At 39.0% G+C, this 72,089-nt stretch overlaps 2 protein-coding genes and 1 pseudogene across 7 annotated transcripts; all 3 read left to right on the forward strand.

Moving 5' to 3' along the window:
• The first annotated feature begins 10,369 nt into the window (after nucleotides 1-10,369).
• On the forward strand, nucleotides 10,370-13,871 carry LOC129562666 (olfactory receptor 11G2-like; annotated as a pseudogene).
• Nucleotides 13,024-26,330, forward strand: LOC129562665 (olfactory receptor 11G2-like). Of its 2 annotated transcripts, none has more exons than XM_055436048.2 (3): nucleotides 13,024-13,163; nucleotides 20,291-20,918; nucleotides 25,378-26,330. In XM_055436048.2, the coding sequence occupies exon 3, from the start codon at nucleotides 25,389-25,391 to the stop codon at nucleotides 26,328-26,330; it is 942 nt and encodes a 313-aa protein (XP_055292023.2). In that variant the 5' UTR covers nucleotides 13,024-13,163; nucleotides 20,291-20,918; nucleotides 25,378-25,388. The 2 variants fall into 2 exon arrangements, with proteins under 2 accessions (XP_055292023.2, XP_088695961.1); XM_088839835.1 differs by having other exon boundaries at nucleotides 20,291-20,518.
• LOC129562589 (olfactory receptor 11G2-like) lies at nucleotides 13,086-58,906 on the forward strand. 5 transcript variants are annotated; one of them, XM_088839837.1, is made up of 5 exons: nucleotides 13,086-13,163; nucleotides 26,621-26,705; nucleotides 41,858-41,971; nucleotides 54,376-54,489; nucleotides 57,855-58,906. In XM_088839837.1, exon 5 carries the CDS (start codon nucleotides 57,866-57,868, stop codon nucleotides 58,799-58,801), a length of 936 nt encoding a protein of 311 aa, XP_088695963.1. In that variant the 5' UTR covers nucleotides 13,086-13,163; nucleotides 26,621-26,705; nucleotides 41,858-41,971; nucleotides 54,376-54,489; nucleotides 57,855-57,865; the 3' UTR covers nucleotides 58,802-58,906. The 5 variants fall into 5 exon arrangements, with proteins under 5 accessions (XP_088695963.1, XP_088695962.1, XP_088695965.1 ...); XM_088839836.1 differs by lacking the exon at nucleotides 13,086-13,163 and adding an exon at nucleotides 25,482-25,615; XM_088839839.1 differs by lacking the exons at nucleotides 13,086-13,163; nucleotides 54,376-54,489 and adding an exon at nucleotides 25,482-25,615.
• Nucleotides 58,907-72,089: the final 13,183 nt, after the last annotated feature.

Consider the following 72,089-nt stretch of genomic DNA (forward strand, 5'->3'; position numbering starts at 1 on the left):
GTATCAATGCTGCACTAGGAATCCAAAATCTTGGATACCTAAGACTATTTAGAAAGCTTAAGTATATGTGAGAGCCCTTTGACTATCCTGATTCACTGTTCGCTTTGTTGTAAATGTTGCTAACAAGAGACCATGAATGTTATTATTTTATCTATAAACATTTTTAATTAAAAATAATTTTGTTGTTTTTAATTAAAAATAATTTTATTCACTTTTAATCCCATTATAAATGTTTCTTTTTTAATTAGTTTTTACTGGAGTATAGTTGATATACAATATTGTGTTAGCTTTTGTAAAGTGGATCTGTGATACATATACATATATCCACTTATAGAAAAAGAAGTATAAACAATAACACGACATTCTTTTACAAATTCACATACAGTTTGCTTGGCCTTCCAAGAGAATACTGGAAATATTTTCTTGAAAGTCTTGCCAGAGCCATTTTAGCTCTTCTTTGTTTCCTATTATTTTTCAGATAACGTGACAAAATTTAGTGAGTTTGGATTGAATCAGAGGATTAGCAACTGAACAACAACAACAAATTAAGATTTTAAATTCCCTGTACCTAAAGAGGAAAACTGAAATTGTATTACCAGGTGAAATGCACAACAAGGCAGAAACAGAATGACTTCAGTATTGAGGGCGTGAGGAGAAGGGGACGACAGAGGATGAGATAGTTGGAGGGCATCATCAACTCAATGAATATGAGTTTGAGAAAATTCCAGGAGATAGTGAAGGACAGGAAAGCCTGGCATGATACAGTCCATGGTCGCAAACAGTCAAACACAACTGAGTGACTGAACAACAAAAACTTCAAAATGATAAACTTAAAACAAGTGAGCAAACTGGTTCTCAAATAAAAAGGAGTCTGTTCTTTAATAGGATCTGAAGGAAAGATAATATCCTCAGACATGGGATCATGTTTCATTCCATAGGAAGGAGACCGGATGCCAGAAATGGAAGGTTTTCAGTGTCATCCAAGTCCACTCAGAGGCCCCTCGTCCAGGGTTCAGCATCCCGATCTGTTTTGGTTACTGTCATTGTTCAGTCACTAACTCAGGTCTGACTTTTTGTGACCCCATGGACTGTAGCAAACCAGAGTCCTCTGTCCTCCACTCTCTCCCAGAGCTTGCTCAAATTCATGTCCATTGAATTGGTCATGCTCTCTAACCATCTCTCAGCCTCTGCTGCCCCCTTCTCCTTCTGCCTTCAATCTTTCCTAGCATCAGGGTCTTTTCCAAATGAGCTGGCTCTTTGTATCAGGTGGTCAAAACATCAGAGCTTCAGCTTCAGTATCAGTCCTTCCAATGAATATTTAGGGTCGATTTCCTTTAGGATTGACTGGTTTGATCTCCCTGCAGTCCAAGGGACTCTCAAGTCTTCTCCAGTACCACAATTCAAAAGCTTCAGTTATTTGGCACTCGGCCTTCTTTACGGTCCATCTCTCACATCTGTACATAACTACATGATACATTATTGATCCTATGTATATAATAGATAACCTAGGCTTCTCAGGTGGCTCAGTGGTAAAGAATCTACCTGCCAACACAGGAGACGCAGGAGATGTGTGTTCAATCCCTAGGTCAGGAAGATCCTTTGAAGTAGGAAATGGCAACCTGCTCCTGTATACTTGCCTGGAAAATTCCATAGACAGAAGAGCCTGGTGGGCTACAGTCCATGGGGTCACAAAGAATTGGACATGATTAAGTAACTGAGCATGCACACACAAATGAGAACTTCTATACAGCTCAAGGAACTCTACTCGGTGCTTTCTGGTGACCTGAACAGGAAGGAAAACCTGTTAAGAGGGGATATTTGTACATGTAGAGTTGATTCACTTTGTTGTACAGTAGAAACTAACACAACATTGCAAAGCAACTATACTCCAATAAAAATTTTTCATAAAAGAAAAACAAAATAAAAAAAAAAAAAGACAAAAATAAAACATCTGGCACAGAAGATTAATTCAACCACTGTCCTGGATATGATCCTAAAGTAACCTTTCATTTGGCTCCTCCTCCGCCCTGGCACAGTGTGGGAGCTGTTCTGCCTACCCAGGAACCTGGTGGGATGTATGCATATAATGTCATCTAATCTAGGACAAGGGCACCAGGAATATATAATGGGAAAAACATAGTCTCTTCAATGAAAGGAAAAGGAAAGTTAAGTCGCACAGTCGTGTTCGACTCTTTGCGACCCCATGGACTGCAGCCTCCCAGGCTCCTCCATCCATGAGATTTTCCAGGCAAGAGTATTCTTCGATGAATGGGGTTGAAAAACTGAATACCCACATGCAAAAAACTGAACTGGATTCTTTTATTATTCCATGTATAAAAATCAACTTGAAATGGATTTATATATATCAGTTCAGATCAGTTCAGTTGCACAGTCATGTCCAATTCTTTGAGACCCCATGGACTGCAGCACGCCAGGCCTCCCTGTCCATCACCAACTCCTGATGATGCCATCCAACCATCCCATCCTCTGTCATCTCCTTCTCCTCCTGCCCTCAATCTTTCCCAGCACCAGGGTCTTTTCAAATGAGTCAGCTCTTCGCATTAGGTGGCCAAAGTATTGGAGTTTCAGCTTCAACATCAGTCCTTCCAATGAACATTCAGGACTGATTGCCTTTAGGATGGACTGGTTGGATCTCCTTGCAGTCCAAGGGACTCTCAAGAGTCTCCTCCAATACCATAGTTCAAAAGCATCAATTTTTCGGAGCTCAGCTTTCTTTATGGTCCAACTCTCACATCCATACATGACTACTGGAAAAATCAAAGCCTTAACTAGATGGACCTTTGTTGACAAAGTAGTGTCTCTGCTTTTTAATATGCTGTCTAGGTTGGTCACATATATATATATACACATATGACCTGATATTCCTGAAACTGTAAAACATAGAAGACAACATGGGAAATAAGTTCCTTGGCATTGGTCTGCCAATGCTGTACAAAGCAGCAAAAGCAAAAATAAACAAGTGGGACTACATCTAAAATAAAAGCTTCTGTTCTGTAACAAAAAATTAATAAAATGAAAAGGCAGCCTATGTGATAGAAGAAAATATTTGCCAACCATATACCTGATAATATCTAAAATATAAAAGGAACTCATGTGACTCAAGAAAAAAAATAACAAATTTTAAATAGATATTTATAGATGTATTTCCAAGAAAGGTCAACTGATACATAAAAAGGTGCTCGACATCACTAATAATCAGGGAAAACACAAACCAAAACCAAGAAATATCATCTCACACCTATTAGAACAGCTATCATCAAAAAGACAAAAGATAACAAGTGTTTGGAAGGATGTGGAGAAAAAAGAATCCCTGTGCACTATTAGTGGAATGCAAAGTGGTACAGCCACTATGGAAAACAGTGTGGAGGCTCCTCAAAAAATTAAAAATACAGCTATCATATGATCCAGCAGCCCCACTTCTGGGTATATATTCAAAGAAAATGAAATCATTATCTCCAAGAGATATCTGAACCTCCACGTTCATTGCAGCAATTTTGACAATAGCCAAGAATGGAAACATCTAATTGTCCATCTACAGACCAAGGGCTAAAGAAGATATGATATATATATGGTAGAATATCATTCAGCCATGAGAAAGAAAGAAGTCTAGCCATTTGTAGCATCACAGATGGACCTTGAGGGTATTGTGCTTTGTGAAATAAATCAAAGACAAATACTGCATTATATCACTTCCATTTAAAATCTTAAAAAGTTAAACTAAAGAATCGAATGTACATCATAGTGATTATTGTCAACAATTTGAATTATATACTTAAATTTGCTGACAGAGAAGATCTTCAATGTTCTGGCCACCAAAGAAAAATAGTAATTATGTGAGTGGATGGAGGTGTTAGCTAATGTTATGGAGGTAATCATTTGCAGTTTATAAGTGTATCAAATTAATACACTGTATATTAAAAAGCAGAGACATTACTTTGCCAACAAAGGTCCATCTAGTTAAGGCTATGGTTTTTCCAGTGGTCACGTATGGATTTGAGAGTTGGACTATAAAGAAATCTGAGCACCTAAAAATTGATGCTTTTCAACAGTGGTGTTGGAGAAGACTCTTCAGAGTCCCTTGGACTGCAAGGACATCCAACCAGTCCATCATAAAGGAGATCAGCCCTGCGTATTCATTGGAAGGACTGATGCTAAAGCTGAAACTCCAATACTTTGGCCACCTCATGCGAAGGGCTGACCATTTGAAAAGACCCTGATGCTGGGAAAGATTGAGGGCAGGAGGAGAAGAGGACAACAGAGGATGAGATGGTTGGATGGCATCACCGACTCCATGGACATGGGTTTGGGTGGACTTCGGGAGTTGGTGATGGACAGGGAGGCCTGGTGTGCTGCAGTTCATGGGGTCGCAAGGAGTTGGACACGGCTGAGCGAATGAACTGACTGACACCTTAAACTCATACATTGTAATATGTCAATTATATCTCAATAAATCTGAAAAAGAATTTAAAGAGTACGTGCATGCTAAGTTGCTTTGGTAGTGTCCAATTCTTTGCAACCCTACAGACTGTAGCCTGCCAGGTTCCTCTATCCATGGGATTCTCTAGGCAAGAAAACAGGAGTGGGTTGCCATGCCCTCATCCAGGGGGGTCTTCCCTGGAGGGAACCCACATTCGTGGGATTGAACCCATGTCTCTTATGTCTCCTTCATTGGCAGGTGGGTTCTTTACCATTATCACCACCTGGGAAGCCCTTAAAGAGTACAGTGAAGTACAGAAGTGCATAAAGATGAAATAGAGACAATAGAACTGGGTGCTAGAAAGTGGTCATCTCTCCAGTTTATGTTACTCCAGCACACTGCCCTCACGGCTCTTCCTCTGACATGCTAAATGTACTCCTATTCTTCTTCCTGGCATTAGCTGTTTCTTCTGTCTGAAAACTCTCTCAATCTCCTCTTGGATTTTTCCCACTTTTTTTTCAAGCTTCTGCTCAAATGTTAAGTTCTCTGATAGGCTTTCTTTTAAACCATATTTAAAAGTACAAGTCCTACCCTGCAGGTGTTAATAGTCAACCACCTGTTGCTCTGGCTAAGCCATGAGAAAATCACCATGGGAAAAGAATAAAAGCTAAATATAGCAATGCAGCATAACCCAAATAAAAGTACATTGGGTTGATTAGTTGGGGTCGTCATACCCCGCTAAGCTAAGGAAAAACATAGTGTGGAACTTGGAACGCTGCGTCAGCGCAAGTTCAGAACACTGCTTGTGCACACACTAAGATGTTTTCCTAAGGTATATGCGGGTCTATGACCTCCAGCTAGGTGATAACCCTTGTACAAGAAAATAACAAAGATAGCTTAAAGTAATCAATAAACGGGAAACGTGACTGGGGACACAGGAGGCTGACATCGTTGTAACACAACAGATACTTTCTGCTTGCCAAGACACTAAATAAAAGTGATGAGGCCCCGAAGTGTCCCCCAGTCCCATCTTTAAAACTTTAATTCTGTCTCTAGTTTCTTTTTCCCAAACTGCGCGTGGACCACTTTTAATCCCTACCTGCTGTGCTTGCCGCAGCACTAATCCATTTATAATCCGTCCCATTCCCATGTGTCATTTTTCTCGAATGAAAAGAAAAAGTTATTATTTCAGTTATTCACTTACTGATTTTGTTTAGTTTCTGTTGCTCCCCAACCTCAATTGAATTGTTCTAGGTAGGCAGGAAATTTTTTTGATTTTAAAAACAGGCTGTATCCTTCCTGCCTGTTCAGTACTTAATAAACAATTGCTTATTTGAATAACCCTATACCAGTCTTAGCCCTGAAAATGCAACTTTCCAATGACTATTATAAAATAACAGCTGAAACGTCTCTAAACAAAACATTTGAGAATATTAGTGAGGAAAATTTGTTTTTCTCTTTCTTCAAAAGAGAAAGAGAGTCAAATGGTACATCTTTTTATTGTAACTATTACAGCAAACACTGCTATTATTTAATTATTCCCCAGGAAACTTTTGCAAAACCTGATTAGTGGAAGCTCAAGAGAAGATAAGAACTTACTCCGCAAGTGCGCTATTCCTCAAGGAATAGCAGGGCTTGGATTTCATTGTAAGTAAAGACAATTCAAAACCCATCTTATCTGCTGAACAAATACTTTCAAAATATCAGGGCATGGCTCCCAAATCTCAAAAGGCCATGACGCAAGGAAATGAATTTAGACAACACCTTCATCTGGGCTTTCATCTAAATATGACCCTTGAAGCTGGGCAGGAAAAACTCTTTTAAAATTCACTCTTTGCTTCTCATGACAGGTTACAAACTGGATCGGCCATCTCATCAGAGGTCCCTCACATGCTATGGGAATATTTTATTTCCCCTCTCTGACTTTTCTTCTTGGCACACATCCAAGGAGTGAGTTAAATTTTTGCATGCCCTATTTCAAATGCTGAGATTTTTGCTTACATGGATTTGCTGACAAGTGTTTACTTCTTGTTCTAATATTGTAAATATCTGACTACAATAAAATTCAGACAGAGAATTTTAAAATACCAATTTTCTATTATTTTCCTGAGCTTTGGGAAATACACCTAATTTTCTGATTCCTTTAAAATACTAATGGATATTGCTTACAGAGAAACTTGGGGATTTATCTAAAGTTACTTATGAAAGCTCCTAACCTCCTAATCTTAATTTACCACACTTCCACCCACTCTCATTACAAAGGAGGACGCAGGAAGCCAAGAGCTACACTGTCTAATATGGTAACCACTAGCTCTATGTGGCTACTGAGCACCCGAAATGTGAATCCAAGCTGAAACATGCTGTTAATGTATATAAAATTCACCCCAGTTTGCAGGATGAAGAAAAATGAATGCAAGATATCTGGTTAATAATTTCATATTGACTACATGTTGAAATGATGTTTTAGGCTGATAGATTATTAAAATTAAATTTACTCTTTCTTTTTAATGTGGTAACTAGAAAAATGTACCTTATACATGTTGTTTGCGTGTGTGGCCCACCTATTTCTATTGGACAGCTCTGCTTTAGTCTTACGTGTCCTGAGAATAGAAAGAGGAGGTGCTCTCTTCCTCCTTGAACTCATACACATCAAAACTGTGGCTAACAGCGGAGGAGGTTGAATCCAGTTGGCTCAGGTAGGAAGTATTTCTGAGATTCAACACAGGCTCTGCCTGGGATACCTGAAGAGTGGGTAACACTGGGCAGCCTCAGAGAAAATTCTTTCAGGTGTCAAGAGTTTGCACATGTCAGGTGGACTTGACCTTACATACCTATCTCAGATGCAAAATTATTCCTTTCTTTAAAGTTATTCCTGGTCAGTTAGTACAGTGTCTAACAATTATGTGCACAAAGGGTGAAAGAAATTCCTGAGGCGGAAATCTACATTTGGAAGAAGGGGAGAGACTTCCTTGCTCTGTCCTCCAAGGTGCCTTTTTGTTTTACTCTTTGATGACAAAAGGGCACCTTGAAGGACAAAGCACAATTAGAGTTGAGGAGTGGAGATGTAGTCATGATTTCAAGGGAAATATCCTACGCTTTGGGCTTCCCAGGTGAAACTAGTGGTAAAGAACCCTCCTGCCAGTTCAGGAGACATAAAAGAAATGGGTTCAATCCCTGGATCAGGAAAATCCTGTGGAGGAGGGCATGGTAACCCACTCCAGTATTTTCGCTTGGAGAATCCCATGGACAGAGGAGACGGATAGGCTACAGGCATGTATCTGGAGAAAACCCTAACTTGAAAAGATACATGCAGCCCAATAGTCATAGAAGCACTATTTACAACAGCCAAGACAATGGAAACAACCTAAATGTCCATTGACAGATGACTGGATAAAGATGTGATACATTTACACAACGGAATATTACTCAGACATTAAAAACAATGAAATAATACCATTTGCAGCAACATAGATGGATCGAGACATCATCATACTAAGTAAGAAAGAGAAAGACAAATACCATATATCATTTATATATGGAATCTAAAAAATTATACAATTGAACTTACCTCTAAAATATAAATAGCTTCACAGACATAGAAAACAAACTTATGGTTACCAAAGGGGTTACTGTACAACATAAAGAACAATATTCAATATCTTATGATAACTTATAATGGAAAAAAATCTGAAAAAAATGGAAAAATCTGTATATATATGTACATATATATATATATACATGTATACATAACTGAATCACTTTGCTATACATCTAAAACTAATAGCAGTATTGTAAATCAATTGCACTTCAATTAAAAAATAATCTATTATATGATTGGTGCTTTGGTTGACTGATTTGAGGGAGGATCTAAGGAAGTGATGGTCTGTTCCAGATTGTATGTTGTCTATGCAAGGGCAATTCTAAGACTAGGTACCTAGATAAGATTTTATCTACATAGAGGGCAGAGAAGAAGGAGATTAAAGCTGTAATTGGCTTTTTTTTTTCTAAGTAGTAGACACTCATTTTAGCCAAGAGAGGAGGATATTTGGTATTTTATGACTGGCACAGTGACGTTGTTTTTTTTATCCTAAGACAAAATCATAAGGTAGCTTTGTTTTGTTTCATGTATATGTCCAATAACAGAATAGCATGACCTAGCTGAGAGTGTCAGAACAGCTTGTAATAACTTTGAGGTCTAGTCAAATCATTTAGGGACATCTGGGGCTGTATTTATTGCCTTCAAGTTTTTTAAAGTCTTCATTGGCCACATGGTATGCACACTTAGGGGAGTTAGAGTTAGATATACTGGTTGATTAATTAATCAAGCAACCAGTTGATTTGTTAACATTTCCTTCTATCTGTAAGAATTTTAAAGAAGGAAAAAGACATCATTTCAACCGCATAGAAAATAAAAACACTGAAATTAAGGAAGATCCCAAGGGAAGTGAATAACAAGCATAGCAATGTCTCTTGACATTGTTTTCCTTCAGCATCAATAAATGGATCCTCAAGGATCAGGAAAAATAGGACTTACTTCCTGGCAGTCTCTGCTTATAACCCCTCCATCCCTCAGCAAACATATTCAAGAATTTTTACTACAACCATTTCCAGCTCTTTCCTCCTCTGTGGTTATTGTTAAGAAGACTATCTCTTCTAAGAGAATAAAAAATAAACTTTTGAGAAGCTCCAGGTTAGAATTCCCTTTGCTGATCCAGGTAATAAGATTATGCACTGATTGCTGCTGCTGCTGCTAAGTTGCTTCAGTCGTGTCTGACTCTGTGCGACCCCATAGACGGCAGCCAACCAGGCTCCGCCGACCAGGCTCCGCCGTCCCTATGCAGTGTTTAGGAGAGCAAAAAACCATAATCTACTGGTTTTTACCCACAGCTCTCTTTGAATTATCACGGTCACATGCATACAACCAATATCACTTAAACTCTTACTGGTCAGGCAACAGTCAAAGTACTTCCACAGGAATTCATCTCATTCAGTTATCTTTGTAACAGTCCTTTAAAGAAGGCATAACTGTGTGCTTATAATAGCTAAGTATTAATTTCTTATGACAAATAAACAAATAATTCTAAATAATAAATAATAATTTAAATAATTCTAAACAATAATTCTAAATTCAATAATTTTTCTATCGTATACAGCTCCCTACCTGTCATCCTACTCTGGAAAATTATCCTTATTTTTAAGTATTTTCCAGAAACAGATTATCCAATGTTACAGCCCCTCACTGAAACTGTACAAACTAACTAAGGAAGTGAATTGAGTTGTCATGGTTGGGAAGATCTCCTGGAGAAGGAAATGGCAACCCACTCCAATATTCTTGCCTGGAAAATTCCATGGACAGAGGAGCCTGGCAGGGTGAAGTCCATGGGGTCACAAAGAGTTGGGCATGACAGAGCAACTGAGCGCACACACATGAAACATCTCTGGGTGGGTTCTAGAGAGAGAGCCAACAAATGGATACCAAGGCTTCTACTGTCCTGAGTTTTGAGGGAAAATTAAAATATTGGTGAATGTCTTCCTTGTACTGTGTATGGCATGGCCTGGTTCATTCAGACATACTCGATCTCAGTTTTTCCAGGGTTGACTAATTTAACAAGTAAACGAAGAAAACAAGGCGATTGTTGTTAATTAACTCAGTCCAAATGGCCAGGGTACAAATACACAGACATCACTGCACCCATGTTCACAGTACCCTCTGTAATTGATGCAGGGTGAGTTTATTGGTCTTTTGCTGTTTGTTTGGTTGATTGGTTTGGGGAATTTTTTTGACAGTTTCAGCTCAGACTTGAGGCAGGTAACATCATCAGTCTTCTGTACAGAGGAGCTCAGTAATGAAAAGTGAATAGTGATACAAGCTAATTAAATATGTTAGATTGAGCATAAAATGGTGATGGCAATTCCTGTTTTCTAGAACACCTTCCTGTTTTCTGTAACAGCTCTGTAAGACTTCTTGGCACAGAATTGCTGAGAGGGATAAGTTTTACTTAAAAGTGTAACATCATCAGTTTTTCCATTTTTCAAGGAGTACTCGGTTGCTGCTTAGAAAATGGAGGATAGAAGGGCAAAAGTAGAAGCAAGCTGTGTTAGAATGCTGCTGCAGAAGTCTAAGGAAGAAAGGATGGTAATTTGAACTTGAGAGACAGCAGTTAAGACAAAGGAGTGCATGATACAAGCCATACTTTAGAAACAGAAGAATCCTGCTAATGAATTGGATGTGAGGGGTAAAAGAAGAGATGTAACAATGAAATAGACTATACCCGAAAAAGTAAGTTCTTCAACATTAACTAAGCTATTTAAAGTGCTGAAAATATTTGAGATGATAAAGTGATTAACACACATAAAAATAACCTTTTAGAAGGTTATTTCTTTAAATCATAAGGCTGAGCACAAGACTCAAAACTCATATAAGATAAAGATTGCTGTAAATTACATGCATTAAAATGTTCTCCTAAACCAAATTTGATGACAGTTTTCTTTATAATTTCTGGAATACTTTCCCTTGAAAGTAAAAAATTTCTGATATAAGCTCCTACTCTGAAAAAAGCAATACGGCCAGGAAGACAACTATGCAGTCTTATATGACAAAAATAAAAGAGAGAGAAGTCATTAAAATGCAGCATATAGCTCATTCCCTAGGCTCTGGTAAATAGCGACCTTCCCATTAGAAAAGAATGTTGACAATTGGGGCTTTCACATGCTATCAGTAGCAGTGATAAATAGTGCAATAATGATGGAACACTGTTGAACTTATCTACTGAAGGTAAAGATACACATGCCCTTATGATCTAGCCTACAGAAATGCATGCATGTGTGAACCAGGAAAAGAGAACTGTATTCATAGTACCATTACTCCTAACAGCCCCAAACTAGAAATAGCCAAAATAGTCATCTATAGTACAATGGTTTAATAAGTGGTGGTTTATTTGTAGAGTATAGTGGAGTGTAAATGGACACACTATAGATGATTGTAACAACATGAATGTAAAAAACCTTACTGTTGAACAAAAGAAGCCATCCAAATACTACATATACTGTGATTTCAATTATGTAAAATAAAAAACAAGCAAAACTAAAAAAAAATATGTTTCAGAATGCATCAGTTCAGTTCAGTCACTCAGTCGTGTCCGACTCTCCGCGACCCCATGAATCACAGCACGCCAGGCCTCCCTGTCCATCACCAACTCCCGCATTTCACTCAAACTCATGTCCACAGAGTCGTTGATGCCATCCAGCCATCTCATTCTCCGTCGTCCCCTTCTCCTCCCGCCCCCAACCTTTCCCAGCATCAGAGTCTTTTCCAGTGAGTCAGCTCGTCGCATGAGGTGGCCAAAGTATTGCAGTTTCAGCTTTAGCATCAGTCCCTCCAATGAACATCCAGGATTGATCTCCTTTAGAATGGACTGGTTGGATCTCCTTGCAGTATAAGGGACTCTCAAGAGTCTTCTCCAACACCACAGTTCAAAAGCATCGATTCTTCGGCGATCAGCTTTCTTTACAGTCCAACTCTCACATCCATACATGACCACGGGAAAAACCATTGCCTTGACTAGACGGACTTTGGTTGGCAAAGTAATGTCTCTGCTTTTTAATATACTATCAAGGTTGGTCATAACTTTCCTTCCAAGGAGCAAGCGTCTTTTAATTTCATGGCTGCAGTCAGTATCTGCAGTGATTTTGGAGCCCAAAAAAATAAAGTCTGACACTGTTTCCACTGTTTTTCCATCTATTTCCCATGAAGTGATGGGAACAAATGCCATGATCTTCGTTTTCTGAATGTTGAGCTTCAAGCCAACCTTTTCACTCTCCTCTTTCACTTTCATCAAGAGGCTTTTGAGTTCCTCTTCACTTTCTGCCATAAGGGTAGTGTCATCTGCATATCTGAGGTTATTGATATTTCTCCTAGCAATCTTGATTCCAGCTTGTGCTTCTTCCAGCCCAGCATTCTTCATGATGTACTCTGCATATAAGTTAAATAAGCAAGGTGACAATATACAACCTTGACGAACACCTTTTCCTATTTGGAACCAGTCTGTTTACTTAGCTATTAAAATAAAGAAAAATAGGGAGGTGATTACCATTAGGAAAGGAGAGCGTTAACAATTGAAGGGGCTAAGAGGCAGAGGATAGTCATCCTCTTATTGGAATGGAGCATAAGAGGAGATTCTAGGGTACAAGTGATCCTCTATTTCTCAACTTCAGTGATAGTTACTGCAGAATTTTAGATATCAAGATTTAAATGTTGAACATGTTTCCATATATTTCACAATAAGTAAATATCTCTATATATACTGATATTCATTAACTTGTGTTTTTATAATCCAACTGCTAAACTAGGACAGTAATTCAGGATTAGAGTAAAACAGTAACTATTGATACATAAATGTCTATTTCATTCCCCAGAGTGGCTTCAATTCATATCTGGGTTCTCACCTGTCTTTACAGTTATTCAATAATGTGATTTTGTTTTCACAGCTCGCAGACTCATGAAAATCTCCAACACCCCCAACACCTCCAGCACCATCACTGGCTTCATCCTCCTGGGCTTCCCTTGCCCCAGGGAGAGGCAGAGTCTCCTCTTTGTGCTCTTCTCTGCTGTCTACCTCCTGACCCTCATGGGCAACAGTTCGATCATCTGTGCTGTGTGCTGGGATCAGAGACTCCACACCCCCATGTACATCCTGCTCGCCAACTTCTCCTTCCTGGAGATCTGGTATGTCACTTCCACTGTCCCCAACATGTTGGCCAACTTCCTCTCTGACAACAAGCTCATCTCCTTCTCTGGGTGCTTTCTCCAGTTCTACTTTTTCTTCTCCTTGGGTTCTACAGAATGTTTTTTCTTGGCTATTATGGCATTTGATCGATACCTTGCCATCTGCTGGCCTCTACATTACTCCACTCTCATGACTGGACGTCTCTGCACCAATCTTGTGATCAGCTGCTGGGCACTTGGTTTCCTCTGGTTCCCTGTCCCCATCATCATCATCTCCCAAATGTCCTTCTGTGGATCCAGGATCATTGACCACTTCCTGTGTGACCCAGGTCCCTTGTTGGCCCTCACCTGCACTAGAGTCCCTGTAACAGAGTTAACTAGCTCTACCTTAAGTTCTCTCCTCTTATTTATCCCTTTTCTCTTCATCATGGTGTCCTATGCTCTGTCCTACAAACTGTGCTGAAGGTCCCTTCAGCAGCTGGACGAAGAAAAGCTTTCTCCACCTGTGTGTCCCATCTGACTGTGGTTTCTCTTTTTAACGGATCAGTGATGGCCATGTATGTGAGCCCAACATCTGAACATGATGCTGGAATGCAGAAGATAGTGACTTTGTTTTATTCTGTAGTTACTCCACTCATTAATCCTGTAATATACAGTCTAAGAAACAAAGATATGAAACATGCTATGAAGAAATTATTAGGAACATAAAAAGTAAGGGTCTTGATTTAAAATATTTGGGGGGACAGAAGCTGTTTTTAATTTCTTGGTTAAAAAGAAGACTAACTGACTTTAGGACTATAAGCCATCTCAAAGATGTACTGCATATCCCCAGTTTTGCAAATGATAGAGCCACAGATTGAAAAACTGAGTTTAGTTTGCTGGGAAATATAATTAAATATAAATTTCCTGCCAATCTAGAAAACCTCTCCACAGTGGTGGAAGAGAATAAAGTAGTTTTATTATTTATTATCTATGGGTGTGAAAGTGGGACCATAAAGAAAGCTGAGAGTAGAAGAATTGATGCTTTTGAACTGTGGTGTTGGTGAAGACTCTTGAGAGTCCCTTGGACTGCAAAGAGATCAAACAGTCAATCCTAAAGGAAATCAGTCCTGAATATTCATTGGCCGGACTGAAGCTCCAATACTTTGGCCACCTGATGTGAAGAACTGACCCATTGAAAAAAACCCTGATGCTGAGAAAGATTGAAGGCAGGAGGAGAAGGGGATGACAGAGGATGAGATGGTTGAATGGCATCACTGACTCGATGGGCATGAGTTGGAGCAAATTCAGGGAGTAGGTGATGAACAGGGAAGCCTGGCATGCTTCAGTCCCTGGGGTCACAAAGAGTCAGACATGACTGAGCGACTGAACTGAACTCACTGATTATTGAATAAGCATTAAAGCAGGAGACTATGGGCATCTCAGGCAACCCACTGAGAAATGGCAAAGACTGAAAGAAATTTTATCCTTTTATAGTCAAGCAAATACAACCCATTACATACAGGTTTTCAAGATAAAAACTAATCCTCAAAAAGACTTGACCATTTTATCAGACATAGTCAATTCATCCTGGGTTCACCTGGTAATTGGACTGGCCATCTGTGTTTGCTAATTGGCTTCGCACAAAGAAGAAAAGACATTTCTATATAATAAGAGGTAGTTTTCAACTTTGAAATTAGGCCACCAATGTTATGCGCCTATCTTCCCACAGGAAATGGAAGATTGGGGCCTTTCTATCTTGATTATTACATTCCAGAGTCTTCCCAGGTCCTTGACAAAGACATTCCTAGGTCATAAATCTGGCAAGGGTATTGAAAAACCTGTCAAGATTTAAAACTTTTAAATTTTACATTCATTTCAATGACCGAGAAACAAGTACAAGTTTTTTAAAGTAAGAGTTCTGAAAATAGGAAGAGGGGAAAGTTTCTTCCTCTATCTTCAGCATGGATACTTACACCTCTTTTTTTGTGTGTGTGTGTTTGCTCTTACAAATTGTACAATCCTGGGGCAAAACTTGTCTCCTATTACTCTTCCGACACCAGCAAACTCTTTACTTTTCTGGTAGTGCTTTTATTTCTGTCTTCTAAAACATCTAATCATGATAACATGAATTTTAATATTATATATCTTCAGGTCAATATGAAAAATAGCATCAGCAAAATAAAAAGTCATAAATAAATGAAAAAAGTAAATAACAAAGGAAAGGCTTTTAAATATCTAAAAAGACATTCTATTTTGTTCAGAATTAGAGAAGTACAAAGAAAGCTATAATAAATATATGTCTTTTCCCCCAAAATTGACAAAGATCAAAAATAATGTTGAGAAAAACAGCAATCTCTTCCCTTACTGGTAGAGCATAAATTGGTACAATATCTATGGAGGACATTTTGCCAAAATACTATCAGAATTTATTTTTTTTAATTTATTTATTTTAATTGAAGACTAATTACTTTACAATATTGTATTGGTTTTGTCATACATTGACATGAATCTGCCCCGGGTGTACATACGTTCCCCATCTTGAACCCTCCTCCCCCCGCCCTCCCCATCCCATCCCTCTGGTTCATCCCAGTGCACCAGCCCCAAGCATCCTGTATCATGCATCGAACCTGGACTGGCGATTCATTTCACATACAATAATGCACAAGTTTCAATGCCATTCTCCCAAATCATCCCACCCTCGCCCTCTCCCACAAAAAACTGGAAATAGAACTGCCATACAACCCAGCAATCGCACTCCTAGGCATACACACCGAGGAAATAACTATCAGAATTTAAAGCGCATTCCCACTGACTCAGCAATTCCACTCTTAGGTATTTATCTGAGGAGTATACTCACAAATAAGAAAAATGACATGTGTACAAGAATATTGACTACTGTTTCTAATAGTAAAAGATTGGAACAATCCAAATCCCATTAATTAAGGACTAATTAGATAAATTATTGTATATACGTAGGGTGGAATATACTATATAACTGTTAAAAATGAAGATCTGTACATGTTGATATAAAAGTACCCTCAAAGTTAAAAAAAAAGTGAGATGAAAGAGATCTGTCTTGGGCCATCTTTCATATGAAGAAAGATTACATAAATATCTACATATTTATGTTCATAAACACACTGTGTATCTCTGAAAGAAGAAACTAAGAACAGTGATGCTTTTGAGAAACAACTGGGTATCTAGGGACAAGGAGAGAAGGAAACATTTTCTCTGTACGTACAAGCCTTTGTATATTTTGAATTTTTCCATATGCATGTATTTCATTTAAACAACATTTATTATTATCATCTAAAAATAAAATTTGAAACTATTTTACTATGAAATTGGAACCAAAGTAACATTTTTTCATAATTCTGTGATTCTTTGAGAAACTAAAAAGAAGACTGTTTCTCAGAGGAAAATTAAAAAAAAAAAAAGAAACTGACAACCTCTTCATGTCATCTCACTAAAATTCTTTTGTTCAGCCAGAACAAAGTAAGAAATGTCTTCCTCTTCTGAGGACCTATGAGAGTAATAAACTATGAAAAAGTGAAAGCAGCTTTTTTAAAATAATTGTTGTATCATCTTCCTCCATAGTCACTTATTCACTAAAACAAACACATTCAATATGTTAGGCACTGAACTGGAAGGGACAAGCCATATACAGAAGCAAATAAGACACATTTCCTTCTCTTCTGGAGATCATGAACAAGTAGTAAATGAAGCAAGATGATCTGTAAACAAGGGAATTTTAAGTTGCTATGGAAGCAGGTAAAGGAAGGCACGGATAAAAACCCATGAGTATGAAGGGGTAAGAAATCATGGCAAGTTCCGAAAAATGCATATACCCATTCCCAGACCACTATCTATTTACTAGTGTACTACAATATACAGAATAGAAGTATTCCTCAAATAGATGTCCATGTAGCATTTACCACCCATCATGACTTATAATTGGCCAAACCTATTAATATATTAATGAGCATCCTTAATCGAAATAAATACAATTTCAAGATGGAATATAATTCACAATTCATCAAACAGATATAGACAGAAAAATGGCTGATTCATGCTGATGTTTGGTAGAAACCAAAGCAATACTATAAAGCAATTATCCTTCAATTAAAAATAAAGAAAGGCCCCAAAAAAGACAGAAATAAAGAAGCACATCATTGGGATATAGGTATTAAAATATAAAACTCAATCTTCAGATGCCATCACAGTACAAATATTACTGATATTTATTATTAGTATTTGTTTCCAGGGAACTCAACCTACAAGACCATGTCACTTAGAAAGAAAATAACACTTGAGTGCTTAAGTAAATCAATGAGCCAAAAAAGACACATCAACCTACCTCAGATCTTTCAAGAGAATGAAGTATTTCAGTGAGCGGCAGATGGCCAAGGGCTGATCATTTTCCATGACAAAGTAGAACTGTGCAGTTGTTCTGGGGGAAAAAAGTAGAATCAAGTGATGCAACCGAAATAGGAAATGGTCTTGGCTTTCGAAAGCAATTTGTCCTATATGTTGGACTTAAAAGTTGTGAAGTAATTTTAAAAGTCACGATAGCTACACTAGCTAACTCTCAATGTGCCTAAAATGAACTTCCACTATAGCCATTCAAGTAATGTACAACCTCAAGCATACCATTCATATCTTCATTTTATAGATGAGGGAACTAAAGCCTAGATTGAATAAGCAAGTTGCCTGAACAGTTAATGAGTGTTGGAACCAACTATGACTCCAAAAACCATACTATAAAGTGTTATGCTATGGCACCTCTTAATGTTAGGTTATCACATGTGAGCTCCCGAGCTAAGCATTTTGTATACAATCTCTCTTTTAATCCTCATTACATTATAAGAGCCATTACCATTTTACATGTTTTACAGAGTAGAAAACTAAGGCCTGGAGAGAATAGGTAACAATTTACCAGTAATAGTTTAATAGTAACTAGGAAAGCAGGGATTCAATCAGGTCTCTCTGAGTCCAAACTCATATTCATCATCACTATTTATTTGTCATAGCAGACTTACATATATTGTTTAAAAGCAGGGAAAATTCTCCATGTGCCTCTAAAGATGAAATAATATCCAACTATTATTGTTTGGGTAAATGGTTGATAAAAACTTAATGAATAAGTATAGCATACTATTATAAATACAATATGACACATGTGCAGAAAAATTAAAATCTGGTCTTTAGAAAAAAATACAAAGGGAAGCATTTCAAAATATTTGAAATGGCAATGTTTGGGCAGTAATATGGAGGTTTTGGAGGTCTTTTTTTTTTTTTCTATTTTGGGTTTTTTTTTTTCCCCACTTGTATGCTTTATTTTCAAATGTTTCAATACCAAGTACAGATAGTCCCCAACTTACTATTTAACCAGTTTTCAACTTTACAGCTGTGAGAAAATAATACACATTTGGTAAAAACCATACTTTGAATTTTTATATTTTTCTGGCCTGTTGATAAGTAGTATGATACTCTCTCACAATGCTAGGTTCAGCTCTGAGCCACAGCTTCCAGTCAGTCACATGATCATGAGGGTAAACAACCTATACACTTATACCATTCAGTACCCATGCAGCCATTCTGTTTATCATTTTCTGTACAGTACTCAATAAATCAACAATAATATTTATTATGAAAATTCAGCTATTATGAAATAAGCTTTATGTCAGATGACTTTAGCTCAAAAGTAAGCTAATACATGTTCTTGGAACATTTAAGGTAAACTAGGCTAAACTGTGATATTCGGTAAGTTAGGTGTAATAAATGCATTTTTAAGGCTCAAGAGGGAGGAGATATACGTATAATTATGGCTGATTCGTGTTGTTGTACTGCAGAAACCAACACAACATTGTAAACCAATTTTCCTCCAATTAAAAAATTGAAAAATTTTAGAGCATTTATTTACTTATCATATTTTCAATTTTAAAGGTTTTATTAGGATGTAAACCTATTTCAGGTCAAGGAAGATATGTAATAGTATATAAAGAATACTTTGAATCTCCAGTAAGTTATTTTGTAAATAATGATAATGATAAATCTAGCTCAGTTTCCCAGTTTAAAAGAACTAGCATATCCTAAGGATGCTCGTCTATATAAAACCTCACTAACCATTTGTCCCTTATTTTTTCTAACAAAACTAATATTTGTAACTTCAAAACTGTATTTTGTTAATTTTCTCTGAATTAAGTTAAGAGATGCCACAAGGTACCCTGAGGGAATGGGAGCCGGAGTTGAAGATAGAAAAGTGAGCCCTTAGTATTGGACAGAAGGGAAGAGGTCCGTTAGCCCATCCAGCTTCTCATCAGTCAGTTTCACTGGTACCATGCAGAAGAGGGGAAGTTTCTCAACTTTGATATATCAACTGATAATGTATAAAGGAAGGTGAAATCATGCTAGCAACATTTCAAACTGAAGACTGTTATCAATCATATGGCATACTTTCTAGTTCTGAATTAATATGTCCCTACCTGAAAAGAGTTGGCCACAGTTTACATTTCACTACTATTTAAATTGATATTTCTCATAAGTACAAATGAATTTCTAGAATAAAGTAAACAGGTCTGCAAAATTTAATACAAATCACAATTTACAACCCTGTTTATTTATAAATATGGATAGATGCATACTTAAGTATATACATATAAACATATTTGAGAAGATATGGAAAATAATTCTAAAGAAATATAGCTGAAGACAACTTACCTAAATGATTTAGTGTGTATTTTCTATAATTAAAAATATTTTCTCACATAACCTCGCATAATTATCAAAGTTAAGAAATCTATGCTGCTATAATACCATTATGCAATATAAAGACCTTATTCTGTAATTTCCCAAATTATACTGCTCATATCTTTTATAGCAAAAGGTGAAGAGAGATTTTATTTTTCTGGCCCATGATCCAATCAAGTTTAGATATTGATCATTTTTTAAAATAAAATGAGCCTTTTTGTGTTAGTAAATTGGTGAAAACCTCAAAGTTCTAAAACAGACTTTTAAAAGCAAAGTCAATTCTTGGGAAAATATTTTTATTCAAAATTAAATTTTCTTATTTGAAACTGTAAGTAACTCTTTCTAAATGATAAATGCTTATCAGAGTCAACACAAGATTTCTATTTTTTCTACAGAAAAAGGCCATGATAGTCTGGGGGAAAGAGTGATTGCACAGCTTCATTACTCCCTAAAACCAGTCTCCTCTGTCTGATAGCAAGACAAGCACCTGTCCCCAGGACCCACAGTTGACAACAACTTATCAGAAGACCAAAGAACAAACTCCAGCAAGACGAACACCTTGGCTTGGGCTTTGTTTGACAGAATCTCCCCTGATCATATGAGAAGTATTCTGAACAGATTTGGTGAGTGACTGATGAACCTGTCGATTGAATCTCTGGCCATCTCTAAGAGACTAAAACTAAGGAAAAGATATTACTTCCTCCATCACTGGGGAAAATAAAAGCAATAATGAAGGCACCACTGTCTCCAGAGGAGATAGGAAGTGAACAAGGGAATAACTAGCATAGACGTGTCTCCTGGCACAGTCCTTCTAGAGTAAATGATTCCTCAAGGAGGACGGGACAAGCTGTGCTTATCATCCATGGATCCTAAAGCACATACATTCACTGATCCCCATCCAACCTACTCTTCACACCTTCTCTCCCAGCTGGTTACTACAAAGACAACTGCTTCTACTCAGAAAAGTCTGTAAAAAACTGAGAAGCTTCAGTTGAGAATCCCTTTCTTACTTCAGGAAAGAAGGTAATTCAGTTTATTTTTTGTTTGTTTTTTGTTTTCAAAAACAATTTTAGGAATCTTTACTTAAAAACAAACTTATCTTAAAATGGAATAACTTTGGTTTTACGAGCAGCGAGCAAAATACAGAAACAAAAATTCATTCAGTTCAGTTCAGTCGCTCAGTCGTGTTCAACTCTCTGCGACCCCATGAATCACAGCACGCCAGGCCTCCCTGTCCGTCACCAACTCCTGGAGTTCACTCAAACTCATGGCCACAGAGTCGGTGATGCCATCCAGCCATCTCATTCTCTGTCATCCCCTTCTCCTCCCGCCTCTAACCTTTCCTAGCACCAGAGTCTTTTCCAGTGAGTCAACTCGTCGCATGAGGTGGCCAAAGTATTGCAGTTTCAGCTTCAGCATCAGTCCTTCCAATGCATTTACAGGAGCATTAAGTTCTACATTAGGTCACAGCGTCTAATCTGAAATCACACCCATAATATCATTTTTCAGGATATCTGGGAAATAGTTATTTCCCAGGATGTCTGAACCATAGCTACTCTATTCTGACTTTTAATTGTTAAAAAAAAAAAAAAATTAATAGCTAAAGCAGATTTCACCATTAATGACGTCAGTGTTTTTCTAGGTATGAGAAGATGCAAGAATTGGAACTCATAAAACCTTTTGCTGAAAAGATCTAACTATCTGAAGGCCTGTTCTGCCAGTTTTTTGTTTTTTTCAGAGCACAGAGTGCCTCATTCCTGATTTTCACCCTGAACTTCTTTCAGGGGGTGTTGAAGGTCAGCAGCTTGCAATGGTCATGATGTAATCTTTATAGAGGCAGCTGGCAAGTACCAACTTCCAGTCAGCAGGGTCCCTTCATAGCCACATATCTGACCATGTGACACCATTTCATGGCCATCGTGTCTGCTAATTCAGTTTGTAGAAGAGAAAAATATTAAAATATAGATGGAGAATCTACATCTCTGGAGAAAAATGTCTCCTGTTAACTCTGCCACAGTTTTACCCAAAACATCTAATATTTACCACATGTCAGATATTGAGAAGCTGCTTCCACCTTGTCAATTTATTATTCCATTCAATAGTTTTCATAACAACCCTCTGGGGAAGGTGTTATCATCTCCATCTGACATCTGAGGAAACTAAGAGTCAAAAAATAACTGGCTTATAGAATTTGCCATGACAATGCAATGTTTAGGTGTTGGAATTCAAATCCTGGGCTCTTGTATCCAAATTCAGTACAATTTCTAGCATAACATAATTGCCTGCCACTCATCAGTAGTGGATAAATACACTTTGCTTTGCGGCTTTTGAAAAAGTTTAAACAATAGGATATATATATATACACCCTATGTATATTGCTAGGCATTTTAAAACTATTCTTTCTGTAATCTTCAAAATGCCGTCTGAAGTTGTATTCATTTCACCTTACAGAAAAGGACACCAAACCATGGAGAGGTTAATACTTGGTCTAGCATCCATGGCTATAATGTGGTGGAGGCAGGATTCAGACTCAGGTGGTCCAGTTCTGGAAGCTGTGCTTCTGAATGGAGTAGCCTGTCCAGGCCAGCAAGGCAAAGGACTGTGCTCACAGGGGAATCGTCTGGGCTGGCTGCTGAGAGAAGTCAGTGAGGATACCAGGACTCCACTCCACTGTAGAAAACAGAACTCTATTGTTTTCAGGCTTGGAATCTATTTCTTCCAAAATATGTTTTATGTATAGATATTGTTAAGGAAGCTTTTATTCTCTTCATTATAATGCATACATTTTCCAAAATTTCAATAATAACCAAACTTTATAATCAGAAAAATAATTTTGAAAAAAAGCAATCAATAAAACAATTAAAACTATTCTGTGCCACAATTTTAATAAAACAATGAACCCAACAGACAAGGTTCTTGCCCTCATTTGGCTGGCAAAGATACACACATAAGAAACAAAAGAATTTTAGACTTTGATAGGAATTTACAAACAAAAGAATGACAAGAGATACATAAGGTGTTCAGAAGAACAGAATAATTAGGCTGGAAAGTGAAAAATGGGCTCCAGATACATTTCCAGGCGAAGAGAACATTTAAAGCAAAGAACCCAGTCAGTAAAGAAGTTGTGTATTCCAGGATACAAAGAAAGCCTGTGTAAATGAAGAAGGGGGAATAGGAAAAGACAGATCAGAAAAGGGAAAAGGGAAGAAAATGGTAAAATAGGTGGAAGCCAGATCATTCAGGGGCCCATGGATCATAAAAGGGAACTTGGATTTTATTCTAGGTTGAGTTGTGGAATGTTTTTGCATAAGGAAATTGCATGATCTTATTTACACTCTTAAAAGGTCAGTCTGTCTGCTGTGTAGAGAACTGATTGTATAGAAGCAAAGGCAGGAAGCAGAGAAATCATTTGGGAGACCTTTGCAGTAATTTAGAGAAATAATATGGGTAACTTAAAACTATTAGGGTGCTGGGGAAAGAGAGAAGCAGATGCATCAGGGCTCAAGGTGTATTTTAGAAATAAACATAACTACAGCTGAACTGTGTACAAAGGATAGCAGAAAGAGAGATGTGCTATTAAAACATAATGAAAGTTTTAATTCAGCATTCACTTCAGCAAAATGAATCAGCTATAGACATACATATATCCCTTTTTTTGGATTTCCTTCCCATTTAGTTCACCACAGAGCACTGAGTAGAGTCCCCTATGCTATACAGTAGGTTCTCATTAGTTACCTAGTTTATCCATAGAAGTGTAGTCTCTCAGTTCATCCCAACTCCTCCTTCCCCTTCTTGGTATCCATACATTTGTTTTCTATGTCTGTATCTCTATTTCTGCTTTGCAAATAAGTTCATTGGTATCATTTTTCTAGATTTCACATAAAATTGATATAATATTTGTTTTTATCTTTATGATTTACTTCACTATGTGCAACAGTCTCTAGATCCATCCATGTATCTGCAAATGGTACAATTTTGCTCCTTTTTATGGCTGAGTAATTTTCCATTGTACCACATCTTCTTTATCCATTCACCCATCAATGGACATTTAGGTTGCTTCCATGTCCTGGCTATTGTAAATAGTGCAGCAATGAACATTGATGTGCAATGTATCTTTTTGAATTATGGTTTTCTCCTGGTATATGCCCAAGAGAGGGATTGCTGGGTCATATGGTAGCTCTAATTTGAGTTTTTTAAGGAACTTCCATACTGTTCTCGATAGTGACTATATCAATTTACATTCCCACCAACAGTGTACGGGGGTTCCCTTTTCTCCACACCTTCTCCAGAATTTACTGTTTGTAGATTTTTTGATGATGATCATTCTGACTGGTGTAAGGGGATACCTCATTGTAGTTTTGATTTGCATTTCTGTAATAGTGAGCAATGTTGAGCATCTTTCATGTGTTGGTTGGCCATATGTATGTCCTCTTTGGAGAAATTTCTGTTTAAGTCTTCTCCCCATGTTTTGATTGGGTTGTATGTTTTTTGAAATTGAGCTGCATGAGCTGACAGATAAATTAACAAGCTGAGCAAAAGCATATAGAAGCTGGAACACATAATGCAGTCATCTTCTCCCCTCCCAATCTCACTCTAGCTGAAGCCAGCAAGGCATTGAGGTAATGCACATTAAGATAGAAATGGACAGAATCATGGGAGTTCTTATTGAACACATGAGTGAGTACCCCTTGACCTGAGAATCAAGTAATACTGATTTTGACCGAGAAGAATGGGTTCCAAAGTGCTGTGCACAGCACTGCATTTTTATCACAGAGAATAGACAGAACTCTTTCAACATGGTCATATTATTGATATATTAATTTTATTATTCAAGAAATCTATTTAGATGGCCTCTTTCTTGGTGCTATTTTTTCAGGAAATTTTCCCCATCAACGTTGATTGATTTACTTATGAAATTGTCAGATAATGATACTAGAGAGAATGAATCAACAATTTAGGTTGGAAGATAGCCAAATGTCAACTTTTAAATGGCATCAAAAGTCACACATGTTTTCCTGCTTCAAAATTACATGATCCAACAAGGTACCTGCCTACAAGCAGCTACATTAGGTGACAACTCAAGGAGTACATTGGAAATGCAGTTTTCCACTTATTATAAGGAAATTATAGAAACCCTTCTAAATGCAAGATCATGTACACCCCCAGTCATCACCATGACACTACTGTTTGACATAGCAATAACTTCAGCCTACCCTTAAGAAGCAGTTTGCCAAGAAGAACAATAACTCAATGTATTTAATTCAAAAGGAGAATTACACATTTCATTCTCCTACTGGGATAAGCTCCATGAGGTATGGGTTTTAATCTCTTGTGTTCATTGCTGTATCCCCAATATTTAAACGTAAACACTCAATTATAATGAATTAATAACAAGTAAATAAATCTCAGCTTCATGTTGGGACAAAGAAAATGAAGCTCCTATGCTATTCCAGGGATGTTCAGTAATTATGACCTTTCACAGCTTGCAGACTCATGAAAATCTCCAACACCCCCAACACCTCCAGCACCATCACTGGCTTCATCCTCCTGGGCTTCCCTTGCCCCAGGGAGGGGCAGATTCTCCTCTTTGTGCTCTTCTCTGCTGTCTACCTCCTGACCCTCATGGGCAACGGTTCGATCATCTGTGCTGTGTGCTGGGATCAGAGACTCCACACCCCCATGTACATCCTGCTGGCCAACTTCTCCTTCCTGGAGATCTGGTATGTCACCTCCACTGTCCCCAACATGTTGGCCAACTTCCTCTCTGACAACAAGCTCATCTCCTTCTCTGGGTGCTTTCTTCAGTTCTACTTTTTCTTCTCCTTGGGTTCTACAGAATGTTTTTTCTTGGCTATTATGGCATTTGATCGATACCTTGTCATCTGCTGGCCTCTACATTACTCCACTCTCATGACTGGACTTCTCTGCACCAAACTTGTGATCAGCTGCTGGGCACTTGGTTTCCTCTGGTTCCCAGTCCCCATCATCATGATCTCCCAAATGTCCTTCTGTGGATCCAGGATCATTGACCACTTCCTGTGTGACCCAGGTCCTCTTCTAGCACTCACCTGTGCTAGAACCTCAGTAATGGAATTTTTTGGGGCAGTCATAAGTTCTCTCCTCTTATTTAATCCTTTCCTCTGCATCATGGGGTCCTATGCTCTGGTCTTGAGAGCTGTATTGAAAGTCCCTTCAGCAGCTGGACAAAGGAAAGCTTTCTCTACCTGTGGGTCTCATTTGGCTGTGGTCTCACTCTTCTATGGTTCAGTGATGGTCATGTATCTGAGCCCAACATCTGAGCATGATGCTGGAATACAGAAGCTTGTGACTCTGTTTTATTCAGTGGGAACCCCACTCATTAATCCTGTAATCTATAGTCTGAGGAACAAAGATATAAAATATGCCCTGCAGAAATTTCTGGAAATACAAAAATAAGAAATTTGGTCAAAAAACAAAAGGGGAAATCTTTGGGCAACTGGGCTATCTTTATACTTTTCCAGGTTAAAAAATCTTCAGTAAATAGCGAGTACCAACTCAATGTACATGAGTTGAGGAAACTCCAGGAGTTGGTGATAGACAGGGAGGCCTGGCATGCAGCAGTCCATGGGGTTGCAAAGAGTAGGACATGACTGAGTGACTGAACTGAAACTGAACACTTCGAGAGTTGTTCATCCTATTGTTGAACCTATTCATCATGGCTATTTGTACTTTTCCCAAAATTTTAGGAGAAAGGACTCAGAGACTTTATCCAACTCCCTCATTCTGCAGATCAAGAAGCTGAAGAATGGAAAATTTGAGTGATTTGCTCTGGTAATAACTTTAAAATGTTTAGAAAAATCTTCTTTATACTTCTCATTCTACTCATAAAGAGAGAAATACATAATAAACTATAAGAAAATATTGAAGGGTTTGGCATTCTGGTGTACAACCATCAAATATTCTTTCATCTAAGAGGGGAAAGCATGCATTACTGATAAAAGTCTAAACTGATGCAACTTCTACTTAGGCCATTGCAAGCAATTTCAGAAAATTTAAAATTCACATATCCATTATCCCAGCAATTGTACTCACTCCTAGATACACAATCTACACATATAATCATACATATGTGAAAAATGCATTTTTAGAAACCACTCAAATGCCTATTTATTGAGACATATTTCAATATGTATGACATTCATGCAATGGAATATGATGTAGCATTTCTTAAATGGGAGAATTTTAGATATACAGATATGGAACTACCTCCAACTTATATTTGTTATTAAGTGAATAAATGATACATAGTATGAAAGTTGTCATTTATTGATGAGATTATAAATTTGACCTTGTGGTTTAAAAAAAGGAATATCTTTCATAGGATAAATAAGAAACCTAACCATGGTTGCATTTGGCAAGAGGATGTCTTGAAGAAGGAAGAAAGACTTATTTTCACTCTTTGGTATCTTTGAAACAAAATTCTATAGATAATAATGATAGCTCTACTGGTAAGTTTTATGAGAACTGGAGCCTAAGAAACAGTCGCCCACAATTCCTGGGTTTCTTGGGGAATCTATGGCAAGGCACAGGCTGTTTCCAAGGCAAACAAAGGAGCCGGGATCCAAACACCCACAAACATCATTTCATTCAGACTTCTTGGTTCTGGAGAGAAAATATAGGAAATTATTTTGTTCTCTGAAGATGTTTTCCAATTTCAAAATTGGGAAAGGAGTACATCAAGGCTATATATTGTCACCCTGCTTATATAACTTATGTGCAGAGTACATCATGCAAAATGCCAGGCTGGATGAAGCACAAGCTGAAATCAAGACTGCAGGGAGAAACATCAATAACCTCAGATATGCAGATGACACCACCCTTAAGGCAGAAAGCTAAGAAGAACTAAAGAGCCTCTTGATGAAAGTGAAAGACAGCAGTGAAAAAGATTACTTAAAACTCAACATTCAAAGAAAGAAGATCATGGCATCTGGTCCCATCACTTCATGGGAAATAGATGGGGAAACAATGGAAATTTTGACAGACTATTTTGGGGGACTCCAAAATCACTGCAGATGGTGCAGCCATGAAATTAAAAGACACTTGCTCCTTGTAAGAAAAGCTATGACAAACCTAAACAGCATATTAGAAAGCAGAGACATTACTTCACCAACAAAGGTCCATCTAGTCAAGGCTATGGTTTTCCTAGTTGTCATGTATGGAAGTGAGAATTGCACCATAAGGAAGGCTGAGCGAAAAAGAATTGATTCTTTTGAACTGTGGTGTTGGAGAAGACTCTTGAGAGTCCCTTGGACTGCAAGGAGATCCAACCATTCAATTCAAAAGGAAATCACTCCTGAATATTCATTGGAAGAACTGATGCTGCAGCTGAAGCTCCAATACTTTGGCCACCTGATGCGAAGAACTAACTCATTTAAAAAGACCCTGATGCTGGGAAAGATTGAAGGCGGGAGAAGGGGATGACAGAGGATGAGATGGTTGGGTGGCATCACTGACTCAATGGACATGAGGCTGAGCAAGCTCCGGGAGATGCTGATGGACAGGAAATCTGGGCATGCTGCAGTCCGTGCGGTCGCAGAGTCAGACACAACTGAGCAACCAGCTGAAGATGTGCGGGAGGAAGTAAAGTTTGTTAAAGTGTTTGTTAAAGTGTTCACCTAGTCCCACCAGGTGGCTCTAATGGTAAAGAGCCCGCCTGCCAATGTAGGAGACCTGGGTTCAATCCCTGGGTGTGGAAGATCTTCTGGAGGAGGGCATGGCAACTCACTCCAGTATTCTTGCCTGGAGAATCCCATGGACAAAGGAGCCTGTCCCTGGTGGGTACAGTTCACAGGGTCGCAAAGAGTCGGACACAACTGAAACGACTTAGCATGCATGTAAAGTGTTAATTGGTCTAGTTTCAGGGCTATTACATTTGCATTCCTTATTGTTCACTAATTCATTAAAAGCATTTAGTGAATACTTGTAATACATCAAGTATATGTCTAGGAAATAAATCAGATAAGTCAGTAAGTCACATTTCAGTCCCTCAAGGAGTTGACAGTGTAGGATGAGAAAAAATTAAAACTGTGAGATGTGCTATGACCAAAAGAGAGATTAGTTGTTACAGGAGTCAACTGGGGAACAGTATATGCAAACAATGGAAAGGTAAGTGGTGAGATAGCAGGAGAATGAAGTATTTCACACAGATAACTATAGCTCATGGACTACAGGGTAAAGGTAAAGATCAGGTGTGTCCCTGATAGACATTCATAGAAAGGGTCTCTGAATCTCTTAAAGAACACCTGTCTCATGGTTTACAGTTTACTGCTACTACAAGCAAAAGAAATCTGACTGTATTATATGACAAAATAATTATTTTATCATATAAAATATGATATAATAATGGTATATTATATGGTTTCCCTGAGGGTAGGAAGCAAGGAAGCTGAAAATTGCTTCAGCTCTTTGCACAGCAGCTTACATTCAGCATTTTATCTCAAATGCATTTGTAACATAGTAATTGTTTGATAATAAATATTCTAATTCTCTTTCTTATTTACATAATACTTGTTTATTTTAAACATTTTTAATGTATTTTTTAATTGAAGGATAATTTCTTTACAGAATTTTCTTGTTTTCTGTCAAACCTCAACATGAATCAGTCATAGGTATACATATATCCTCTTCCCTTTGAAACTCCCTCCCATCTCCTGCCCCATCTCACCCCTCTAGGTTGACACAGAGCCCGTGTTTGAGTTTCCTGAGTCATTCAGCAAATTCCCATTGGCTATTTATTTCACTTACAGTAATGTAAGTTTCCATGTTACTCTTTCCACGCATCTCACCCTCTCCTCCCCTCTCCCCATGTTCATAAGCCTATTCTCTATGTCTGCTTCTCCACTGCTGCCCTGTAAACAAACTCTTCAGTACCATTTTTTTAGATTCTGTATATATGTGTTCAGTTCTCTTTATGGCTCACTTCAGTCTGCATCATAGTTTCTAAGTTCATCCACCTCATCAGAACTGACACATTTGAGTTCCTTTTTATGGCTGAGTAATATTCCATTGTATATATGTACCACAACTTCATCCATTCAACTGTCAGTGGACATCTAGGTTGCTTCCACGTTCTAGCTATCATAAATAGTGCTGCAATGAGCAGCACTGTTTCCTACATATGGGATACATGTGTCTTTTCAATTTTGGTTTCCTTAGGGTATATGCCTAGGAGTAGGGTTGCTGGGTCATATGGTGGTTTTATTTCTAGTTTTTAGAGGAATCTCCATACTGTCTTCCACAGTGGTTGTATCAGTTTAAATTCCCACCAACAGTGCAAGAGCATTCCCTTTTCTCCACATCCTCTCCAGCACTTATGGCATTTTAAACATTTTTTAAATAGTAAAGTATAAATGTATTTCAGTCACCTCAATTCCACTGTCCAGGGTTCCATATCATTACATTTTAGTTATTCATCTCTTTAGATGTATTTATGTGCATATGTATAATATAGACAGAGTATAAAATTTACATTAATGCATATGATTTACATACATATGATTGTAAACATACACACATATAATTTTACATATATGATCACAACAGACAAGCTGTCTCTCTGCAGGCCATCTTCATTTTTTCTTAATTTTAAAAAATTTATTAATTTATTTTTATTGGAGGCTAATTACAATATTGTAGAGGTTTTTGCCATATATTGACATGGATCAGCCATGGGTGTACATGGGTGTACATGTACATGATCTTTTCCTCTCTTGTTACCTTTATTCTTTCCCTACTTCTGTCCACAATTACCTCACAACTAGTTAAATAATCAATATGAATAATCTAATGTGTATCCTTCCATATTAATCTTAATGCACATGTAATTGTATGCTTATACACACAATCACATGACTCTTTGTGACCCCCATGGACTGTAGCTTGCCAGGCTCCTCTGTCCATGGGGATTCTCCTTGCAAGAATACTGGAGTGGGTTGCCATGCCCTCCTCCAGGGTATCTTCCCAATTCAGGGATCCAACCCAGGTCTGCCACATTGCGTGCAGGTTCTTTACCATCTGAGCCACCAGGGAAGCCCTTATTCTAAACTCCTTATACCTTTATTTTGTAGGATAAATTTCTAGGAATGTATTGATATTTTTGGATCAAAGATCAGTACACTTAATATTTAGATATTGTTAGATTGCTTTCACTCAAGGCTATGCACAACGATGTTTCCACTATAAGTACCCATTCACCCTTAGGAGCTAAAAAAATTACTTTAAATTTTGCCAGTTTGGTGGGTTAAAAGAGACAGTCCACTTCTTTTACTAGTGATAGTTGAGCATTTTTTCCCTTATGACATTGGCCAGTGGATTTTCTCTATTTTTTGCTTGTTAACATCTTTATCCATTTTTAATTTTTCACATTTTGCTCAAAAAAATATTTTATTTATTTTAGATATTAACACTTTACCTGTCAAACGCATTGCAAATATTTTTCTCTACCATTTCATTTTGTGCTTATGGTATCTTTACTAAAATTTTATTACACATACTGAATATTTTTCCTTGTACTAATAACTAGACATTTATAAAGAATAAAAATAAGTCAATTTGGATTGTCAAAAGAGGTTATTTTCCCATAAAACAGAAAAAACTGGCCTTAGCTACAGGGCTATCCAAAGACAATTCATGAGCTCTGATTAATTCTCATTCCACAAAGATCTGTAAGATCCAGATTATTGTTGAGTAGGTTAGAGATTACAGGGTTTGAGACTGATTTTACTACAGAATATACCAATATCATGATGTGATTATTGTCTGCATTTTAACTGAACTCCTAGAAGTAGAACTCAAGGAATGAAATATGTAATTTATGACTGGAATGAGGGTACAGGACAGAACATCGGTGGGTCCATGTCACAAAGAAAGTGATAAATAATGTTAGGGAGAAATGAAAACTAAGCACATAAGGACATGAATGAGCAAACACAAGAATACTGGAATACGCAGAGCCACCCATGCTGGGATAGTGCAGCAGATGTTCAGGAACGAGTCATTAGCATAGAAAGAGAGCCAGTACCACTCAGTTGTGTGTAAGGAAATGAAGCAGAAGTGAGAAAAGAAGCCAGAGAAGGACAGAGTGTTGGATTGAATATTGATAAATATGTTGTGAACTGTGCAGGCAACACACAAGAATGCAGTCATTGCCCCCAACAACTCATTGACTCAGGCTCAAAGAGCAATGGACCCAAACACCCATGATCTAGATTTGAATTCTAGTTTTGTCTTTTACTAGCTGTGCATTGTCAAAAAGTGATTAAAATCCTCTGAGCCTCAGCCCCCTCTATGTAAAAAGTAAAATTAAATCTAACATTTCTAAAATCCACAAGCTATTCTAATTACTGTTAAATCCTAAACAATCAGCATTTATTTTTATAAAGATTATTCTATATTTTTGCTTAGGGAGGGAATGAAGGAGAAGTTACACCAGAGGGGTTTATGGGCAGTCTTTAACTCAAAATTCAACAAATCTAAAAAGGGAGTGTTTTACTTATTAAGCTCATTTACTCATTAAACTTATTTACTTATTAAGTTTATTTATAAATTAACTTCCTTTGAATCATTGGATGAAGATAAAGTGATAAACAAAAGATAGGACTATCAACAGGCAATCCAAAGCTTCCTCAAATAATTAAAACTACAAGTACCATATGATCCAAGAATCCCTCTTCTGACTACTTATCCAAAGAAATTGGAATCAATACCTTGAAGAGACATCTGCACTACCGTGTTCATTGTAACTCTGTTCTCAATAGCTAAGATATGAAAACAACTTAAATGTCCATCAACAGATGTATGCAAAAAGAAAATATATATAAATATATATTATGTATGTATGTTTGGAAGAAGGAAGGCTTCCCTGGTAGCTCAGCTGGTAAATAATCCAACTGGAATGCAGAAGACCCCCGTTCCATTCCTGGATCGGGAAGATCCCCTGCAGAAGGTATAAGTTACCCACTTCAGTATTCTTGGGCTTCCCTGGTGGCTCACACAGTAAAGAATCTGCCTGCAATGAGGGAGACCTGGATTCGATCCCTGGATTGGGAAGATCCCCTGGGGGAGAGCATGGCAACCCTCTCCAGTATTCTGGTTTGGAGAATCCCCATGGACAGAGGAGCCTGATGGGCTACAGTCCATGGGGTCACAAAGATTAGGATACTGAGCAACTAAGCACACAGCATGGAAAGTGGAAGTGAAAGTCTCTCAGTCGTGTCCAACTCTTTGCCACATCATGGACCATACAGTTCATGAAATTTTCCAGGCCAGAATACTAGAGTGGGTAGCCTTTCCCTTCTCCAGGGGATCTTCCCAACCCAGGGATTGAACCCAGGTCTCCCACATTGCAGGCAGATTCCTTACCAGTTGAGCCACAAGGGAAGCCCGCAGAGCATGGAAGAAGGCACGAGAAGAGGGGAGACAGTGAGGCAGTGAGGAAAAAGAGAAAGAGGGACAGGGAGGGAGGAAGAGAACAAGAGGGGGAAGGAGGGAAACAGAGAAAGGGAAAGGGAAGAGGAAAGGGGAAAAAAGAATGAAGAAAACGAGGAAAAGATTTACTCAAACCAACCGTGTGTGTGTGTGTGTGCTCAGTAGTGTCCAACTCTTTGCAACCCCATGGAGTATAGCCCGCCAGGCTCCTCCAACCAACCATAATCGGATTTAAAACCAGAAAATGATGATGGGTAACCTGACACCAGACAGGAGTATGAAAAAAATAGTGGTATCATTCTGTAATTGTTTATAGCATTGAATTAACCAGGGTACAGACATTCTAGGAAAATGGTCTATAACAACATGACTTGAAAGCGCTTCAGAAACCAAATGGCTTGGCTACAGAATGAAGTAATCTCTACTGCACATGCTCTACAAGAAAATGGTTCTATACTTCAGACATCCGCCACTGAGTCATACAGCAATCTTTTGGGCTCTCTAAGAGGCAACAGCATTATGCTCACAGGGGTGTGTTAATCAAGCTGTGTCTTCAGTGGAATACTATCTTCTGAAACTTCTCTTATAAGAAAGCTTATTGCTAATAATCAATTAAGAGAAAAAAATCAGTGACCTGTCACATGAATCCATTATTCCTTTACCTGGAAAATCTACGTGCATGCTCCATCTTCCACAGTAAAAAGGCCTGACTGCAGATAGGTGGTGTTTTGATGAGAGTACTCTTTTTTTTTTAGATTAATTTTAGGATCTATTTTTTTAATTGAGGCAAAATTCATTAAACTTATAATCAGCCATCTTAAAGTATACAATTTAGTGGCATTTAGTGCATTCACAGTATGGTGCAGTCATCACTCTTCTGTAATTTCAAAGCTTGTTCATAACCCCAGAATAACACCTTATATCCGTTACAGTAGGTCACTTCCCATTCTCACCCCCCTACATTACCTGGCAGCCACTAATCTGCTCCCTGTCTCTATGGCTTTGCCTATTCTGGACGGCCCATATGAAGAAATCATACAACATGGGACTTTCTGTGACTGCCTTCTTTTACTAAGCCTAAAGTTCTCAAAGTCGCCCAAGTTGTAGCATGTTTCAGTACATCATTCCTTTTTGTGACTGAGTTAAACATTTTTATATAATGATTAATCTGTTTGATGATAATACTCTTAAAGGAACCATTATAACAAATAGCACCCACCTGACAATATAAATATTTAAGCTGTTAAAAAGCTTAATGGAGGTGAGACGCCCGGCTCCGGCGGCGCAGGCGCGGGGGACGCCCGGCTCCGGCGCAACCGACCACGTGTAGAATCGTGGCTGAGATGAGCTACCCCGCGCCCAGGGTTAGGGCGGTGGCCGAGAGGAGCTGTACCACGTCCAGGAGGCGGTGGCTGCTTGGGCACCGGAGGGCCGAGAGGAGCTGATCCACGTTCAAAGCAGGAGGGGCGGCCTTGAGGAGATACCCCTCGTCCAAGGTAAGGTACAGCAGCTGCACCTTGCTGGAGCAGATGGGAAGAGATACTCCACGACCAAGTGGAATATAAGAATCCAGTGTTCTGGGGAGGAAGGAACAAGATGGCGGAGGGATAAGATGGCATGACCACTTTCTCCCCCACAAATTCATCAAAAGAACATTTGAACGTGGAGTAAAGTCCACAAAACAACTTCTGAATACTGGCAGAGGACATCAGGCTCCCAGAAAAGCAGCCCATTGTCTTCTAAAGGAGAGAGAAGAAATCCAGCTCCACCCACCAGAACACCGACACAAGTTGTAGCATATTTCAGTACATCATTCCTTTTTGTGACTGAGTTAAACATTTTTTTATAATGATTAATCTGTTTGATGATAGTACTCTTAAAGGAACCATTATAACAAATAGCACCCACCTGACAATATAAATATTTAAGCTGTTAAAAAGCTTAATGGAAAAAAAATTTTAATTTGTTTGAAACTGGATACAAACTTGATTATCTAAAAGTGTCACAAATGGTGGCTAGACCAAATATACCAGCCCCTATGTCTTTCTTGGTCTCCCCAAAAATAAATCCTGAGACAAAGATTCAAATGCAGAGTTCATTTAGGTAATGAAGGGAAGACTGATAGAGAAAAGCCAAATAAGGAAGAGAAGTCTTCCAACAAAGGGTAAATAGTCAAAGCAACTCCCATTGGGAGCAAATGCAGCTAATCCCTCTGGAGGATCCCAAGGTAGGCAATTAGACATTCCAGACTTATCCAAATACTTTGCTAAAGGAGCTGGGATACTGAAACTCCAATTCCAATCTGTCCATAGTTGAGGGTTTCAGGAAGTGCGGAGGTCATTAACTTCCAGCCTGGAAGAAAGAAAAATGGGCAGCCAAAGCAGGTTTCCCAGTTATGAAAAAACTCTTAGGAAAACAAATGTAGAAGCTTGCAGTTGCACTGAAGTGGAAAGGAGGAGAAAATACAAAGGGAATATGGACCGGCAACCGATGAGCTCTGTTACAATGCACTAATACCACCTTCAAGAATTCTGTGAGAAAATATTTTGAGCTGGGGGAAACAATGACAGGAGAGGCTACAAAAAAAGAAAAGGAAAGAAAGAAAGCAAAGAGAACATTTCATAAGTTATCTCCCTTCTGCATGATTAAGTTAATCTCCTGGGATCCTCACTCCACAGGGCTGAATTCTCCCACTGGTAGTCATCAATTCACACTGTTTTTGTCTGCATTTCAGAGGGTAAAATTATTCACCCCACCGAAATATACAATATTCCACTGTGTGTCTAAGCAATTTAATCCAACTGTGACACAAGGACTTCTGTAAGAAATAGTGGGGAAATGTTTAAAAATATAAAATATGGACCTACTCTTTAGCACAGGAGACTCTGCTCAATATTATGTGGCAGCCTGGATGGGAAGGGACTTTGGGGAAGACTGGATATGGGTATATGCATAGCTTGATTTCTTTGCTGCCCATCTGAAACTATCACAACATTTTTAATCAGTTGTACTTCAATATAATAAAAAAGTTATATATATATATATTTTTTAACTTTAACAACAAGGGTAACAATAGTTACAGCTGAATTGCAACGGTCCTTGTTTGCCAATTTCAAATCTCATGTTGTAAACAGAGGGAAACATCAAAGCAGTTCAAACAAGGAAGTTAAATGACCTGATAAGTCATTGACATGAAACTCCTTCACAAATGGGACAGAGGGACAAGAAATGGGTTGTGCTAAAATACCTGTACCTCTGTCAAGATCAGAAAATCTTAGATCCAACTCCCTGATGCAACCCTGAGTAGAGCTAAGGAATGTTCAGCTCTGGCTTCTCTTGGACCTAAGTTAACCATCAAGACACCTGCTTGAGACACCAGTTTGAGACTCACAGGGCTCAACCACAAATGAGAAAGGGTAGATCTATAATACAAACAGGGAGGTCCTGGAAGGGGATTGGTTCTTGGAGTAACTGCGCAGCCCTCTATGACTGAAGTCACATCATACCTCCAAGCCATCTCTTTCTTCAGGAGAATCAGAGAAGACTTTGTTCCCAAAACCCATAATTGACAGCACTCACTAGAGGCCCACCGCCTATTGGATGTGGGGCAGCTTCTCTTGGCCGCCGGCCCTGGCCTCAGGCGTCGGGTAGCTCCTAACGGCCGCTCCTCTTTGCGGCGCAGACACCAGAGACACTGGACCCGCCCCGGCGGCACAGACGCGGGAGACGCCGGCCCCGCCCCGGCGCCGCAGACGCGGGAGACGCCGGCCCCGCCCCGGCGCCGCAGACGCGGGAAACGCCGGGCTCCGGCGGCGCAAACGCCAGAGAGCTGCCCCACGTTCAATAGGCAGTGGCTGCGCGGGCGCAGGAGGGTCAGAGGAGCTACTCCACGTTCAAGGTCAGGAGGGGCGGCCTTGAGGAGATACCCCTCATCCAAGGGAAGGTGCAGCCGCTGTGCTTTCTTGGAGCAGCTGTGAAGAGATATCCCACGCTCAAGGTAAGAGAAACCCAAATAAGACGGTAGGTATTGCGAGGGGGCATCAGAGGGCTGCTGCTGCTGCTAAGTCACTTTAGTTGTGTCTGAGGCTGTGTGACCACATAGATGGCAGCCCACCAGGCTCCCCCGTCCCTGGGGTTCTCCAGGCAAGAGTACTGGAGTGGCTTGCCATTGCCTTCTCCCCATCAGCGGGAAGACACGCTGAAATCATAACCATAGGAAACTAGTCAATCTGATCACATGGACCAGAGCGGAATGTGGTCCACTGGAGAAGGGAATGGCAAACCACTTCAGTATACTTGGCCTTGAGAACCCCATGAACAGTATCAAAGGGCAAAATGATAGGGTACTGAATGAGGAATTCCTCAGGTCGGTAGGTGCCCAGTATGCTACTGGAGATCAGTAGAGAAATAACTCTGGAAGGAATAAAGGGATGGAGCAAAAGCAAAATCAATACCCAGTTGTGGATGTGACTGGTGAAAGAAGCAAGGTCTGGTGCTGTAAAGAGCAATAATGCATAGGAATCTGGGATGTTAGGTCCATGAATCAAGGCAAATTGGAAATGGTCAAACAGGAGATGGCAAGAGTGAACATAGACATTCTAGGAATCATTGAATTAAAATGGACTGGAATGGGTGAATTTAACTCAGATGACCATTATATCTACTACTGTGGGCAGGAATCCCTTAGAAGAAATGGAGTAGACATCATGGTCAACAAAAGAGTCCGAAATGCAGTACTTGGATGCAATCTTAAAAACGACAGAATGATTTCTGTTCATTTCCAAGGCAAACCATTCAATATTACAGTAATCCAGGCCTATGCCCCAACCAGTAACACTGAAGAAGCCGAAGTTGAATGGTTCTATGAAGACCTACAAGACCTTTTAGAACTAACACCCAAAAAAGATGTCCTTTTCATTATAGGGGACTGGAATGCAAAAGTAGAAAGTCAGGAAACACCTGGAATACCAGGCAAATTTGGCCTTGGAGCACAGAATGAAGCAGGGCAAAGGCTAATAGAGTTTTGTCAAGAGAACGCACTGGTCATAGCAAACACCCTCTTCCAACAACACAAGAGAAGACTCTACACATGGACATCACCAGATGGTCAACACCGAAATCAGATGGATTATATTCTTTGCAGCCAATGATGGAGAAGCTGTATACAGTTAGCAAAAACAAGACCAGGAGCTGACTGTGGCTCAGATCATGAACTCCTTATTGCCAAATTCAGACTTACATTGAAGAAAGTAGGGAAAACCACTAGACCATTCAGATATGACCTAAATCAAATCCCTTATGATTATACAGTGGAAGTAAGAAATAGATTTAAGGGACTAGATCTGATAGAGTGCCTGATGAACTCTGGACGGAGGTTCATGACATTGTACAGGAGACAGGGACCAAGACCATCCCCATGGAAAAGAAATGCTAAAAGGCAAAATGGCTGTCTGAGGAGGCCTTACAAATAGCTGTGAAAAGAAGAGAAGCGAAAAGCAAAGGAGAAAAGGAAAGATATAAGCATCTGAATACAGAGTTCCAAAGAATAGCAAGGAGAGATCAGAAAGCCTTTCTCAGTGATCAATGCCAAGAAATAGAGGAAAACAACAGAATAGGAAAAACAAGAGATCTCTTCAAGAAAATTAGAGATTTCAAGGGAACATTTCATGCAAAGACGGGCTCGATAAAGGACAGAAATAGTATGGACCTAACAGAAGCAGAAGATATTAAGAAGAGGTGGCAAGAATACACAGAAGAACTGTACAAAAAAGATCTTCACGACTAAGATAGTCATGATAACGTGATCACTGACCTAGAGCCAGACATCTTGGAATGTGAAGTCAAGTGGGCCTTAGACAGCATCACTACGAACAAAGCTAGTGGAGGTGATGGAATTCCAATTGAGCTATTTCAAATCCTGAAAGATGATGCTGTGAAAGTGCTGCACTCAATATGCCAGCAAATTTGGAAAACTCAGCAGTGGCAACAGGACTGGAAAAGGTCAGTCTTCATTCCAATCCCAAAGAATGCTCAAACTACCGCACAGTTGCACTCATCTCACACGCTAGTAAAGTCATGCTCAAAATTCTCCAAGCCAGGCTTCAGCAATATGTAAACCGTGAACTCCCAGATGTTCAAGCAGGTTTTAGAAAAGGCAGAGGCACCAGAGATCAAATTGCCAACATCCGCTAGATCATGGAGAAAGCAAGAGAGTTCCAGAAAAACATCTATTTCTGCTTCATTGACTATGCCAAAGCCTTTGACTGTGTGGATCACAATAAACTGTGGAACATTCTGAAAGAGATGGGAATCCCAGATCACCTGACCTGCCTCTTGAGAAACCTGTATGCAGGTCAGGAAGCAACAGTCAGAACTGTATATGGAACAACAGACTGGTTCCAAATAGGAAAAGGAGTACGTCAAGGCTGTATATTGTCACCTTGCTTATTTAACTTATATGCAGAGTACATCATGAGGAACGCTGGGCTGGAAGAAGCATAAGGTGGAATCACGATTGCTGAGACAAATATCAATAACCTCAGATATGCAGATGACACTACCCTTATGGCAGAAAGTGAAGAGGAACTCGAAAGCCTCTTGATGAAAGTGAAAGAGGAGAGTGAAAAGTTTGGCTTGAAGCTCAACATTCAGAAAACAAAGATCATGGCATCTGGTCCCATCACTTCATGGGAAATAGATGGGGAAACAGTGGAAACAGTGTCAGACTTTATTTTTTTGGGCTCCAAAATCACTGCCGATGCTGATTGCAGCCATGAAATTAAAAGACGCTTACTCCTTGGAAGGAAAGTTATGACCAACTTTGATAATATATTAAAAAGCAGACACATTACTTTGCCAACCAAGGTCCGTCTAGTCAAGGCAATGGTTTTTCCCGTGGTCATGTATGGATGTGAGAGTTGGACTGTGAAGAAAGCTGATCGCCGAAGAATCGATGCTTTTGAACTGTGGTGTTGGAGAAGACTCTTGAGAGTCTCTTGTACTGCAAGGAGATCCAACCGGTCCATTCTAAGGGAGATCAATCCTGGGTGTTCATTGGAAGGACTGATGCTAAAGCTGAAACTGCAATACTTTGGCCACCTCATGCATCGAGTTGACTCACTGGAAAAGACTCTGATGCTCTGTGGACTAGCCTTGGGGGCGGGTGGAGAAGGGGACGACCGAGAATGAGATGGCTGGATGGCATCGCTGACTCTGTGGACATGAGTTTGAGTGAACTCCGGGAGTTGGTGATGGACAGAGAGGCCTGGTGTGCTGTGATTCATGCGGTCACGGAGAGTCGAACATGACTGAGCAACGGAAATGAAGTGAACTGAACTGAACTAGAGGCCCAGGAACATCTTCTATATAACAGCCACCACACTGTTTTTTTTAATAGACTTTCCCTTGAACAACACCCTGAGTTGGCTCATATTGGCAAAAGATTGATGAAATCTCATGCCATCACTGCGAAGTTTGGAACTGGAAAAAGTAATGTTTTCTACTCTACTGGGAGACAAAGGTAGAAGGACCACAGTCTCCTGAGAAGACAGGTCCCAGAGGAAGGGAATAACTAGTAAGAACAGTCTCCTAACACAGAGATCCTTCTGGAAGTGGTAAATAGATCCTCATGGATTCTCACTCTCTGGAGTCTCTGCTTATAATTTTCGCATCCTTCAGCAAGCACAGAAAGATATTCACCCAGTTTCTACTCCTTCACCCCTGATGGTTTCCAGGAAGACCAGAACACTCAGAGAAACTTCAGGTCTGGATAGTCCTCTTGTTCAAGAAAGCAAATGATATAATGCTTAGAGGAGAAATAAATATAAAAGAGTGAGAAAACTACTATCCTTTAAGTAAAGCTTCATTTTACTTTGCTTCAGCTGTATATTATACAGCTAAAAATTCCTGTGGATTACAGTGTGTCAGGCCCTAGACAAGGTTCCACATGTTTTATCATTCAGAATCCTCAGTACTTTGGTGAAAGTACTTTGCTGAAAGTACTACTGTACCCATTTTACAGTTGGAAGAACTAGAAATAGTTTATATATTGTATATCATACCCTCAACTACTTACTCCAAATCCTTTGCTCTTCTATTATGCTTTAACTGCCTGCCACTTCTCAGAAATGAGAGCTTTTCTTGTTTTCAAAAGCATTGCAGAAATGAGACAGCTGTGACATCTCCTGACCAAACCAAATGAAGCAGATGGATGTGCTATTGTGAGAGCAGGGCATGATGCTTCTACCCCGTTGTGCCTCTGTGGACTAGCCCTGGGGGAAAAGCAAATTTTCAGAGAAATATCTTCCCTTCATCTTATATATTACATCTGAAAATCTGACTAATCTAGATTGGGTTTAACCCAACCTTTCCAAGACAGCATGGAGGTGAGGGAGTAGTTTATCTTGCTTGGCTTTGTTAATAAACTCAGTCCAGACATCCTGCTTACATAACACAACTTTGACACCACCGTATTCATATTTCCATTCCCTCTGTCTCAGAACTTTCTGCAGCTGATTCAGGGGAACTGTCCTGCCTCTCTGAACAGCTCCAGCTTCCCCTTGTGTCAAGTGAACACCACAGCTCTTCTGTACAAAGGAGTGAAGTAATAAAAGGTGAGTAACAAATGATATGTTTTATTCAAAATATCTGTTTTCACCCACTGACAATTTATAGTTAGGTTGACCATGAAATGGTGATGACACACAGAGAATCATTTTTCACACTTTCCTTATTTTCTAGAGCATCTTTTCAGACTCTCAAAGTAGGAGAATTGCCCTAAAGGGAATCACCTGGATATTTTTGCCTCATGTAAACGTGACAGACTGTTGTCACCCCACTTCTTAATCCAATAATATATAGTCTTAGGAACAAAGATATAAGAAATTTCTGAGACTATAAAAACTATTAACCAAAAAGACTCTTTAGCAAGTAGAGCCCAAATTTTTATTTACTAATTTGCAAACATTTCTAAATATTCTATTTATTTTCAGGTTAAAAACAACATTATTCAGAAAATATTTCAGTATATGTGAGCACGTTATCTGTTGATTTTTTCTTCTCGTGGTTCTTGACTGTTTGTCCTCTTTCTTCATATACTTTCATATTTTTAATTGAATGCTGCACATTATATTTTTAACATCGTAAAGACAATGGATATAGTAATGCAACAAAGGTTAAATTTCCCTCAAGTAGCAGATAGAGTAAAAGCAGATCAGTTTGATCCCATTTAAGGATTCATGTTGTAAAAACAACCTTAATCACTTTTGCTCTTATTTCTGGGATGTGACTCTTACTCGGGAATATGACCTTTCTGAGATCTCAGCTGCAAACCTGGACTGTTTTTAGGATACCTCCACCTTAGCAATCCCTGAATTCCTATTTTTGTACTCTGAAAATCATGACTCCTAAAACATCTGCTCCGTGCTTTAGACTCTCAGTTTCTGCTTTCTGCTAGAGTTTTTTGAAATCTTATCTTGTATGTGAATGGCTGGCTGAGAAATCAAAAATGCCTTGAAAGGAGATTATATTGCCCTTTGATCCTCCTTTTCTGTGGTCCTCCTTTTCTAGACTTTGTTTCTCAAACCCCAAGTGCCTTACTGGCCATAGGCACAAAACCTTTATATCCTCAGTTCAGTCTGAGGAGAATCTACTGCTTTTTGCTGAGACAGTATTCTTCCTTCACCCCAATCTTTCCCATATGCCTTCCTATCTACATATTCCTGCCCTACTGATTGCTATTCCTCAGGGGAAAAGCCCCAATGTGAATGTGAAACTCATTTCCTTGTTCCTCCCTTCTTGGAATTTTATCCCCTGAAGTTTTTTCTGTGTTAACTGCTTTCTAGTGCCTTAGAATATTCCTTTTATGTATTTTGTCAAGGTTTTATAGTTATTTTTTGTAGAATGGTTAGTTTAATGCAAGCTGTTTAGTCATGACCATAGTCAGAGATTCTTGTCCTTTATATCTAAATTACAGACATTCTCACTACTATTCTCGCTTTCAGAAGAAGAACTTATGCCATAAATATGCAAAAACCCACAAAGCAAAGGACAGTGAATACAGAGACTGGTATAAATGCAAATCTAGGAAGTAGATCTGCTTTTTTTCAATGCAAGAAGCTCCAGATTCCTGTAGGGGGCGGGGTAGGGAAGGGGAGTTTACTTATAGTAAGACATGAAAAAGCAGAACCACAGAGAACAGATTCAGGCCACTTTTTCATTGGTATATAGTTGATTTGCAATCTTATATCAGTTTCAGGTGTACAGCATAGTAATTCAGTATTTTTATAGATTACACTATAAAACTACTGCACATTTCACTCATTCAAACTCCTGCACAACTGCACTCATTTCACATGCTAGCAGAGTAATGCTCAAAATTCTCCAAGTCAGGCTTCAACAGTCCATGAATCGAGAACTTTCAGATGTTCAAGCTGGGTTTAGAAAAGGCAGAGGAACTAGAGATCAAATTGACAACATACATTAGATCACAGAAAAAGCAAGTGAATTCCAGAAGAACACCTACTTCTGCTTCATTGACTACTCCAAAGCCTTTGACTGTGTGGATCACAACAAACTCTGGAAAATTCTTAAACAGATGGGAATACCAGACCACCTGACCTGCCTCCTGCAAAACCCGTATGTAGGTCCAGATGCAACAGTTAGAACTGGGTATGGAACAGACTTGTTCCAAATTGGGAAAGGAGTACAGCAAGATATATATTGTCACCCTGCTTATTTAACTTATGTGCAGAGTACATCATGTGAAATGCTGTGCTGGATGGAGTAAAAGCTGGAATCGAGATTGCCAGGAGAAATATCAATAACCTCAGATATGCAGATGACACCACCCTTACAGCAGAAAGTGAAGAGGAGCTGAGGAGCCTCTTGATGAAAGTAAAAGAGGAGAGTGAAAAAGATGGCTTAAAAGTCAACATTCAGAAAACTAAGACAATGGCATCTGGTCCCATCACTTCATGGCAAATAGATGGAGAAACAATGGAAATAGGGAAAGACTTTATTTTGGGGGGGCTCCAAAATCAATACAGATGGTGACTGCAGCCATGAAATCAAAAGATGCTTGTTCTTTGGAAGCAAAGCTCTGACAAACCTAGGCAGCATATTACAAAGCAGAGATATTACTTTACCAACAAAAGTCCAGATAGTCAAAGCTATGGTTTTTCCAGTAGTCATGTATGAATGTGAGAGTTGGACTATTAAAAAGGCTGAGCACCAAAGAATTGATGTTTTTGAACTGTGCTGTTGGAGAAGACTCTTGAGAGTCCCTTGGACGGCAAGGAGATCAAACCAATCAGTCCTAAAGGAAATCTATCCTGATTATTCATTGCAAGGACTGATGCTGAGGCTGAAACTCCAATACTTTAGCCACCTGATGCAAAGAGCTGACTTATTAGAAAAGACCCTGATTCTTGGAAAGATTGAAGGCAAGAGGAGAAAGGGACGACAGAGGACGAGATGGTTGGATGGTGTCACTGACACAATGGACATGAGTTTGAGCAAGCTCCGAGAAATGGTGAAGGACAGGGAGGCCTGGCGTGCTGCAGTCCATGGGGTCTCAAGGAGTCAGACATGACTGAGCGACTGAACAACAGCAACACAGATTACACTCCATTATAGGTTAATACAAGATAATGGTGATAATAATACTTGTACCAAAAGCACAAGCAACAAAAGAAAAAAATCAACAAATGGGACAACATAAAATTCATATCTTCTGCAAAACAAAAAAAACAACAAAATGAGAAAACACCCTAGTGAATGGAAGAAAATACTTCAAACCATGTAACAGATAAGGGGTTAATATCCAAATAAAGAAATAAGTCACCTGAACAATAAAAAATAGAAAACTTGGTTAAAAATGGGAAAGACATGAATAAATATTTTTCTAATTAAGTCATACAGTTGGCCAATAGGACATGAAAAGATGTTCAACTTACATAATCCTCAGAGAAATGCAAATCAAAACCACAGTGAGATACCACCTCACACTGGTCAGAATGGCTATCATCAAAAAGATAATAAATAATCAGTGTTGGCCAGGACATGGGAACACTTGTACACTGTTGGTAGGAATAGAAACTGGTGCAACCACTATAGAAAACAGTATGGAGGGGGTCTCAAAAGCTAAAAATAGAACTACCATATGATCTTGCAGTTCTACTCCTGGGTGTTTATCTGAAGAAAATGAAAACACTAATTCAAAAAGATAAATTCACCCAAATGTTTTTAGCAGCAATATTTACATGAGTCATGATATGGTACCTAAGTGTTTATGATGTGCAGATGAATGAATAAAGAAGATAAGGTGTGTGTGTGTTTGTATACAGTGGAATACTATTCAGCTAAAAATAGAATGAAATTTTGTCATTTGTAACAATATAGATGGACCTGGAGGATATTATGCGTAATAACTCAGAGAAAGACAAATACTGAGTATTATCATATATATCTGAAATCCAAAAACTAAAACAAATGAATATTTTGAATAAATGTAAAAAAGCGGAAACACATTCATGCATTTGGAGAACAAACTAGTGGTTACCAGTGAGGAGAGGGAAGGGGGAGGGTATTAATAGGTACAAAAACTACTATATAAAATAAATAATCTACAAGAATACAAGTACAACACCAGGAGTATAGCCAATATTTTATAACAAGTTTATATGGAGTATATTATATTCAAAATACTCAATCATGATGTTGTACACCTGAAACTAATATTATATTATAAGTCAACAGTACATCAACTTTTAAAAATGGGATGGGAAGGGCAAAAAAAGAAAATGACTTGACTCTCATAGCCAGAACCAGAAAAAAAGTAGCTGGATATTTTCTCAATATATAATAAATGTTTATTATTACAATTATCAAACAAGAGAAAAAGTATAAAAATATTTAAAATTAAAAGTTATCTAAACCCATCACCCTCAGGTAAACACCATTAATGTTTAAGTGAACAATCTTTCATGTATTATTTTATACACATACACACACTCATATAAGTTGATTTTATACAAGTCGGATATTGTACATGCTGTTTTTATGACAGACTCCTTTATTTTTTTTCCTTACCACTCCCTATTACCATCACTCCACCCACAATCTAATTTTCACACATCCCGTCTCTACTAGATCAACAGTAATAACAACCTAGTATGTATGCTTCATACTATTCTCCAAGATCCTAATTATATAAAAATATTTAATTATATATAAGGATTTTTTTGTTATCTTTCAAATATCAAATCATTATTATATAGGTTTCTGTACAAAGTGCTTTTACATTTAGCCTTATAATATGCAGTTATCTCCAAGTTTGATACCTGGGTCAGAAAGATCTCCTAGGGAAGGAAATGGCAACCCACTCCAATATTCTTACCTGGGAAATTCCAAGGAGAGAAGAGTCTGGTGAGCTAGAGTCCATGGGCTCACAAAGTAGTCAGACAAGACTTAGTGACTAAACAACAGCATTAAGTATACCACATATGTTCATTTTCTATAGTAGACTAGAGATATATAATTAATAAAACTAGTCTTCCGCAGGACGTTTCTGTAGGAAGAACTATTCATGAGTTAGTTTTGGTTAATACTCATTCTATAAAAGACACGACTGAGAACAAGTTTCATATTCTTACTGAGAGGGTTTTCACTGAGGAAACTGAAGATTAGAGTCTTTATAGAGATATCGTGATAATCAAGTAAATTATTGTCTGCATTTCTACTAAATCCAGCTAACTTGCAATGTGCCTGATATGAACTTCCACTTTAGCCATTCAAGAATTGTACAGACTCAAGTACACCATCAGTATCTTTTTACAAATGAGGTTACTAATCCTTGACTGGGGCGTCCCTGGTGGTTCAGAGGTTAAAGCGTGTGCCTCCAATGCGGGAAACCCGGGTTTGATCCCTGGGTCGGGAAGATCCCCTGGAGAAGGAACCGGTAACCCACTCCAGTATTCTTGCCTGGAGAATCCATGGACGGAGAAGCCTGGTAGGCTACAGTCCACGGGGTCGCAAAGAGTCGGACACGACTGAGCGACGGAACGGAATGGAAGACTTGATTAAGTAAGTTGCCCAAACTGTTAGAAATGTTGGAACCAGGTTGAATTAAAGAACTATGACTCCAGAAACCATACTGTAAACTGTTATGCTATGGTGTCTCCTGATGTTAGGTTATCATATGTAAGCTTCCAAGTTAAGCATTTTATATACACTATCTTTTTTGGTCTTCATTATGACATTATATGAGCCATTACTATTTCACGTGTTTCACAGAATAGAAAACTAAGGCCTAGAGAGAACAGATAACAATTTGCCAGCAATGCAGTCTAATAACAACTCAGAAAGCAGGGATTCAAACAAGTCTCTCTAGTCCAAAAGTCACATTCTTCATCATTATTAATTTGTTGTAACAGAGTTTTGTGTATATACATATATATGCTATTGAGTGAAAGGGGGGAAAATTCCCCTTGTGCCTCTAAAGCTGAATAATATCCAGCTTTTAGGAAGAGTTTATGGGAAAAGGAAAAAAGAAAAGGAAAAAGCCTCTAAAGCTGAATAATATCCAACTATTAGGAAGAGTTTATGGGAAAAGGGAAAAAGTTTATGGGAAGTGAAAAGCAAAGGAGAAAAGGAAAGATATACCCATTTGAATGCAGAGTTCCAAAGAATAGCAAGGAGAGATAAGAAAGCCTTCCTCAGAGATCAATGCAAAGAAATAGAGGAAAACAACAGAATAGGAAAGACTAGAGATCTCTTCAAGAACATTAGAGATACCAAGGGAACATTTCATGCAAAGATGGGCTCAATAAAGGACAGAAATGGTAGGGAACTAACAGAAGCAGAAGATATTAAGAAGAGGTGGCAATAATACACAGAAGAACTGTAGAAAAAAGATCTTCATGACCCAGATAATCACGATGGTGTGATCACTCACCAAGAGCCAGACATCCTGGAATGTGAAGTCACGTGGCCCTTAGGAAGCATCACTAGTGGAGGTGATGGAATTCCAGGTGAGGTATTACAAATCCTGAAAGATGATGCTGTGAAAGTGCTGCATTCAATATGCCAACAAATTTGGAAAACTCAGCAATGGCCACAGGACTGGAAAAGGTCAGTTTTCATTCCATTCCCAAAGAAAGGCAGTGCCAAAGAATGCTCAAACTACTGCACAATTGCACTCATCTCACACACCAGTAAAGTAATGCTTAAAATTCTCCAAGCCAGGCTTCAGCAATACATGAACCGTGAACTTCCAGATGTTCAAGCAGGTTTTAGAAAAGGCAGAGGAACCAGAGATCAAATTGCCACCATCCGCTGGATCATTGAAAAAGCAAGAGAGGTCCAGAAAAACATCTATTTCTGCTTTATTGACTGCCAAAGACTTTGACTGTGTGCATAACAGTAAACTGGAAAATTCTGAAAGAGATAGGAATACCAGACCACCTGACCTGCCTCTTGAGAAACCTGTATACAGGTCAGGAAGCAACAGTTAGAACTGGACATGGAACAACAGACTGGTTCCAAATAGGAAAAGGAGTACGTCAAGGCTGCATATTGTCACCCTGCTTATTTAACTTATATGCAGAGTACATCATGAGGAACGCTGGGCTGGAAGAAGCACAAGCTGGAATCGATTGCCGGGAGAAATATCAATAACCTCAGATATGCAGATCACACCACCCTCATGGCAGAAAGTGAAGAAAAACTGAAGAGCCTCTTGATGAAAGTGAAAGAGAAGAATGAAAAAGTTGGCTTGAAGCTCAATATTCAGAAAACTAAGATCATGGCATCCGGTCCCATCACTTCATGGCAGATAGATGGGGAAACAGTGGAAACAGTGGCTGAGTTTATTTTTCTGGGCTCCAAAATCACTGCAGATGCTTATTGTAGCCATGAAATTAAAAGACGCTTACTCCTTGGAAGGAAAGTTATGACCAACCTAGACAGCATATTAAAAATCAGAGACATTACTTTGCCAACCAAGGTCCGTCTAGTCAAAGCTATGGGTTTTGCAGTGGTTATGTATGGATGTGAGAGTTGGACTGTGAAGAAAGCTGAGCGCCAAAGAATTGATGCTTTTGAACTGTGGTGCTGGAGAAGACTCTTGAGAGTCCCTTGGACTGCAAGGAGATCCAACCAGTCCATCCTAAAGGAGATCAGTCCTGGGTGTTCATTGGAAGGACTGATGTTGAAGCTGAAACTCCAATACTTTGGTCGGCTGATGAAAAGTGCTGACTCATTGGAAAAGTCCTTGATGCTGGGAAAGATTGAGGGCAAGAGGAGAAGGGGAAGACAGAGGATGAGATGGTTGGATGGATTCATCGACTCTATGGACATGGGTTTGGGTGGACTCTGGGAGTTGGTGATGGACAACCATGCTGTGGTTCATGCGGTCACAAAGAGTTGGACATGACTGAACAACTGAACTGAACTAACGGGAAAAGGCTGATGAGAACTTAGTGAATAAGTATAGTTGTTTAGTCGCTAAGTTGTGTCCAACTCTTTGCAACCCCATGGACTGTAGCCCTCCAGGCTCCTTGTCCATGGGATTTCCCAGGTAAGAATATTGGAGTGGATTGCCATTTCCTTCTACAGGGAATTTTCCTGCATTGGCAGGCTGATTCTTTCCTGCTGAGCCACAATTAAGAAGTGTTTATGGGAAATGACTAACAAGAACTTAGTGAATTAGTATAGTATAATAATGTAAATACAACACATGTGCAGAAAAGTTAAATCCAGTCTTCAGAAAACAATACAAAAAAGTATAAAAATACTTTAAATGGCAATGTTTGAGTAGTAACATGGAGGTCTTTTTTTCTATTTTGTTTTTTCCCCCAATTTTATGCTTTATTGTCAAATGCTGAAATATTAAGTATTGACTGCCCATGGCTTAATGGTAGTTTGACCTTGATTTTTCACTTTACAACTGCATGAATGCAATATTCATTTAGTTGAAACCATATTTTGAATTTTTAATTATGATCTTTTCCCAGGCTAGTGATACACGGTAAGATACTCTGTCATGATGCCAGGCATCATCAGCACGTCACAGCTCCTAGTCAGGCACGTAATCACAAGGGTAAATAACCATGTTGTACTGATACAACCATTCTGTTTTTTCACATTTAATACAGGGAGAAAATTCTTGAAATTTATATGGAAACAGAAAAGTCTATGAGTAGCCAAAGCAATCTTGAGAAAGAATAACAGAGCTGGAGGAATCAGTCTTCTTGACTTCAGACTGGAGTACAAAGCTACAGTAACCAAGACAATAGGGTGCTGGTACAAAAGTAGAAATATAGATCAATGGGACAGGATAGAAAGCCCAGAAATAAATCCACACACCTGTGGTCATTAATTTATGACAAAGGACAAATGACTATATGGTGGAGGAAAGACATTCTTGTCAATAAATGGTGCTGGGGAAACTGGACAGCTACATGTAATAAAAATGAAATTAGAACATTCTTTAACAACATGCAGAAAAATAAATTCAAATGGATTAGAGATCTAAATGTAAGACCAAATACTATAAAACTGTTACAGGAAAACATAGGCAGAACACTCTGACATAAAATGCAGAATATCTTTTTCATACCATCTCCCCGAGTAATGAGAATGAAAACAAAAATAAACTAATGGGACCCAATTAAACTCAAAAGCGTTTGCACAGCAACAGAAACCATAAACAAACTAAAAAAGAAAAAAAACTCACAGAATAGGAGAAAATATTTGCAGATGATGCCAACAACAAAGGATTAGTCATCAAAATTTAAAAGCAGCTCATGCAGCTCAATATCATGGAAAAAAAAAACAATAAAAAAATGGGCAGAGAACATAAATGGATAGATATCTCTACAAAAAAGACACACAAAAGGCCAAGAAGCACATGAAAAGATGTTCAACATTGCTAGTTATTAGAGAAATTTAAATCAAAACTATAATGAGATGTTACCTCATATCAGTCAGTAGGCCATCACCACCAAAAATCCAAAAACAACATATGCTGAAGGAGGTGCAGAGAAAAGGGAACACTCCTACACTGTTGGTGGAATGTAAATTGATACAGCCATCATGGAGAACAGCTACCATATTATCCAGTAATTCTACTCCTGGGCATATATCCAGAGAAAAATATGGCTCAAAAGGATACATGTATACTAATGTTCATTACAGTGCTGCTTACAATAGCCAAGACATGGAAGCAACCTAAATGTCTATTGACAGATGAATGGAGAAAGTAGACATGATATGCATATATAATAGAATATTACTCAGCCATTAAAAAGAAAGGACCAATGCCATCTGTGGAGAAGGCAGTGGCAAGCCACTGCAGCACTCTTGCCTAGAAAATCCCATGGATGGAGGAGCCTAGTAGGCTGCAGTCCGTGGGTTCACTAAGGGTCGGACACGACTGAGGAACTTCACTTTCACTTTTCACTTTCACACATTGGAGAAGAAAATGGCAACCCACTCCAGTGTTCTTGCCTGGAGAATCCCAGGGACGGGGGAGCCTGGTGGGCTGCCATTTCTGGAGTCACACAGAATTGGACACGACTGAAGTGACTTAGCAGCAGCAGCAGCAGCAATGCCATCTGAAGCAACATGGATAAATCTGAAGATTATCATAGTAAGTGAAGTAAGCCTTACAGAGAAAGACAAATATCACAGGATATTGCTTATATGTGAAAATTTTTTTAAATGATACAAATGAACTTATTTACAAAACAGAAACAGATTCACAGACCTAAAGAATGAATTTAAGATTATCAGGGCAAAAGGGTGGCAGGCAGGGATAGACTGGTAGTTTGGGATTAACATGTACACACTGCTATATTTAAAATAGATAACTAACAAGGACCTACTGTATAGCACAGGAAACTCAATATTCTGTAATAACTTATATGGGAAAAGAATTTTTAAAAGAACAGATACATGTATAACTGAATCATTTTGCTGTATACCTGAACAAACACATCATTAACCAAGTATGTTTCAATATAAAATAAAAATTTAAAAAATAATTTTGTGAGAAACTGTCTGAGCTGAGGGGGGAAATGACAGGAAAGGTTTAAAAAAATAAGGCAAAGAGAACATTTAGTAAGTTAGCTCTCTACTTCTTCATGAATAAATAATCTCCTGGGACCCTCACTCCACAGGGCTTAACTCTCACATTAGTAATCATCAACGCAGATGGTTCTTGCCTGCTTTTCAGAGGGTAAGATTATTCACCCAACAAAAATATACGGTCTTCCACTGTGTGTCTAAGCAATTTGATGGGACTGTTGACACAAGGACTTCTACAGGAAATAGTGGAGAAAAGGTAAAAATATAAAAATTTAACAACAACAGTGGTAACAATAGCAATAGGTTAAGGCTCCAGTGCAAAAGCTGTTATTTGGCAATTTTGAATCTCATGTTGTGGACAGAGGGAAACAACAAAGCTGTTCAAACAAGGAAGTGAAATGACCTGGTAAGTCTTTGACATGAAAATCCTTCACGAATTGGAGAGAAAGGGACAAGAAGTGGATTGTGCTAAGACATCTGTACCTCCATCAAGATGAGGAAGCTTAGATCCAACTCCCTGATGTGACCCCTGAGTGGAGCTAAGGGATGTTATGCTCTGGCCTCTCTCAGACCTGACAAGTGGACCCTCAAAACATCTGCTTGACACTCACAGGGCTCAAGCACAAATGAGAAAGGAAAGATCTATAAAACAACCAGAGAGGCCCTGGAAGGGGACGGATTCCTGGGGCAACTAGCTGCGCAGCCCTCTGTGGCTGAGGTCATATCATACCTTCAGCCCATCTATCTCTTCTTTCTAGAAAATCAAAGGCGGCTCTGTTTCCAAAACTCATAATTGATAGCATTTACTAGAGGCCCAGGAACAGTTTCTTACATCATAGCCACCCCACTGTGTTATTTTTATAGACTTTCTTTTAATACCTGATAGGCAATCTGAGTTGTCTTATACATTGATGAAATCTCTTGCCATCCCTGAGAATTCGGGCGCTTTAAAAAGTAATATTTTCAACCCTACTGGGAGTCAGAGGTAAAATAGAAGGATCAGAGTCTCCAGAGAAGGCAGGTCCCAGAGGAAGGGAATAACTAGTAAAGAACATTCTCCTAACACAGACCTTCTTCTGGAAGTGGTAAATTGATCCTCATGGATCCTCACTCCCTGGAGCCTCTGCTTAGAATCTCTCCATCCTTCAGCAAACACAGAAAGATGTTTCACTTTCTGTGAAACTCCTTCACTCCTTGGTGGTTTCTGTAGAGAAGACCAACCTTCCTCTCCAGAAAGACCAGACATTCAGAGAAACTTCAGGTCTGGATTGCCCTCTGTCCATTTGTTTAGAGGAGAAAGTAAATATTAAAAAGTTAGTAAAACTACCCTCTAAATAGAGTTCCTTTACTCTGCTTTAGCTATATATGATACTAGATTGGCCAAAAAGTTCATTCAGGTCTTTCATGGTATATCTTGTGGGTGTGTGTGCACGTGCACACTCAGTTGTGTCTAACTCTGCATCCTCATGGACTGTAGCCTGCCAGGCTCCTCTGTCCATGAGATTCTCCAGACAAGAGTACTGGAGTGGGCTGACATTCCCTTCTCCAGGGTATCTTCCTGATCCAGGAATTAAACTCAGGTCTCCTGCATTGCATGGGACAGGTGTGCTATCTCCTGACCAAACTAAATGAAGTAGATGGAGGTATTATTGTGAGAGCAGGCCAATAATGCTTCCACCCCATTGTGCCTACTTAAACTAGCCCCGAGGAAAAAGTAAAATATCAGAGAAATGTCTTTCCTTCACTTTATATAGTATAGCTGATGACCTGACTATTCAAGATTGAATTTGACCCAACCTTTCCAAGATATAATGCAGGTGAGTGTGTAGTTTACCTTGTTTGGCTTTGTTAATGACTCAGTCCAAACATCCTGTATACATCACACAGCTTTGACACCACTATTTGCATATTCCCACTCTTTCTGCCACAGGACCTTCTGCAGCTAATTCAGGGGACACTTCCCACCTCTCTGGACAGCTCCAACATCCCCTTTGTGCCAGGTGAAACCACAGCTACTCTGTACAGAGGAGGAAATTAATTAAGGGTAAGTAACAAACAATACAATCTTGTTAGAAATATCTTTTTTTTCATCCATAGTCAATTTAGTTAAGTTGAGCATGAAATGATGATGGCACACACAGAATCATTTTTCACTTCATTCTTATTTTCTAGGGCATATTGTCAGACTCTCAAAGTTAAACTGCCCTGAGCGGGAACTGACCTGGATCTTTTCCCTTCTTGTAGAAGTGAAAATATATCCTACTGATTTTCTCATGCAAGCGACAGATGTTAACTACAATATCACTTCTAGATCTTATAGATCTCACAGCCTTGATATCATGTGTACTTGCAGTATACTTGGAATAGTAGTAAGCATGCTATAATGAAAAGTAATTAAAAATCATATGGTACTATTCCTTTCTCATGTAAAGAAAAGAAAGCTAAAAGAACAGAGTTGTAGTTGCCAAGGGGGAAGAGGGAGAGAGAGGGATGGACAGGATGTTTGGGGTTAGTAGATACAAACTATTACATTTAGAATGAGTCAACAATACGGAACAAATTTTTCAAGCAACAGAAAAACAGTAAAGTCCTATTGTGTAGTATAGGGAACTATATCCAATCTCCTCGATAAACCATAATGGAAAAGAAGATTAAAGAGAACGTATGTATGTGTATAACTGATTGACTTTGCTGTACAGCAGAAATTAGCACAATACTGTAAATCAACTATACTTCAATTAAAAATAGAGAATAAAAATTTTAAAAATTAAGAAAACATAGCTCATAGACAATAGAAGACTCCACTAGAGCCAACAAGCTACTTTGCTATGAGGCTGAACCTAGAATTTCCATCCCATCTTCCTTCTCTCCTACTTTGACATCCACAACTGGGGGACCATAGTTTTCTCCAGAAACAGAGAGTAAGCCACTTGTGGTGAGACATATTCTTCCACACAGAGCATTTGCTTCCATTACTTCTTTGAATGGATTCATCTCAAGACTGGGCCAGCACTCTCATTACCTAGATCATTTTATAGATCCTAGAGCCTTTTCCTGTCTAATTCATTTCCTAAGATTTCATCTCACAAGTTATTTGAAGCTCAAATGAAGTAATTGGTAAATGTTTCTATATTATCTGTCTATATTCTCTACATTGTTCACAATGTAGACAGTCATTTCTTTAAAAAAATGTTTACAAAGTACATACCCTCTTCCTCATAGTGTGCTGAGCAGTCAGAATTAAGAGTGACCATGAAGGCCAACAAGAACAAAGACACTTAGTCAGGAAAGTATTTAACTGCTTCTAGAAACTGAAAGAAGGCCAATGTTACATTACTGAAGTATTGTGTGGTGGAAAGAAGCAGTGCGTGTGTGTGTGTGTGTGTGTGTGTGTGTAAAGCAACAAAAAGAGAAAGGCAATCCTGATGACTTTGGAAACTGAATTTTTGTAATTAAACTGGTCCCAAAAAATCTGTGAGTGCAGAACAGGCTGATTCCAGCTGCCCTCTAGAGGTCTCCTCCATTTCTAATAAGGTCACACAATGGACCAAAGAGTTTCCATTGTTCTACAGTAAAATGAATGTCTTTGCTTTCCTGTCTCTATAAATGTATTGACCAGAGCTCAGCAAATTATGGCAGTAGGTCAAACATGGCCTGCTTTTGTATAGCCAGTGAGCTAAAATTTTTACTTTTTAATTTAAATTAAAAAATCCATAGAAGACTAATGTTTTGTAATATATCAGAGTTACATGGAATTCAAATTTCTGTGGACATAAATCAAGTTTTATGAGAATACAACCATGTGCATTCATTTAGGTTTTGTGTCTATGGCTACTTTCATACAACAGCAGAAATGAACAGTTATCATAAAGACTATGTGGCTACAAGACACAAGATATTTGTTGACCCCTGGTGCAGAGTATTACAAAGTGAGTCCCCTCTACTGTTATGCGGCCTAGCATAGGTATTATAGTCCAAACGCAGGCAGCTTGCAGTAGGATCAGTAGAGCACAGGGTGTGGAATACATCCTGCTACCCCACTGTTTGTTGAACCCTGTTTTATATTTGCAGTGTGTATGTTAGTAGAGGGTGTGTGTATCTCCCTTACACACAGAGTGTGTGTTTCTGTGTGTATGAGTGTGCATGAGAGACACAGAAAAACTATATTTGACTAACAGAATCATGAGGAGAGTTTGGAGATATGAAAAAGGGTCAGTTCAAAGACCCTAGTTTGAAAATTTGTTTGATCCTAAGTGCATTGGGAAGCTATTTGAAATTTGTGTGATCAGATTTTCTTTTTTTTTAAGAGTTACTCTGGCCATGGTCGGAGAAGGCAATGGCACCCCACTCCAGTACTCTTGCCTGGAAAATCCCATGGACGGAGGAGCCTGGTAGGCTACAGTCCATGGGGTCACTAAGAGTCGGACACGACTGAGCAACTTCACTTTCACTTTTCACTTTCATGCATTGGAGAAGGAAATGGCAACCCACTCCAGTGTTCTTGCCTGGAGAATCCCAGGGATGGGGCAGCCTGGTGGGCTGCCGTCTATGGGGTCACACAGAGTCGGACACGACTGACGCAACTTAGCAGCAGCAGCAGCAGCAGCTGGCCATGGTATGGATCACAAATTGTAGAGAGACAGGGATGAGAAGCAAGAAACCCAGTTAGGACAGTATCACAGTGGTCCAGAAAAGAAAAGAAGATGATGGCTTGAATTAGAGGTGAATGGACATCAGACTTATTTTAGAGAGAGACTAACAGAAATTGCTGATGAATTAGATGTGAAGGTAAAGGAAAGGGAAGAAATACTACACTGAAATGTTTTATCACAAATAAATAAAAACAATTCTTAAATATTCAGTCTGAAAGGTCATTTATTAAATTAAACAGATGCTTACCCCTAAATGAAATTTTAGGAACCCCAGCAGAACAACCCTGGTCAAAAAGACCTAAGCATTATAAGTAGCAATTGTTTTTAATTGATCATTAAAAAGCTACCTTCCTCTGAATTAGTACTGGACTTACAATCATTTTTTTGAAACCATAAAGGACCTTTATATGCAGCAGAATTATTCTTTTCTGTCCCTATTTTTCTGAGAAACTAGACAGGCAGTAGGATGGTATGTAGGTAGTTAGATAGACAGTCAGACAGATTCTCCATTAAGAACAAAGTCTAATATTCAAATACCTCTACCACACTTTCCTTCAAGAGTTTACCAATTCTGATCAAATATTTTCTTAAATCCATGATGAAAATGTGAATGAGAATAGTTAACCCAGTTTACAAGGAAAAAAAAATGGCTATTAATATATAAATCTCTATTTACTCTTCCAAGATGATTTAAATATAAAACTGGGTCCTCATATCTCAATACAAACTCATTTGATATTTGCTGGTTCTTTCACAGCTCGCAGACTCATGAAAATATCCAAGACTCCCAACACCTCCAGCACCATCACCGGCTTCATCCTCCTGGGCTTCCCTTGCCCCAGGGAGGGGCAGATTCTCCTCTTTGTGCTCTTCTCTGCTGTCTACCTCCTGACCCTTATGGGCAACGGTTTGATCATCTGTGCTGTGCGCTGGGATCACAGCCTCCACACCCCCATGTACATCCTGCTGGCCAACTTCTCCTTCCTGGAGATCTGGTATGTCACCTCCACTGTCCCCAACATGTTGGCCAACTTCCTCTCTGACAACAAGCTCATCTCCTTCTCTGGGTGCTTTCTCCAGTTCTACTTTTTCTTCTCCTTGGGTTCTACAGAATGTTTTTTCTTGGCTGTTATGGCATTTGATCGATACCTTGCCATTTGCTGGCCTCTACACTACCCCACTCTCATGACTGGATGTCTCTGTGCCAATCTCATAATCAGCTGCTGGGTATTTGGTTTCCTCTGGTTCTTGATTCCCATCATCATCATCTCCCAAATGTCCTTCTGTGGATCTGGGATCATTGACCACTTCCTGTGTGACCCAGGTCCTCTTCTAGCACTCACCTGCCAAAAAGCTCCTGTGATAGAGCTTGTCTTCTCCACCTTAAGTCCTTTGCCCCTAATCATTCCTTTTCTCTTCATCATGGGGTCTTATGCTCTGGTCCTGAGAGCTGTATTGATAGTACCTTCAGCAGCTGGGCGAAAAAAGGCTTTCTCCACCTGTGGGTCTCATCTGGCTGTGGTTTCACTGTTTTATGGCTCAGTCCTCGTAATGTATGGGAGTCCAACATCTGAGCATGAAGCTGGAATGCAGAAGATCGTGACTCTGTTTTATTCTGTTGTGACGCTACTTCTTAACCCTGTAATATATAGTCTTAGAAACAAAGATATGAAAAAAGCCCTGCAGAAATTTCTCAGACTATAAAAATATTAATCAAAGAGTTCTTGAGCAACTAGAGACCTAAATTGTGTTTACCTCATTTTCAGATTTAAAAAAAACAAATGTGTTTTGTTTTTTTCAGATAATTGTTCATCCTAAGATTGACTAAAATTTCAGTCACCAGTGAACATGTATCTGTTGCTTATTTGTTCTCCTGGTTCTTGCTCATTTGTCCTGTTCCTTTTTTTTTTTTTTTTTGGTCTTGTTTCTTATATACTTCATTTTTTACCAAATGCTGAACATTATATTTTAAAATTTTTTAAATAATGTAGTAAAGAAAGTTTTCTTTTACCAGAAGATAGTAAAGCTGATCACTTTGATCTCATTTAAGGAGTATTTATTTTAAGGTGTAATAAAAATAGTCTAAAACAGCTTTGCTCTTATTTCTGGGATGTGATCCTTAGTCAGGAACATGACCATTCTGAGATGTCAGTTGCACACCTGAACTGTTTCCAGGACACCTCCACCTCAGAGAGCCCTGACTTTCTCTTCCTATATTCTGAAACCCACGACTCCTAAGACCTCTGCTCAGCTCTTTAAACTCCCAGTTTCTTCTTTCTGCTAGACTTCTTGAAATCTCATCTTGCACATGAATGACTGAGAAATGGAAAAATGCCTGCAAAGGAAACTACGTCATGTTTTGACCCTCACTTCTCTGTGGTCCTCCTGTCTCCAGTATTTTTCTCAAACACCAGTTTCTCTGGCAGCCACAGACACCAAATCCCTTATATCCTTAGTTCAGTGAAACGACTGCTTTCTGGTGAGACTTTATTCTTCCTCCCTGCTGTTCTTTCTCAGATCCCTCCATGTCCCCAGACTCCCCAACCCAGTGACTGTCATCCTAGGGGAGAAACACTCAAGGTAACTGTGGAGCTCCTCTTATTCCTCCCTTCCCTGGAATTGCAGCCCCTGAAGTCATGTCTGTGTTGACTGCTCTCTAGTGCCTTCAAAGGCTTGATTTATGTGATTTCTCCAGATTTGGGAGTTACTTTTAGTAGAAGGGTAAGTTTAATCCAAGCTGATTAGTCATGACTATAACCAAAAGTTATTTTCTATTACATCTAAGTTCCATACTTTCTCACTTCTCCCCTCACTTTCAGGAGATGATCTTGTAGCATAATCATGCAAAACCACAAATCAGAGACAAGTGAATACAGGGACTGGTATAAACATGCAAAGGCCTGATTTTCTTTTCACTGCAAGCACCTCCACATTCCTGAGTGTTCTACCCTGCAAACAAGGTGGGCAGGGAGAAGGGGTTGATTTCAATAAAATAAGGAAAACCAGTAACCCAGAGACAAATTTAGGCCTAATTCTTTTAAGGGAGAGGTGATCAGGAATTGTTCAGTTCAGTTCAGTCGCTCAGTCGTGTCTGACACTTTGCGACGCCATGGACTACAGCACGCCAGTCCTCCCTGTCCATCACCAACTCTTGGAGTTTACTCAGACTCATGTCCATTGAGTCGGTGATGCCATCCAACCATCTCATTCTCTCTCGTCTCCTTCTCCTCTTGCCTTCATCTTTCCCAGAATCAGGGTCTTTTGAAATGAGTCAGTTCTTTGCATCTAGAAGCCAAAGGATTGGAGTTTCAGCTTTAGCATCAGTCCTTCCAATGAATATTCAGGACTTATTTCCTTTAGGATGGACTGATTGGATCTCCTTGCAGTCCAAGGGACTCTCAAGAGTCTTCTGCAACACCACAGTTCAAAAGCATCAATTCTTCGGTGATCAGCTTTCTTCACAGTCCAACTCTCACATCCATACATGACTACTGGAAAAACCATAGTTTTGACTAGGCAGACCTTGGTTGGCAAAGTAATGTCTCTGCTTTTTAATATGCTATCTAGGTTGGTCATAACTTTCCTTCCAAGGAGCAAGCGTCTTTTAGTTGCAAGGCTGCAGTCACCATCTGCAGTGATTTTGGAGCCCCCAAAAATAAAGTCTGTCACTGTTTGCACTGTTTCCCCATATGTTTGCCATGAAGTGATGGGACCAGATGACATGATCTTCATTTTTTGAATGTTGAGTTTTAAGCCAATTTTTCACTCTCCTCTTTCACTTTCATCAAGAGGCTCTTTAGTTCTTTGCTTTTTGCCATAGGGTGGTATTATCTGCATATCTGAGGTTATTGATATTTCTCCCAGTAAACTTGATTCCAGCTTGTGCTTCCTCCAACCCAGCGTTTCTCATGATATATTCTGCATATAAGTTAAATAAACAGGGTGACAATACACAGCCTTGATGTACTTCTTTCCCTATTTGGAACCAGTCTGTTGTTGCATGTCCAGTTCTAACTGTTGCTTCCTGACCTGAATACAGATTTCTCAGGAGGCAGGTAAGGTGGTCTGATATTCCCATCTCTTGAAGAATTTTCCACAGTTTGTTGTGATCCACATAGTCAAAGACTTTGGCATAGTCAATAAAGCAGAAGTAGGTGTTTTTCTGGAATTCTCTTGCTTATTCCATGATCCAGCGGATGTTGGCAATTTGATCTCTGGTTCCTCTGCCTTTTCTAAATCTAGCTTGAACATCTGGAATTTCATGGTTCACATACTGTTGAAGCCTGGCTTGGAGAATTTTGAGCATTACTCTGCTAGCAAGTGAGATGAGTGCAATTGTGTGGTAGTTTGAGCATTCTTTGGCATTGTCTTTCTTTGGGATTGGAATGAAGACTGTCCTGTGGCCACTGCTGAGTTTTCCAAATTTGCTGGCGTATTGAGTGCAGCACTTTCACAGCATCATCTTTTAGGAGTTGAAATAGCTCCACTGGAATTCCATCACCTCCACTAGCTTTGTTCGTAGTGATGTTTCCTGAGGCCCACTTGACTTCGCATTCCAGGATGTCTGGCTCTAGGTGAGTGATCGCACCATCGTGGTTATCTGGGTCATGAAGAACTTTTTTGTATAGTTCTTCTGTGTATTCTTGCCACCTCTTCTTAATATCTTCTGCTTCTGTTAGGTCCATAATGTTTCTGTCCTTTATTGTGCCCATCTTTGCATGAAATGTTTGCTTGTATCTCTAATTTTGCTGAAGAGATCTCTAGTCTTTCCCATTCTGTTGTTTACCTCTATTTCTTTGCATTGATCACTGAGGAAGGTTTTCTTATCTCTCCTTGCTATTCTTTGGAACTCTGCATTCAGATGGGTATATCTTTCGTCCTCTGCTCTTCCTTTTGCTTCTCTTCTTTTCACAGCTATTTGTAAGGCCTCCTCAGACAACCATTTTGCCTTTTTGCATTTCTTTTTCTTAGGGATGGTCTTGATCACTGTTTCCTGGTACAGTGTCACGAATCTCCGTCCAATAGCTCATCAGGTGTAAGATCTAATCCCTTGAATCTATTTGTCACTTCCACTGTATAATCATAAGGAATTTGATTTAGATCATACCAGAATGGTCTAGTGGTTTTCCCTACATTCTTCAATTTCAGTCTGAATTTGGCAATAAGGAGTTCATGATCTGAGCCACAGTCAGCTCCCAGTCTTGTTTTTGCTGACTGTATAGAGCTTCTCCATCTTTTGGTGCAAAGAATATAATCAGCCTGATTTTGGTATTGACCATCTGGTGATGTCCATGTGTAGAGTCTTCTCTTGTGTTGTTGGAAAGGGTGTTTGCTATGACCAGTGTGTTGTCCTGGCAAGACTTTATTAAACTTTGCCTTGCTTCATTCTGTACTCCAAGGTCAAATTTGCGTGTTACTCCGGGTATTTCTTTATCGTACTTTTGCATTCCAGTTCCCTATACTGAAAAGTAATTATAGATCAGTAAAATTGTTTACTCAGGATTTTTGTTAATAACTTGGACTAACTCACCTTGAAGTACCTCCTAGACCCTGAAAGAAAAGTTATCCTATTATTGTATATATTTATCAATTCAGCTACCTGATTCTGCAAATGAAGAAAATGAGAACCGGGTATCAGGAGTGATTTTCTAAGGATAATATTTTAATGGTAAAAAAATAAAAATGTCCTATCCACCACCTTTTTCATCTGCCTTTTCTTTTCAGTAAACAATCGTATATTTTTAACTTTCAGTTCAGTTCAGTTCAGTCACTCAGTCATGTCCGACTCTTTGCAACCCCATGAATCACAGCACGCCAGGCCTCCCTGTCCATCACCAACTCCCAGAGTTCACTAAAACTCATGTTCATCAAGTCGGTGATGCCATCCAGCCATCTCATTCTCTGTCGTCCCCTTCTCCCGCCCCCAATCCTTCACATTTAGAACTTCACAATTATTTCCCCTTCAATAATCTCAATGATTTGCCACTTATATATTTTTTCCTTAATATATATAAAGCTCTATAAACAGTAAGAGAACAGAACAACATCGTAATAGGAAAATAAGCAAAAAGATACAAACAAATAACATATAGAAAAGATTCTTAAACATATAGAAATATCACTAATTCATTCATAAAAAGATAAGAGAGAATATCATGAGACAGTATCTCATGTTTAACCTGGGGAGTGACAAAGATCAAGAAGTTTGATAACACACTATATGGTTGAGAATCTGAAATGGGTTCTCTCACATAGGTGGGAGTATAAGTTTTACACTGTATTTAAGACAGTCAAAATTTAGAAGGCCTATGCCCTGGAACCCAGCAATGCAGCTTCTAAGGTGCTTAGCTTATGGCTTTTTTCACACATATAGGAAATTATGAAAGTTTAAAAATGTTTATTGTATCATTGTTGTGATAGCAAAATGTTGAGAAAAATGTCAGTTCCCATTAATGGAAAGCTAATTAAATAAGCTATAGTTTAGTCATACAGTGGAATACTATATCTTCAATTTCATAAAATATGAAGTAGCTCTATAAGTAATGTTACATAATTACTTCAAGATACATCGTTGAGTAAAAAAAAAAGTGAGCTGAGGGAGGGAGATTCAAGAGGGATGAGACATATGTACAGTTGTCTTTAAACAGAGGATATGTTTCTAGAGGAATAGTTTTTAGCAACAGAGACATCAATGATTAATGGCTGGGGCAGCTTTTATGTCTGAAGCAAGACCCAGGGGTGACACCATTATGTGTCAGGATATGATGGCCGTCTTCACTCTGCAGAGGAGTATTCTTTGTTGTTGTTCAGTCGATCGGTCATGTCCACTCTTTGTGACCCCGTGTACTGCAGCACACCAGGGCTCTCTGTCCTTCGTCTTGCACACTTTGTTCAAACTGATGTCCACTGAGTTAGCGATGCCATCCAACCATTTCATCCTCTGTCATCCCCGTCTCCTCCTGCCTTCAGTCTTTCCAGAATCAGGATCTTTTCCAATGAGTCCACATTTCACATCAGGTAGCCAAAGTATTGTAGCTTCAGCTTCAGCATCAGTCCTTCCAATGAATATTCAGGATTGATCTCCTTTAGGATTGACTGGTTGGATCTCCTTGCAGTCCAAGGGACTCTCAAGAGTCTTCTTCAACACCACAGTTTGAAAGCATCAGTTCCTTGGTGTTCAGCCTTCTTTATGGTCCAACTCTCACATCCATACATAACTACTGGAAAAACCATAGCCTTGACTATACGGACCTTTGTCGGCACAGTAATGTCTCTGGTTTTTAATATGCTGTCTGGGTTTGCTATCATTTTTCTTCCCAGGAGCAAGTGTCTTAATTTCATGGCTGCAGTCACCATCCGCATTGATTTCAGAGCTCAAGAAAATAAAGGCTCTCATTGTTTCCATTGTTTCCCCATCTATTGGCCATGAAGTGATGGGACCAGATGCCACGATCTTCATTTTTTGAATGTTGAGTTTTAATCCAACTTTTTCAGTCTCCTCTTTCACTTTCATCAAGAGACTTTTGAGTTCTTCGCTTTCTTCCAGAAGAGTGGTGTCATCTGCATATCCGAGGTTATGGATAGTTCTCCTTGCAATCTTCATTCCAGCTTGTACTTCATCCAGCCTGGCATTTTCCATAATGTACTGCATATAAGTTAAATAAGCAAGGTGACAATATACAGCTTTGATGTACTCCTTTCCCAATTTGGAACCAGTCCATTGTTCCATGGCTGGTTCTAATTGTTGCTTCTTGACCTGCATACAGGTTTCACAGAAGGCAGGTAAGGCGGTCTGGTATTCCCATCTCTTTAAGAATTTTCCACAGTTTGTTGTGATCCACACAAAGGCTTTAACATAATCAGTGAAGCAGATGTAGATGTTTTTCTGGAATTCTCTTGCTTTTTATCCAATGGATGTTGGCAGTTTGATCTCTGGGTTATTATAAAAGCAAACAGCAAAAACTGTCAAGAATCTGGAGAAACTGGAGTACTTGTACATTGCTGGTGGGGATATAAATTGGTTAAGCCTCTGTGGAAAATAGTACAGCAGTTCCTAAAAGCCATGGATCACCAGTGATTCAGCAATTCCACTCTGGGTATATATACAAAAGAACTGAATGCAAGGAATCGAGCAGATATTTTACACTCATAATCACAGCAGCAATATTCACAATAGTGAAATGGTGAAAGCAACCAAAGTATTCTTCAGATATGAATAGATAAATAAAATTTTATATACACAAATAATGCAACCTTTGGAAGGAAATTCTAACATGTTCTAAAACATGAATAAACCTTGAAAACAATATGATAGGTGAAATAAGCCAATCACAGAGGACAAATTTTGTGTGAGTCCACTTATATGTTTCCTAGAGTAATAAAATTCAAAGATAAAAATTCTAATAGTTGCCAGGGGCTAGGAGAAAATGGAATGGGAAGTTATTATTTAATGCGTATTGGAATTTCAGTTTGGGATAATGAAAAAGTTCTGGAGATAAAGGCTGGTGATGGATGCATAACAATATGAATGTAATTAATGTCCAGAACTATATACACTTAAAGTGGTTAAGATGATAATTTTTATGATATATACATATTACCACAATAAAAATAGTTTAAATTCATAAAAATGTAGGAGAATAAAATAATAAAAGTACTTAAATAATCTAAAGGAAAACAAAAAGGGAGAAATAAAGGAACAAAGAACAGACAGAACAAATGGGAAAGTAATAGTCTGTCGGTGATTAAGGACTGGAAACAGAAATTTATAATTGTAAAGTATGTGAAGAAAATACACTCTCATAGAATATAAACAATATACGTTGTGAATATTCTTTATATTTCATAGAGAAACAAATGTTTCCTGAAAACAAAAGGAAATTCTCTGTAAATCTGCACAGACAACAGCATTGCCTTAAAGACATTACTCCTGTCTTCACTCTGGGAGCCAAATTAACCTAAACTATATGAAAACCTCGGATAAGAAAAGGATGTTTCACCAGAGTCTTGAGGGAGTCACAAACCAGCCCAAGAGGACTCTGGAGACGTCACAGGAATCTCTGAGATGAAACTGTAATTGCACGCTGGGGCGTCTCAGCATCACCCCCCCCCTTCATTCACCTGCACCCTCCGTTATCGAAATCTCCTCAGGAGGTTTGTACCCCATTTCTTTCAATTACTCTACAGCAAAAGTAACCAAAATACAAAGCTCTGTTGAATCGTCTCTTCTGGGTGAGGCGAGTGAAAGATCTGGCTGCCTTGGGTCAACTTAGGTCTCTTATGTAGCTCTTGATGCAAATATCAGTGTGTCAAATAAGGCCCACATCTCCATGACTGATTATAGGGCTGTAATTCTTTTCACTGGCTATCACATTGTCCAGCAGAAGCGCCCTGTTGCTATAACTGTTTCTTTTGAGTAATTCAGGAAGGGAGGAAAGGGAGTTTCAGCATTTAACTTTGTATATTGTAGGATGCTCAGGATCAGGCCCCTGGATTTTGATTCTATGTAAAGGAAAAAACATCAGTGAGAAGATACAGACTCAGTATTTATTCCCAGCTTTGTCCATAATTAGTCTTATCATGAAGGGTAAGTAACTTTTCTTCCTGTCTTGTCATCACTGTATTTTTTCTAAGCCACCTACAAATTGATCCTAGCTACAGTGGAATTACATTTGAATATTAATATACTTTTGCAAACTTTTGTGGCTTTATGTTTCTGGATATGAAGTTTCAGTCACTAGTAACATAATAAGCTTGTTATATGAAATGTTGACTCTAGTGTCCAGCTATTCATCTCCCTCGGTTTAACAATCCCTGAAACTTTTTTTCCCCTGAAACTTTTTTGCTTAGTGATTCATAAAAGAATGCTTCATTATTCAGAAATTTAGTAAAGTTTAATTTGGTCTGAGAAGACTATTGAGAGTTGTACTAAGGAACTCATGGGCTTCCCAGGTGGCGCAGTGGTAGAGAACCTGCCTGCAAATGCAGGAGACATAAGAGATTTGGGTTAAATTCTTGGGTCAGGAAGATCCCGTAGAGGAGGACATGGCAACCCACTCCAGGATTCTTGCCTGGAGAACCCCACGGACAGAGAAGCCTGGGAGGTGACATTTCATGGGGTTGCAAAGAGTTGGACATGACTGAAGCGACTTAGCACACAGTAACTCATTTTCTACAGTGCCCCCAACTAAAGATAACATTCCCACTTACTCTCATGCACATCACAAGTAATGTAACACTCCCTTTATTTTCTGTTCCTTGAATCACAATGTTTCAATATCTTCTTCCTTTATATCATACCAAACTGTATGTTTTTAAGTGCCAGAATATTCAAGGACGTCAGTAAAATCAATCTGAGCAACCAAAGAGAGTTGCCCATAGCTTTACTGTGTGATATGTTGGAGCTGAGTAACTTTTTAATCACTAAGGCTTTTAAATAATTATGCTAAAAAGTTTATACTATGTAATCATGTTTGTTGATAGTACTGTTATTAACAACAACAGCTATGAATTTTTTTAGGTCCAATTATATTCTAGGAACTGTACTTAGCATATATTAAATATACTCAACAGCATTTTCACAGGAACTCTGAAAAATAGGTGTTAACTTGCCCAAGAACACACAGTATGTCATGCTATTTGAACACAAATCAAGGATACATTGTTTATTTTCCTTAAAGAAGGACCGTTATGACCAACCTAGAATGCATATTAAAAAGCAGAGACATTACTTTGCCCACAAAGGTCTGTCTAGTCAAAACTATTGTTTTTCCAGTAGTCATGTATGGTTGTAAGAGTTGGACTATAAAGAAAGCTGAACACCAAAGAACTGATGCTTCTGTGGTGTTGGAGAAGATTCTTGAGAGTCCCTTGGACTGCAAGGGACTGCATCCCTTAGGATGAAACCAGACCATCCTAAAGGAAATCAGTCCTGAGTGTTCATTGGAAAGACTGATGTTGAAGCTGAAACTCAAATATTTGGCCACCTGATGCAAAGAAATGACTCATTTGAAAAGACCCCGATGCTGGGAAAGATTGAAGGCGGGAGGAGAAAGGGATGATAGAGGATGCAGTGGTTGGATGGCATCACCGACTCAATGGGCATGAGTTAGAGTAAACGCTGGAAGCTGATGATGGACAGGGAGGCCTGACGTGCTGCAGTCCGTGGGGTCGCAAAATGTTGGACACAACTGAGCAACTGAACTGAACTGATGGTGATACAACAGGACTACTGAGTTAAGTATTATTGGATTTAGTCAATCAGTCAATCAGTTGTGAACTTAACCCAGTTGTGGTAAGTCACCACATAGGCTACAGAGTAAATGTTCTGTTTTTTCCTCACCATCCCATGTGAGGATCCATTTTTCTCCTAAAATGTCATTCTTAGCCCTTCCTAAGGAGGCTCATTTTTCTTTTTGAAAAATGTACTTAGCATACTCCACTACTCATCCATCCAAACAGAGAAAGCATTTTTTGCTTTCTAATTGGCCTCCTGTGGAAGAAAGCTGATCGCCAAAGAACTGATGCTTTTGAACTGTGGTGTTGGAGAAGACTCTTGAGAGTCCCTTGGACTGCAAGGAGGTCCAACCAGTCCATCCTAAAGGAGATCAACCCTGGGTGTTCATTGGAAGGACTGATGCTAAAGCTGAAACTCCAATACTTTGGCCACCTCATGTGAAGAGTTGACTCACTAGAAAAGACTCTGATGCTGGGAGGGATTGGGGGCAGAAGGAGAAGGGGACGACAGAGAATGAGATGGCTGGATGGCATCACCGACTCGATGGACATGAGTTTGAGTGATGCAAAGAACTGACTCATTTGAAAATGAGTTGGTGATGGACAGGGAGGCCAGGCATGCTGTGATTCATGGGGTTGCAAAGAGTCAGAGATGACTGAGCAACTGAACTGAACTGAAATGGATTAGTGAATGGAGAGTAAGTAGTTCCATTCATGAGATTTGAATACTAAAGGGAAAAGGAAAAGATGGAATAAGGAGAAGTAGTGATCAACTATACTCCAATAAAAAAAATTAATTTCAAAAGGAGAAGGGCTGAACAGAATGTTAATAATAGGCCTGAAAATATAAAAGAGGGTAAGTAACTCAGTTCAGTTCAGTTCATTCAGTCATGTCTGACTCTTTGCGACCCCACGGACTGCAGCACGCCAAGCCTCCTTGTCCATCACCAACTCTCGGAGTTTACTGAAACTCATGTCCATTGAGTTGGTGATGCCATCCAACCATCTCATCCTCTGTCGTTCCCTTCTCCTGCCTTCATTCTTTCCCAACATCAGGGTCTTTTCAAATGAATCGGTTCTTTGCATCAGGTGGCCAAAGTATTGGAGTTTCAGCTTCAGCATCAGTCCTTCCAATGAATATTGAGGACTGATTTCCTTTAGGATGGACTGGTTGTATCTCCTTGCAGTCCAAGGGACTCTCAAGAGTCTTCTCCAACACCACAGTTCAAAAGCATCAATTCTTCAGTGATCAGCTTTCTTCACAGTCCAACTCTCACATCCATACATGACCACGGGAAAAACCATAGCCTTGACTAGACGGACCTTGGTTGGCAAAGTAATGTCTCTGCTTTTTAATATACTATCTAGAGTGGTCATAACTTTCCTTCCAAGGAGTAAGCGTCTTTTAATTTCATGGCTGCAATGAGCATCTGTAGTGATTTTGGAGCCCAAAAAAATACAGTCTGACACTGTTTCCACTATTTTTCCATCTATTTCCCATGAAGCGATGGGACCAGATGCCATGATCTTTGTTTTCTGAATGTTGAGCTTCAAGCCAACCTTTTCACTCTCCTCTTTCACTTTCATCAAGAGGCTTTTGAGTTCCTCTTCACTTTCTGCCATAAGGGTGGTGTCATCTGCATATCTGAGGTTATTGATATTTCTCCCAGCAATCTTGATTCCAGCTTATGCTTCATCCAGCCCAGTGTTCCTCATGATGTACTCTGCACATAAGTTAAATAAGCAGGGTGACAATATACAGCCTTGACGTACTCCTTTTGCTATTTGGAACCAGTCTGTTGTTTCATGTCCAGTTCTGACTGTTGCTTCCTGACCTGCATACAGGTTTCTCAAGAGGCAGGTCAGGTGGTCTGCTATTCCCATCTCTTTCAGAATTTTCCACAGTTTATTGTGATCCACACAGTCAAAGGCTTTGGCATAGTCAATGAAGCAGAAATAGATGTTTTTCTGGAACTCTCTTGCTCTCTCCATGATCCAGCAGATGTTGGCAATTTGATCTCTGGTTCCTCTGCCTTTTCTAAAACCTGCTTGAACATCTGGGAGTTCTTGGTTCACATATTGCTGAAGCCTGGCTTGGAGAATTTTGAGCATGGCTTCACTAGCGTGTGAGATGAGTGCAATTGTGCGGTAGTTTGAGCATTCTTTGGCATTGCCTTTCTTTGGGATTGGAATGAAGACTGACCTTTTCCAGTCCTGTGGCCACTGCTGAGTTTTCCAAATTTGCTGGCATATTGAGTGCAGCACTTTCACAGCATCATCTTTCAAGATTTGCAGTAGCTCCACTGGAATTCCATCACCTCCACTAGCTTTGTTCGTAGTGATGCTTTCTAAGGCCCACTTGACTTCACATTCCAAGATGTCTGGCTCTAGGTCAGTGATCACATTATTGTGACTATCTTGGTCATGAAGATCTTTTTTGTACAGTTCTTCTGTGTATTCTTGCCACCTCTTCTTAATATCTTCTGCTTCTGTTAGGTCCATACCATTTCTGTCCTTTATCAAACCCATCTTTGCATGAAATGTTCCGTTGGCATCTCTAATTTTCTTGAAGAGATCTCTTGTTTTTCCTATTCTGTTGTTTTTCTCTATTTCTTTGTATTGATTGCTGAGGAAGGCTTTCTTATCTCTCCTTGCTGTTCTTTGGAACTCTGCATTGAGATGCTTATATCTTTCCTTTTCTCCTTTGCTTTTCGCTTCTCTTCTTTTCACAGCTATTTGTAAGGCCTCCTCAGACAGCCATTTTGCTTTTTTGCATTTCTTTTCCATGGGGATGGTCTTGGTCCCTGTCTCCTGTACAATGTCACGAACCTCCGTCCAGAGGTCATCAGGCACTCTACCTATCAGATCTAGTCCCTTAAATCTATTTCTCACTTCCATTGTATAATCATAAGGGATTTGATTTAGGTCATATCTGAATGGTCTAGTCCTTAAACCAGTCTTTAATGATCTATACAGTGGTTGTTAAACTTCAGCGTGCAGCAGAATTACATAAAGGTTTGACCAAAGGGGGTTTCTGGGCCCTATACTGAGAGTTTCTGACTTACTAGGTAGGGGTGGGACCTGAGAGTTTGTATTTTAACAGGCTCTCAAGTGATGTTAATACTGCTGGGACGGGAACATTTTTAGACATTGTTCTCTCCTTATACAGCCTCACTCATAAACTCAGTAGTGTTCTCTACTCGAGTTCTTGCTATGATTGAATTCTTCCCCTCAGGTTTTCTGCCTCTTGTTTGTTCTCCTTAACCTGGTATCAATGAAAGAAATCATACTTCCTGCCTCTGAACCATTTCCAGTGCTAAATTTTCATTTTCACTAATATTGCGTTATGTCAGTCAATAGCATTGCACATCCGCTTTACAAAAAACTCAATTTGTTTCAAACAAATGTGTTCAAATTATCCTTAAAATTTAAAAGGGAGATTCTTTCTTGTATGTCAAATATAACAAATTTAAGTAACTTTTTATAGACAAAGACTTTTTTTTTAACTTAAGTCCTTACAGGTTAAATACCAAGACTGAAATGGATGTACTTTGGAGAAAAGATCACAGACACAAACATACATACACACACTCTTAAATACACACACATTCTTTCTTTCTCTTTCTCTCTTTTTTTAAAATCTCCTCTCTTATTAACCTGTCCCACTCTCTACCTCCCTTCTTGCACTCAGATATGTTCTTTAGAGGAAGGTTATCACCACAAAGAAGAAAATTTTCCTGGCTTCTCTTGGATATTT

Source organism: Moschus berezovskii, chromosome 9 (assembly GCF_049115385.1).
Source record: "Moschus berezovskii isolate FMDL1 chromosome 9, NW_MosBer_1.0, whole genome shotgun sequence".
Lineage (NCBI taxonomy): Eukaryota > Metazoa > Chordata > Mammalia > Artiodactyla > Moschidae > Moschus > Moschus berezovskii.

Bases quoted from the DNA above. Each gene is read 5' to 3' on its own strand.
- LOC129562665 (XM_088839835.1), top strand. From the start codon at position 20,494: ATGAGAAGTATTCTGAACAGATTTG. The intron at 20,519-25,377 runs GTGAGTGACTGA...GACCTTTCACAG, and splicing joins AAGTATTCTGAACAGATTTG to CTTGCAGACTCATGAAAATC.
- LOC129562589 (XM_088839837.1), top strand. From the start codon at position 57,866: ATGAAAATATCCAAGACTCCCAACACCTCCAGCACCATCACCGGCTTC.